Source organism: Triticum dicoccoides, chromosome 2A, assembly GCF_002162155.2.
Source record: "Triticum dicoccoides isolate Atlit2015 ecotype Zavitan chromosome 2A, WEW_v2.0, whole genome shotgun sequence".
Taxonomy (NCBI): domain Eukaryota; kingdom Viridiplantae; phylum Streptophyta; class Magnoliopsida; order Poales; family Poaceae; genus Triticum; species Triticum dicoccoides.
The window spans coordinates 214,605,400-214,677,488 of record NC_041382.1 but is presented as its reverse complement, the minus strand read 5'-3'; the positions used below and the strand labels follow the sequence as shown (position 1 = coordinate 214,677,488).

The window sequence follows — 72,089 nt, the reverse complement described above, 5'->3', positions numbered from 1 at the left end:
CCATGGAGAGTCTTAGGGCAGAACTTGCCCGAGCTAAAGAACAAGCCAGCGAAAGTGATGCGGCCACCAGGAAAGCCCTTGAAGAGCTGAGAGCCGAACAGGCTGCTCATTGCCGAAGCAAGGAAGAGATGGCCGAGATGGCCGAAAAGTTAAAAAGCGCTACAGACCGTTGCAGACTTCTTGAAAAAGAAGACCAGGTGAAACAGACGGACTTAGAGAAGGCCGTTGCCAATGCCAAGGACGCGCGCTCTGCGATGAGAGCTGCGTCAGGCCGAACAGATTGCGGCTGGAAAGCCCTTTATGCTGCGAAGGAAATTTTGTGATCCGAAGTTTGCTCCGTTGGACCGGTTGTGGAGTGTGGAGGATACCTATCTGGACTTGGCAGCGAGTGCTGCTGATGCGACCGAACACTTTCAAGATCAGAAAGATCGCGAAGTGGAAAAGCTTTTCTGGTCGCAGTTTCACAATCCAGAGCGTCCACTGGCAGTGGATGATCGTTTGGCTCAATGGGCCGAACTGAATAGGTTGTCTGGACTCGCCATGAAGTACGTCATGGGTCACCTATGGCCGGGGAGATTAGAGCCGAAGAGTTATTTTAGCTTGGTGCGGCAATTCCTTGACGCGGTGTCGCATATAAATGCAATGAAGAGGTCAGCATGCATAGAGGGCGCTAGGATGGCTCTTGCCCGTGTTAAGACATACTGGGCAGAGATGGAGACCACCGTTGTTGCGTCCCGTGATTCGGACAAAAGCCGAGTACCCTCCGAGCACTATTTTCAGGAAGTTCTTGAAGGCGCTCGTGTAATAGAGACGCAGTGCCCGAAAGATGCTATGTTATGATAGCATATGTAATTATAAAGTAATATTTTGATAAACTGTAGTGGCCTTTTTTATACTTGTGCCTCCAAGTATTGGGAACACCTCCTGTGCGGCCGTTTTAAGATATATATATATATATACAGAATCTGAAAGATGGCAGTCGTTGGCTTCAGCCCCCACGCACATAATGCGGGGGTGCTCGCAGAAGATGCATTTTCACACTTAACCCAACGTCTTGATCCTACAAAGGAGGTGATAGCGCAGCGGGCCAGGCAACCGGACTATAATGCTTTAACACTTTCACTTAGCCATAGGAGTTTGACAGTGAGACTATTTAGGTAGCCCCTTGGTGGCAACTGCGCTCGTCCGAGTTCGGGGCGCGTATGTGCCTGACCGGGAAGCGGCCCTTCGTTAAAGCGGAGGAATCCGATAGATTCTGATAGGTCATCGAGTGGCTGACCAGTCTCACGCTACATCATGACAGTCAGTTTTCGGCTTTCTCTACTGAGGTGCTCGCCCGGCCGAACCGGGGCACAATCGCAGTAGTTCTCCTGGTGCTACCTTAGCCGATAGAGCGGAATGTAAGGTAGCCGAACTCAGGAGCCGGGCAACCCAACATTTGACCAAAGACATGATTCGAAGCTGATGCATATAATGCCAAAACTCGCGACGCCAAACACTCCCTAAGGTGTTCGGTCTTTATGAGTGCGGGCGAAACAACACTCTTTATTAAAAAAGCCCCTAGTGTCCAGGTACGTGCAAAAATTCTGACGTGGCCACATGCCAAGACGCCAGCCTCCTCCTTGGTTATATCAGAAAGAAAAAAAACCAGGGGATGTGTAGCAACAAGAGACAGTAAAAAAGGTTTATGCAGGGTCTTAATCTAAAAAGAATCCTTTAGGACGGGTCCCTACTGCACGTCTGCGCCTGTGTCTCCGTTGTGCCGTATCCTGGACGGGCGCCGCACGACGTTCATCTGTAAAAGAGAGGAACTGAGTTGAAAACGGGTCGTGCTGAAAAAGTTTAAAATAAGCAAAGTATAAAGTAAGATATATAAGATTGAGCTTTATTGTCTCTTATTGTATATGCGTGGAGCCCCTAGTGCGGGGGTATATGGCTTCTAGGCCTGCATCAATGATGATTTTGCACCGAACTCGTCTATCCGCGTTCGTGGTCTTGAATGACCTATTTCGAAGTTTTTTGGCCGGTGAGGCCATTTTGCTGTGGGGCTGTCAAGGCGGCCGCACAGTCCTCCGCTTGGGGAGGCGCACTTTAGTGCTTCCCCTTCAAAGAGATGATGCCTCGTGGACCGGGCATCTTAAGCGTAAGAGATGCATAATGCGGTATTGCGTTAAAGCGAGCGAAAGCTTCGCGTCCTAGTAGTGCTTGATAGCGACTTGAGAACGGAACGATATGGAAGGTCAGCTTTTCATGGCGGAGGTTATCGGCAGAGCCGAATATGACTTCGAGCTGGAGAAAACCCATACAATGGGTGTCCGGACCAGGTATTACCCCTTGAAAGGAGGTTTTGCTGCGGCGGATTCTTGCTGGGTTTATCCCCATGTGTTGGATTGTATCCTGATATATCAGGTTTAGTCCACTGCCGCCGTCCATAAGGACATTTGAAAACTGGAGTCCGCCAATTATTGGATCGAGTATCAAGGCAGTCCAGCCTACATTCTTGATATTCCTAGAATAATCTAGCTGATCGAAGATGATCGGTTTTGACAACCAGTGGCAGGACCCTTTGGGGATGGGCCGTGTGGTGCGTACCTTTACGGGCGCCGCACGTTTTGTTATGTGAAGTGAGTTCACTGTTTTTACTTCTTGTGGGAAGTTCTTTTGTTTCCTGGTGCTCTGCTTTTGGGGTTCGTCCTCGTCTTCGCTTGGTGTGTCGAGCCCCTTGTGTTCGGCATTGAGTCTGCCAGATTGTTTGAAAACCCAACAGTCTCTGTGGGTATGGTTAGCTGGCTTCCCGGGAGTACTGTGTATCTGACATATCCTATCCAGGATTTTATTTAGGTTGGATGGATCGTCCCTGTTATCCCAGGGGGGGCGATTTTTCCTGATTTTGTCGTGAGCCTTTGAATCCGGCATTGACTGTCGTGCTCTTCGGACTTTTGTCCTTAGTCCAACGACGGTCCTTGTTACGTCGCGGTTTTCTGTTTCCATCCCTAGTTTCGGATGTACTTGGGTCGCTGGGGCTGCACCTTGCCAACCAGCTGTCCTCCCCTGCACAAAAGCGGGTCATGAGGTTTGTTAGTGCGGCCATTGTTCTTGGCTTTTCTTGGCCGAGGTGTCTGGTGAGCCATTCGTCTCAGACGTTATGCCTGAAAGCTGCTAAGGCTTCGGCGTCCGGACAATCGACTATCTGATTCTTTTTAGTGAGGAATCTATTCCAGAACTGCCGAGCTGATTCTCCGGGTTGTTGAGTTATGTGACTAAGATCGTCTGCATCCGGAGGGCGGACATAGGTCCCTTGAAAGTTTGCTCGGAAAGCATCCTCGAGCTCTTCCCAGCTTCCAATTGTGTTTTTGGGAAGGCTTTTAAGCCAATGCCGGGCTGGCCCTTTAAGCTTAAGGGGTAGATATTTTATGGCGTGGAGATCATCTCCTCTAGCCATGTGTATGTGGAGGATATAATCCTTGATCCAAACTCCAGGGTCTGTTGTTCCGTCATATGCCTCTATGTTTACGGGTTTGAATCCCTCTGGGAATTCATAGTCCAGGACCTCATCAATGAAACATAGGGGGTGTGCGACGCCCCTGTATTTGGGTGTGTCGAATTCTGATGATGGCTTCATAGTGTTGCTTACGAGAGCTTGCTTTCTTGGCCCATAAATGGACCTGACTGGGCCATGATGCGAATCCTTAAGTGGGTCGCATGCCGATTTAGGTGCGGCGCCGCTTGCCGCTTTATGGGGTCGTCTATCCGACTGTGTGGCTTTTTCTTTTTTTGAATGCGAGGGCTCTAGGGCCTCTTCGTCGAATTCAAGAAGTAGCTTTCTTTTCGGATAGCTTTTAGTGCGGCGACTGTCGTCGTACTTATTTGTGGTATTGATTACTTTGCTCCATCTAATCCGGAGTGCATCTTCCGCTGTTTTTAGCTTCCGCTTCTGCTTTTTTAGGCTGCATGCAGTTGCAACGAGCCTCTCGTGGAGATTCTTCTGCTCCATAGGTTTATTCGGCGTGAGGTCGTCCGGAATGCCGTTTTCACCGAAGGAGGGATGTTCGGTTTCTCTACCCGGGTTGCCCTGTTCGGACGGTTGCTCTAAGCCCTGCTCGTCATCTACCGGCTCGTCCTGCTCTATGGCTAGGTTTTTGTCGAGGCGGGGCTTGGGTCGGCGTTTACGCCGATGCTTTGATTGCTTTTCGGGGGGTCGAGCTGCCGTCCCATCCCCTTTTTCCTCGTTGTCGCTTCCTTTAGGGGTATCCACCATGTACACATCGTGAGATGAGGTGGCTGTCCAATGCCCTATGGGCGTTGGTTCGTCGGTATCTCCTGCATCGTCATCCATGCTGTCGATGTCTCCGGAGTCGAAGTTGAGCACGTCGTTTAAATTGTCGACAGTGGCTACCAAGTGGGTGGTGGGTGGGCTTTGAATTTCTTCATCGTCCGTATCCCATCCTCGCTGACCGTAGTTCGGCCAGGGCTCTCCTGATAAGGAGAGAGACTTGAGAGAGTTCAGGATATCGCCACAAGGCGAGTGCTGAAAGATGTCTGCGGCGGTGAACTCTATTATCGGCGCCCAATCGGATTCGATCGGCAGGGGCGCGGGGGGTTCGGAGTTCGGAAAGGAGTCTGGATCCTCGGAGTCACGGATCATGCAGAGTGCGGGGCTAGCGTTCGGCTCGATCGCCTTTGAGATCGAAGCCCCCGAGGTGACGTCCAACCGCTCATCCTCGATTGGTGCAATAGGCTCCGAGTTAGGGGTCGGAACCGATGCGTGTGCGGCCTCCAGGACACTGTCCGGAGGCAGAGCTAGATCATGCCCCTCGAGATAGTGCGGCGCGCTTGGTCGTGGCTCGAACCCTTCGAAGATCAAGTCTCCGTGGATGTCAGCCGTGTAGTTTAAGCTTCCAAACCTGACTTGATGGCCAGGGGCGTAGCTTTCGATCTGCTCCAGGTGGCCGAGCGAATTGGCCTGCAGAGCGAAGCCGCCGAAGACGAAGATCTGTCCGGGGACACCCTGGACCGTATCGTTGTTGATGATCAAAGGAGCCATTGGGCCTAAAGGCGACGACACAGAGGAACTCTCAATGAAAGCACCAATGTCGGTGTCAAAACCGGCGGATCTCGGGTAGTGGGTCCCGAACTGTGTGTCTAGGCCGGATGGTAACAGGAGGCAGGGAACACGATGTTTTACCTAGGTTCGGGCCCTCTTGATGGAGGTAAAACCCTACGTCCTGCTTGATTAATATTGATGATATGGGTAGTACAAGAGTAGATCTACCACGAGATCAAGGAGGCTAAACCCTAGAAGCTAGCCTATGGTATGATTGTTGTATATGGAGTTGATTGCCTACGGACTACAACCCTCCGGTTTATATAGACACCGGATAGGGTTAGGGTTACATAGAGTCGGTTACAATGGTAGGAGATCTTGAATATCCGCATCGCAAAGCTTGCCTTCCACGCCAAGGAAAGTCCCATCCGGACACGGGACGAAGTCTTCAATCTTGTATCTTCATAGTCCAGGAGTCTGGCTGAAGGTATAGTCCGGCTGCCCGAACACCCCCTAATCCAGGACTCCCTCAATGCCCTTCGGGCTCAAAAACGCCGGCGTAACGTATCAACGCATGATTCAGACATGTCTGGAAAAGCATATCGGCAAAACAGTGGAGGCATACGTAGACGATGTGGTCGTTAAAACCAGACACATCAACTCCTTAATAGACGACTTGAGGCTCACGTTCAACAATCTCCGAACATATGACGTTAAGCTCAATCCGGAAAAATGCATTTTCGGCGTACCCGCCGGAAAGCTCCTGGGCTTCATCGTCTCTAGTAGAGGAATTGAAGCAAATGCGGCTAAAATCCGAGCTCTGTCGCAGTTGGCTATCCCAACTGACCTCAAGCAAATCCAGAAGTTAACTGGATGTGTGGCGGCCTTAAGCCGCTTTATCTCCCGATTAGGAGAAAAGGCACTCCCCCTTTATCGCCTTCTTCGGCGCACCGAACACTTCGAGTGTACGGATGCAGCCACGGCCGGATTGGAAGAAATAAAAGCCATCATGGCCACCAACCCAATCTTGGCCGCGCCAAATGTCGGCGAACCAATGCTGTTATATATAGCGGCAACTCACCAAGTTGTAAGCGCAGTGCTCGTCGTCGAACAAGAGACAGACGGACATAAATTCCCACTTCAAAAGACGGTATATTATGTATCCACTGTCCTCACTCCATGCAAATCACGGTACCCACATTATCAAAAGATAGCATACGCGGTATTCATGGCATCCCGGAAATTACGACACTACTTTCAGGAGTGTTCAATTGTGGTGGCCTCAGAAGTACAACTCAACGACATAATAAACAACCACGATGCCACGGGCCAGATTGCCAAATGGGTTATCAAGCTCCTCCCGTTCGACATGACATATAAACCACGACAAGCCATTAAGTCGCAAGTACTGGCTGATTTCGTCGCCGAGTGGACAGAAACCGAACTCCCTAAAGAGTACGACGCATACTCCAATTGGATCATGCACTTTAACGGCTCTAAAATGCTGGCTGGTCTGGGGGCTGGCGTCGTCCTGACATCCCCCACCGGAGATACAGTCCAATACGTACTCCAAAGACTATACACATACTCCAACAACGCAGCCGAATACGAGGCCCTATTACATGGTCTCCGGATGGCAGTTTCCTCAGGCATTCAACGCCTGGAGGTGCGTGGGGACTCAAACCTCGCAATATCTCAAATAAATGGAGACTTCGATGCCAAGGATCCGAAAATGGTGGCATATCACAACGCCATCCTCAAAATGTCAGCTCGGTTCGAGGGGCTTGAATTCCAGCATGTGGCTCGGGAAAACAATCAGGTGGTGCGTATCAGCGCTAAGCGCGATCCTGTCCCACCTAACATCTTCTTGGAAAGGTTGTTTAAGACACCCGTGGTATGGGAAGGGGACACCGGTAAAAATAGTCCGGACCCGGCCACAACACCAGATACCGAACACTCTAACACAATCGGAGGCTCTGCCATCGAAATAACACCTTCAGCCCATGTGATAATGCCCGTCATCGCCCCGTGGACAACCATTCCTGGCCTACCTAACCAGGCAGGAACTACCCAAGGACCAAAATGAGGCACGCTGCATAGTGCGGCGATCTAAAGCCTACAAGGTCCATGAGGGAGAGCTTTATAAGAAAAGCACTACCGGAGTCCTTCAAAGGTGCATCTCCGAAGAGGAAGGGCGGAAGCTTTTGGCAAAAATCCATGCTGGACTCGGCGGCCACCACGCCGCAGCCCGGGCCCTTGTAAGCAAGGCCTTCCGTACAGGTTTCTATTGGCCGACGGCCCGAGCAGATGCACATGATCTGGTCCAATGTTGTGTCGGTTGCCAGCTTTTTGCAAACCAAACCCATATGCCGCCTACCGCTCTCCAAACAATCCCCATTACTTGGCCCTTTGCGGTCTGGGGGCTTGATATGGTCGGACCCCTCAAAGGGGGAACCCATAAGAAAAAATACTTACTGGTCATGATGGATAAATTCACCAAATGGATAGAAGCCAAACCCGTTAAAACGGCTGAATCCGGACCGGTGATAGACTTCATATCTGGGGTTGTACACCATTATGGCATCCCCCACAACATCATCACTAACAACGGCACGAACTTTACAGCCGACGAGGTAAAACTTTGGTGCAGCAACATGGGCATCAAGCTCGATTATGCTTCTGTCTATCACCCGCAAACTAACGGTCAAGTCGAGCGAGCAAATGGTCTTATCATGAGCGGCATCAAACCCAGATTAGTGTGGTCCTTAAAGGAATCAAACATGCACTGGGTAGAGGAGCTCGACTCCGTACTATGGGGGCTGCGAACCACGCCGAATCGCACTACCGGATACACAACGTTTTTTATGATGTACGGCGCAGAGGCGGTTATGCCTTGCGACATAATTCATGACTCACCTCGAGTGCGCATGTACGAAGAAAAAGAGGCCGAGCTCGATCGGCATGACAGTTTGGACGCCCTGGAGGAGGAGCGCGACGTGGCAAAATCCCATTCCGCATTCTATCAGCAACAGGCTCGAAAGTATCAAAGCAGAGAAGTACGGGCCAAAACCTATAACGTTGGCGAACTAGTTCTATGCCTGCTAGAGAAGAAAACGAACAAGCTCAAGCCCTAATGGGAAGGTCCCTTCATTATTGACCAGGTTCTGACCGGTGGAGCGTACCGTCCGCGGGATGCATCGGACAATCGACTCGAGCCAAACCCATGGAACGCAGCCAGACTCCGAAGATTCTACCCGTAGTGCCGGACTCTATGTTTATCTCCTTACCCCCGTCAATTTTTGCATATCCGTTATCTGTCTTTTCTCTCTTTCTTCTTTTTTATTCTCCTCAAGGCCTTAAAAGGCTAACTTGTGTCTTGACTACACAATCTTGACGCACTAACCGTGCTCATTATACCTGGGGGCTTCTTATACAGAAGCTTAATATAACTATTTTTCTGGGCTTTATGCCCCACACATGTGTTATTCTTCCACATGTACCTTTTTTCGCCATTATATGCATCGATATGACTTAAGTTTTGGCCAAGCTGGGTTGCCTGGCTCTTGTATTTATGCCCTACATTCTCATTAATTCGGCTAGGGCATAAGGGGAGCACCTCTGCGATTGTTACTGCCGGGTCAGCCGGATGTGTACCTCAGACTGGGTGAAGCCGAAAGCTAGCGTTCTTAAGGGAATATTCGGTCGGTGAACAAAAGATGACTTTTATTTATTTTGATACATGCCCCCAGATGTTTATAGCTTGCGTCTCTTTTCGCAGTTCGGACATGCACATTAGGGCATGCGTACCCAGGGAAAGGAACCCTTAATGGAACAATTCTCCCTGGAAGATGTTTCTTACTATCCATGTAATATAACATAGCTAGTTGGGTACTTGTCTGTTCAAGCACTTATGACCCCTATGCCTGGTTTCCACGCATACCACGATTTTTACATAACCGAGCGGGTATTCGGATACACTCCGGACTATCGAGTACAGAGGTCGAAGTGAAAAGGTCCGCCATGACAAATGATTTACAATCCGGCTAGGGACATTATACATGTCACTTGAAGTACACAGTCACTAAGACTGACTAAATTCTTCTTCTATACCATCCAACAGGCTGTCTAGCCTACAATCCTGTTGGGAATACTTTGCGGCTAATTCTACTTGGTCATACACCAAACTGACGGGGATCTCTTTCCCATCAGGCCCCACAGGTCTGACCTCGGCCATGTGGTTTGGGTCAGCTTTGGTATATCGCGTCTTCACCATGGCCCAGGCTTCCCTTGCACCTTGTCAGCAGACTGATATCTTCCATAATCGGAAGCGCTGCTGCGCTCCCTTGAGCTTCTCTATAAGCTCCCCCATGCCTCCTGGCGGGGAGGCAGATGGCCATAAGGCTTGGGCAATACCCTGCATCACCTGCCGAACTTGTTCATGCAGTTGTGAGAGCTCTGGTAGAAGATCACCCGCAGGCCCGGGCATCTCCTCCGCGGGACGACCCGTCAGCATACCTGCAGACATAGCTCTGTTAGCCGGCTTCTTCGCCGAACTCTTTCAAAAGTTCATTCAAGCACTTACTGAAAATGCCGCGTCGAAGCCGCTTATTCTCCTTCACGGAGTCCGCAAGCTGGGCTCAGACATCTTTCAGTTCCACGCCCAGCTAGATATTGGCGTCCTGGAGATTATTTTTCTCCTGCCTGACACGCGTAAGCACGCGCTCGCCAGCATTTAGCTGTCGATTAGCACGTTGCACATTCTCCGGCACAGCCTCCGGATTCACTCCAGAGTCATCTGCAACATCTATTGTTAGATTTGCATGCACGCCGCATACTATCTGGTACCTGTCATTCTTTTGAATGGAAACAAGTGTTACCAGAGGGGGCCTTCTCGGACTCCTTCAACGCGGCAACCGCGGCCCGTAGCTAGGCTTTGCACTCTTCCAGCTCTTGAGACAATTGGGCATTCTTCCCTGTAAGAACATGCACAAATAATGATCCTTAAATTAGTTGTGTCAACTGTTTCAAGTCTCAGGGGCTACTGATATATATATAATCATCAAATTTTCTTACCCATATATCCTTTACATACTGGTCCGTGGCTCTAGCAAGACCGTTTTGAGTAGCACGGATATACGCGTCTCCTGAGTTGAAGGCATCGAACGCCTCTTGGGAGAAACAAGCATCACGGGGTATGGCCCGGCGACGCCTGTGATTCATGGCGCTCTCCACTTCGGAATTTGTAGCGGATAGTCTGTCTGCATCCTCTGTAGGAGGAGCATCCGGCGTTCGCCCCGTGTTAGCTTCCGCCTCTATGTCTGGCCCTGGAGCCCGACTGGTGGAGGCGTGATCGGCAACCCCTCCGGATATAGTCCGGCGAGCGTTTTTCCTACTAGGAAACATGGACGTCATTATATCTTAAGAAAGAAGACAACCACAGAGAGAGGTTCTGTATCATACCTCTGCGCCGATGTCTCAGTCCTGACCGCCTTCCTTTTTGGCCTACCCGGCTTCGGTGCCCCTTGTTGGCAAGTCACTGCGGGTTCGGCATGGCATCCCAAGGGCATTCCCTGTAAAACACCATATGTGTACGGTAGGTGAAGTGCATAAAAGGGGATCCTTCTCGGAAGTTGGGACTCCGGTTTTTCTTACATGCGATGCAGGGAGTAGCCCAGGATAGTCAGCTATGATGGCTACCATGGCATCATCGCAGCTCAATTGATAGAATGTCCTGTCGATCAGCTCCACAAATATGTCTGGATCCTCTTCGAGTCCGGGATCGAGGGCCCGGTCAGGGTCCTCCGGTTGTGGAGGTGGGTTGTTGGCCTCCCTTACAGCTTTTCACAGTTCCTGCCATGAAATAGCAAGGTGAGTATTTATGACGAAGAATGCAGAAAGGTTGGGAGTAAAAAGTGACAACTCACCCAGCTTGGAGGGTTGTACATGGAGAATCCATCACGTGGCTTAATACGAGTGAACTCCTCTTCCTCTCCCTTGAACAACTCAGACATAATTTTTGTTAGAGCAGCAATGGAGTCTGGTCCCTTACCCCCGCAGCGGGTGGCATCATCTTCCCCGTTAAAGCACCACATGGGGTGCCCTCGATATTGAAGTCGCTGCACCCCCCGCATTATACATATTGACATAACCTCGATTATTATCAGTCCTGATTGAGCCAGCACTTTTATCCGGCCCATCAGGTAAAGGACTTCGCCGTTATCTTCCTCCTGAGGGCTCCGTGGGCGCCAGCTTCGGCGTTTCTTCAAAGGGGCATTGTCGAACTCGGGAAGACCCATCCGAATAGGACCTGGAAGGGGGTAGTCCTCCATGTAAAACCACTCTGAAGGCCAGTCTTCGGACGTCTTCTTCGGGATACCGGACAGGTATCCGGTCCCGGCGATGCGCCATATTTTGGCTCCGCCCACTTGATATATTGACCCCTTCTGTGTACGGGGCACAAGGCAGAATAGCCTCTTCCACAGCTCAAAATGAGCTTCGCAACCCAGAAATAGCTCACAAAGGGCAACGTAACCAGCGATGTGTAATATGGAAGCGGGGGTAAAATTATGCAACTAGAGGCCATAAAACTCCAGGAGCCCACGGAGGAACGGATGGATTGGAAATCCAAGTCCCCTTAGTAAATAAGGGACAAGGCATACCCGCTCCCCCTTGGACGGATTGGGGAAGCTCTCCGCTTGCTCCTCGCCATTATAGGTGGCAAGCCCGGCTCGAACGGGGACCATATACGCTGGAGGGAGAACTCCCTGGGTCTGTAACTCTACTAATTGGCTGTGCGGGACGGAACACTTCTCCCAATCACCAGGCTTAGGGCTACGAGAGCGAGAGGAGGAGCTGCGATGGCCGGCCATGTTGGAATGGATTTTTCCGAGCACGCTCCGATGGATACTTGCCGTGGGAGGATGGTGTGGTCTGGATCTAAGAATCCCCGTCTCTTTAATAGACAGCTTATTTACATGGCTAGGGTGGCAAATGTAAAAATGCCCTGGCGCCTCGCATTCGCTCGACACGTGGAAGATAGCCCTTATTGGGCGCGGAAGCCAAGAAGTGCAACATTTATGGGGAGCCGGACACTGCTCAGCAGATATTCAGAATTTGGAGAAGAACCCGCCTTGCAATGCCAAAGACAATCTGCACGCCAGACTTATCGTCATTGAAGCCTGGTTCGGGGGCTATTGAGGGAGTCCTGGATTAGGGGGTCTTCGGACAGCCGGACTATATCCTTTGGCCGGACTATTGGACTATGAAGATACAAGATTGAAGACTTCGTCCCATGTCCGGATGGGACTCTCCTTGGCATGGAAGGCAAGCTTGGCAATACGGATATGTAGATCTCCTCCCTTGTAACCGACTCTGTGTAACCCTAGCCCCCTCCGGTGTCTATATAAACTAGAGGGTTTAGTCCGTAGGACAAGATACAATCATACCATAGCCTAGCTTCTAGGGTTTAGCCTCTACGATCTCGTGGTAGATCAACTCTTGTAATACTCATATCATCAAGATCATCAAGCAGGACGTAGGGTATTACCTCCATCGAGAGGGCCCGAACCTGGGTAAACATCGTGTCCCCCGCCTCCTGTTACCATCCGCCTTAGACGCACAATTCGGGACCCCCTACCCAAGATCCACCGGTTTTGACACCGACAGCTTAGCTTTGGGTTCAATCTTGTGGTGTCCTTTCCCAGTGACAGTAGGGGCAGCAAGGCACGTGTTGTATTGTTGCCATCGAGGATAACAAGATGGATTTTTTTATCATATTGCATGAATTTATCCTTCTACATCATGTCATCTTGCTTAAAGTGTTACTCTGTTCTCTTGAACTTAATACTCTAGATGCATGCTGGATAGCGGTCGATGTGTGGAGTAATAGTAGTAGATGCAGGCAGGAGTCGGTCTACTTGTCTTGGACGTGATGCCTATATACATGATCATACCTAGATATTCTCATAACTATGCTCAATTCGGTCAATTGCTCAATAGTAATTTGTTCACCCTCCGTAAAATACTTATGCTCTTGAGAGAAGACACTAGTGAAACCTATGGCCCCCGGGTCTATCTTCATCATATTAATCTTCCAATACTTAGTTGCTTTCATTGCCTTTTATTTTACTTTGCATCTTTATCATAAAAATACCAAAAAATTTATCTTATCATATCTATCAAATCTCACTCTCGTAAGTGACCGTGTAGGGATTGACAACCCCTTATCGCGTTGGTTGCGAGGATTTATTTGTTTGGTGTAGGTGCGAGGGACTCGCGCATAGCCTCCTACTGGATTGATACCTTGGTTCTCAAAAACTGAGGGAAATACTTACGCTACTTTGCTGCACCATGATACGTCTCCAACGTATCTATATTTTTTAATTGCTCCATGCTATATTATCTACTGTTTTGGACATTATTGGGCTTTATTATCCACTTTTATATTACTTTTGGGACTAACCTATTAACCGGAGGCCCAGCCCAGAATTACTGTTTTTTGCCTGTTTTAGGGTTTCGAAGAAAAGGAATATCAAACGGAGTCCAAATGGAATGAAACCTTTGGGAACGTGATTTTTAGGAAGATTATGATCCGGGAGACTTGGACCCTACGTCAAGAAAAGAAACATGAGGCCACGAGGTAGGGGGGCGCGCCCACCCCCACCAGGTGCGCCCTCCACCCTCGTGGGCCCCCTGTTGCTCCATCGACGTACTCCTTCCTCCTATATATATCCACGTACCCCCAAACAATCAGATACGGAGCCAAAACCCTAATTCTACCACCGTAACTTTCTGTATCCACGACATCCCATCTTGGGGCCTGTTCCAGAGCTCCGCCGGAGGGGGCATCGATCATGGAGGGCTTCTACATCAACACCATAGCCTCTCCGATGAAGTGTGAGTAGTTTACTTCAGACCTACGGGTCCATACTTAGTAGCTAGATGGCTTCTTCTCTCTTTTTGGATCTCAATACAATGTTCTCCCCCTCTCTTGTGGAGAACTATTTGATGTAATCTTCTTTTTGCGGTGTGTTTGTTGACACCGATGAATTGTGGGTTTATGATCAAGTCTATCTATGAATAATATTTGAATCTTCTCTGAATTCTTTTATGCACGATTGGTTATCTTTGCAAGTCTCTTCGAATTATTAGCTTGGTTTGGCCTACTAGATTGATCTTTCTTGCAATGGGAGAAGTGCTTAGCTTTGGGTTCAATCTTGCAGTGTCCTTTCCCGGTGACAGTAAGGGCAGCAAGGCACGTATTGTATTGTTGCCATCGAGGATAACAAGATGGGGTTTTCTTCATATTGCATGAGTCTATCCCTCTACATCATGTCATCTTGCTTAAGGCGTTACTCTGTTTTTAACTTAATACTCTAGATGCATGCTAGATAGCGGTCGATGAGTGGAGTAATAGTAGTAGATGCAGGCAGAGTCGGTCTACTTGTCTCGAACGTGATGCCTATATACATGATCATACCTAGATATTCTCATAACTATGCTCAATTCTGTCAATTGCTCAACAGTAATTTGTTCACCCACCGTAGAATACTTATGCTCTCGAGAGAATCCACTAGTGAAACCTATGGTCCCGGGGTCTATCTTTATCATATTGATCTCCTACTACTTAGTTATTTCCTTTGCTATTTACTTTGCCTTTATTTTACTTTGCATCTTTTATCATAAAAATACCAAAAATATTATCTTATCATATCTATCAGATCTCACTCTCGTAAGTGGCCTTATAGGGATTGACAACCCCTATTTGCGTTGGTTGCGAGGATTTATTTGTTTTGTGCAGGTGCGAGGGACTCGCGCGTAGCCTCCTACTGGATTGATACCTTGGTTCTCAAAAACTGAGGGAAATACTTACGCTACTTTTCTGCATCATCCCTTCCTCTTCGGGGAAAACCAACGCAGTGCTCAAGAGGTAGCAAGAAGGATTTTTGGCGCCATTGCCGGGGAGGTCTACGCAAAAGTCAACATACCAAGTACCCATCACATACCCTTATCTCCCGCATTACATTATTTGCCATTTGCCTCTCATTTTCCTCTCCCCCCACTTCACCCTTGCCGTTTTATTCGCCCTCTCTGTCTCTATCCTCCCTCTCTTTCTCTGTTTGCCTCTTTTTTCCCGCTTGCTTTATTTTTGCTTGTGTGTTAGTTTGCTTGCTTGTCACGATGGCTCAAGATAATACTAAATTGTGTGACTTCACCAATACCAACAACAATGATTTTATTAGCACTCCAATTGCTCCTCTTACCGATGCTGAATCTTGTGAAATTAATACTGCTTTGTTGAATCTTGTCATGAAAGATCCGTTTTCTGGCCTTCCTAGTGAAGATGCCGCTACCCATCTAAATAGCTTCATGATTTGTGTGACATGCAAAATAATAAAGATGTGGATAATGATATTGTTAAATTGAAGCTATTTCCTTTTTCGCTTAGAGATCGTGCTAAAGCTTGGTTTTCGTCTTTGCCTAAAAATAGTATTGATTAATGGAACAAGTGCAAAGATGCTTTTATCTCTAAGTATTTTCCTCCCGCTAAGATCATCTCTCTTAGAAACGATATTATTAATTTTAAGCAACTTGATCATGAACATGTTGCACAAGCTTGGTAGAGAATCAAATTAATGATACGTAATTGCCCTACTCATGGTTTAAATTTGTGGATGATTGTTCAAAAAAATTATGCCAGATTGAATTTTGCTTCTAGAAATCTTTTAGATTCAGCCGCGGGAGGCACTTTTATGGAAATCACTTTAGGAGAATCTACTAAACTTCTAGATCATATTATGGTTAATTATTCTCAATGGCATACTGAAAGATCTACTAATAAAAAGGTGCATGCGATAGAAGAAATTAATGTTTTGAGTGGAAAGATGGATCAACTTATGAAATTATTTGCTAATAAGAGTGTTTCTTCTGATCCTAATGATATGCCCTTGTCTACTTTGATTGATAATAATGAATCTATGGATGTGAATTTTGTTGGTAGGAACAATTTTGGTAACAACGCGTATAGAGGAAATTTCAACCCTAGGCCTTATCCTAGTAATCCCTCTAATAATTATGGTAATTCCTACAAAAATTCTTATGGAAATTATAATAAGATGCCCTCTGATTTTGAATCTAATATTAAAGAATTTATTACTTCGCAAAAGAATTTTAATGCTATGATTGAAGAAAAATTGCTTAAGATTGATGATTTGGCTAGGAACGTTGATAGAATTGCTCCTGATGTTGATTCTTTGAAACATAGATCTATTCCACCTAAGCATGATATAAATGAGTCTCTCAAAGCCATGAGAATTTCCATTGATGAGTGCAAAGAAAGAACCGCTAGGATGCGTGCTAAGAAAGATGCCTTTATAAGAGCGTTTTCTTCTAGTTCCTATGAAAATAAAGATGAAGATCTAAAAGTTATTAATGTGTCCCCTATTAAATCTTTGTTTTGCAATATGAATCTTGATAATTATGGGACTTAATATTATCCACCTTTACCTAGAAGGCATTCCAAGAATTCGGAATTTGTTGATCTTGATGCTAAATTTAATAAAAGTGGGATTGAAGAAATTAAAACCCTAGATATTGCTAAACCCACTATTATGAATTTCAAGGAATTTAACTATGAAAATTGATCTTTTATTGATTGTATTTCCTTGTTGCAATCCGTGCTAAATTCTCTTCATGCTTATAGTTAAAATAAAGCGTTCACTAAACATATCGTTGATGCCTTGATGCAATCTTATGAAGAAAAACTTGAATTGGAAGTTTCTATCCCTAGAAAACTTTATGATGAGTGGGAACCAACTATTAAAATTAAAACTAAATATCATGAATGCTATGCTTTATGTGATTTGGATTCTAGTGTTTCCATGATTCCAAAGACTTTGTATGATTTGTTAGGTTTCCGTGATTTTGATGATTGCTCTCTAAACTTGCACCTTGCGGATTCCACTATTAATAAACCTATGGGAAGAATTAATGATGTTCTTATTGTTGCAAATAGGAATTATGTGCCCATAGATTTTATTGTTCTTGACATAGATTGCAATCCTTCATGTCCTATTATTCTTGGTAGACCTTTCCTTAGAACGATTGGTGCAATTATTGATATGAAGGAAGGAAATATTAGATTCCAATTTCCATTAAGGAAAGACATGGAATGCTTTCCTAGAAAGAAAATTACCTTATGAATCTATTATGAGAGCCACTTATGGATTGCCTACCAAAGATGGCAATACCTAGATCTATTCTTGCTTGTTATGCCTAGCTAGGGGTGTTAAACGATAGCGCTTGTTGGGAGGCAACCCAATTTTATTTCTATTCCTTGCTTTTTGCTCCTGTTTAGTAATAAATAATTTATCTAGCCTCTGTTTCGGTTGTGTTTTTTTGTGTTTAATTAGTGTTTGTTCCAAGTACAACCGTTGGGAAGACTTGGGGAAAGTCTTGTTAAAACTTGCTGTAAAAAACAGAAACTTTAGCGCTCACAAGAACTGCTGTAATTTTTATTTGGAAAGTGATATTTAGCTAATTCTTTTTGAAGATGTTTAATAGATAAATTCCTCACGTCCAGCAATTTATTTTAGAATTTTTGGGGTTCCAGATCTTGCGCTAGCTACAGATTACTACAGACTGTTCTGTTTTTGACAGATTCTGTTTTTCGTGTATTGTTTGCTTATTTTGATGAATCTATGGCTAGTAAAATAGTTTATAAACCATAGAGAAGTTGGAATACAGTAGGTATAACACAAATATAAATAAATAATGAGTTCATTACAGTACCTTGAAGTGGTCTTTTCTTTTCTTTCGCTAACGGAGCTCACGAGATTTTCTACTTTAAGTTTTGTGTTGTGAAGTTTTCAAGTTTTGGGTAAAGATTTGATGGATTATGGAACAAGGGGTGGCAAGAGCCTAAGCTTGGGGATTCCCATGGAACCCTCAAGATAATCTAAGGACACCTAAAAGCCAAAGCTCGGGGCATCCCCTCTTTCGTCTACTTCTATCGGTAACTTTACTTGGAGCTATATTTTTATTCGCCACATGATATGTGTTTTGCTTGGAGCGTCTTGTATTATTTGAGTCTTTGCTTGTTAGTTTGCCACAATCATCCTTGATGTACACACCTTTTGAGAGAGCCATACATTATTTAAAATTTGTTAGAATACTCTATGTGCTTCACTCAGATTATTTTGAGAGTCTTAATAGCATGGTAATTTGCTTAAAATCCTAATATGCTAGGTATTCAAGAATAAAAAATTCTCTTATGAGTGTGTTGAATACTATGATAAGTTTGATACTTGATAATTGTTTTGAGATATGAAGATGGTGATATGAAAGTCATTCTAGTTGAGTAGTTGTGAATTTGAGAAATACTTGTGTTGAGCTTGTGATTCCCGTAGCATGCACGTATGGTGAACCGTTATGTGATGAAGTCGGAGCATGATTTATTTTTTGATTGCCTTCCTTATGAGTGGCGGTCGGGGACGAGCGATGGTCTTTTCCTACCAATCTATCCCCCTAGGAGCATGCTCATAATACTTTGCTTTGACAACTTGTAGATTTTTGCAATAAGTATATGAGTTCTTTATGACTAATGTTGAGTCCATGGATTATACGCACTCTCACCCTTCCACCTTTTCTAGCCTCTCTAATACCGCACACCTTTCGCCGGTATCATACACCCACCATATACCTTCCTCAAAATAGCCACCGTACCTACCTATTATGGCATTTCCATAGCCATTCTGAGATATATTGCCATGAAACATTCCACCATTCCGTTTATTATGAAACACTCCATCATTGTCATATTGCTTAGCATGATCATGTAGTTGACATCGTATTTGTGGCAAAGCCACCATTCATAATTCTTTCATACGTGTAACTCTTGATTCATTGCATATCCCGGTACACCGCCGGAGGCATTCATATAGAGTCATATTTTGTTCTAAGTATCAAGTTGTAATTGTTGAGTTGTAAGAAAAATAAACGTGTGATGATCATCATTATTAGAGCATTGTCCCAGTGAGGAAAGGATGATGGAGACTATGATTCCCCCACAAGTCGGGATGAGACTCCGGACGAAAAATAAAAAAAAAGAGAAAAAAGAGGCCATAAAAAGAAAGAGAAAAGGCCCAAATAAAAAAAAGAAAAAATGAGAGAAAAAGAGAGAAGGGACAATGTTACTATCCTTTTACCACACTTGTGCTTCAAAGTAGCACCATGATCTTCATAGTAGAGAGTCTCTCATGTTATCACTTTCATATACTAGTGGGAATCTTTCATTATAGAACTTGGCTTGTATATTCCAATGATGGGCTTCCTCAAATTTCCCTAGGTCTTCATGAGCAAGCAAGTTGGATGCACACCCACTTAGTTTCTTTTTGAGCTTTCATATACTTATAGCTCTAGTGCATCCGTTGCATGGCAATCCCTACTCACTCACATTGATATCTATTGATGGGCATCCCCATAGCCCGTTGATACGCCTAGTTGATGTGAGACTATCTTCTCCCTTTTTGTCTTCTCCACGACCACCAGTCTATTCCACCTATAGTGCTATATCCATGGCTCACGCTCATGTATTGCGTGAAGATTGAAAAAGTTTCGAGAATGTCAAAAGTATGAAACAATTGCTTGGCTTGTCATCGGGGTTGTGCATGATTTAAATATTTTGTGTGATGAAGATAGAGCATAGCCAGACTATATAATTTTGTAGGGATAACTTTCTTTAGCCATGTTATTTTGAGAAGACATAATTGCTTTGTTAGTATGCTTGAAGTATTATTATTTTTATTTCAATATGAACTTTTCTCTTGAATCTTTCGGATCTGAATATTCATACCACAATTAAGAATAATTTCATTAAAATTATGCCAAGTAGCACTCCGCATCAAAAATTCTGTTTTTACCATTTACCTACTCGAGGACGAGCAAGAATTAAGCTTGGGGATGCTTGATACGTCTCCAACGTATCTATAATTTTTGATTGCTCCATGCTATATTATCTACTGCTTTGGACATTATTGGGTTTTGTTATCCACTTTTATATATTATTTTTGGGACTAACCTATTAACCGGAGGCCCAGCCCAGAATTGTTGTTTTTGCCTGTTTTAGCGTTTCGAAGAAAAGGAATATCAAACGGAGTCCAAACGGAATGAAACCTTCGGGAACGTGATTTTTAGGAAGATTATGATCCAGGAGACTTGGACCATACGTCAATAAAGAAACAAGAGGCCACGAGGTAGGGGGGCGCGCCCACCCCCACCAGGCGCGCCCTCCACCCTCGTGGGCCCCCTGTTGCTCCACCGATGTACTCCTTCCTCCTATATATATATATACATATATATATATATCCACGTACCCCCAAACGATCATATACGGAGTCAAAACCCTAATTCCACCGCCGTAACTTTTTGTATCCACGAGATCCCATCTTGGGGCCTGTTCCGGAGCTCCGCTGGAGGGGGCATCGATCACGGAGGGCTTCTACATCAACACCATAGCCTCTCCGATGAAGTGTGAGTAGTTTACTTCAGACCTACGGGTACATAGTTAGTAGCTAGATGGCTTCTTCTCTCTTTTTGGATATCAATACAATGTTCTCCCCCTCTCTTGTGGAGAACTATTCGATGTAATCTTCTTTTTGCGGTGTGTTTGTTGACATCGATGAATTGTGGGTTTATGATCAAGTCTATCTATGAATAATATTTGAATCTTATCTGAATTCTTTTATGTATGATTGGTTATCTTTGCAAGTATCTTTGAATTATCAGTTTGGTTTGGCCTACTAGATTGATCTTTTTTGCAATGGGAGAAGTGCTTAGCTTTGGGTTCAATCTTGCGGTGTCCTTTCCCGGTGACAGTAAGGGCAGCAAGGCATGTATTGTATTGTTGCCATCGAGGATAACAAGATGGGGTTTTCTTCATATTGCATGAGTCTATCCCTCTACATCATGTCATCTTGCTTAAGGCGTTACTCTGTTTTTAACTTAATACTCTAGATGCATGCTGGATAGCGGTCGATGAGTGGAGTAATAGTAGTAGATGCAGGCAGGAGTCGGTCTACTTGTCTTGGACGTGATGCCTATATACATGATCATACCTAGATATTCTCATAACTATGCTCAATTCTGTCAATTGCTCAACAGTAATTTGTTCACCCACCGTAGAATACTTATGCTCTCGAGAGAAGCCACTAGTGAAAACTATGGCCCCCGGGTCTATCTTTATCATATTGATCTCCTACTACTTAGTTATTTCCTTTGCTATACTTTGCCTTTATTTTACTTTGCATCTTTTATCATAAAAATACCAAAAGTATTATCTTACCATATCTATCATATCTCACTCTCGTAAGTGGCCTTATAGGGATTAACAACCCCTATTTGCGTTGGTTGCGAGGATTTATTTGTTTTGTGCAGGTGCGAGGGACTCACGCGTAGCCTCCTACTGGATTGATACCTTGGTTCTCAAAAACTGAGGCAAATACTTACGCTACTTTGCTACATCATCCCTTCCTCTTCGGGGAAAACAAACGCAGTGCTCAATAGGTAGCACACCACCCTTTCCTCTTCAAGGGAAAACCAACGCAAGTTCTCAAGAGGTAGCAGTCTACCAAGAATAATTGGACAAGACGGATTGCAATCAATATCAAGAACAATAAAATCTATGGGCACATAATTCCTATTTGCAAGAATAGGAACATCATTAATCCTTCCAATAGGCTTTTTAATAGTGGAATCCGCCAGGTGCAAATTCAAGGAACATTCTTCAAGATTAGTAAGACCAAGCACATCACATAAAGATTTCAGAATTGTAGAAACACTAGCACCCAAGTCAAACAAAGCAAAACACTCATAATTTTTAATCTTGACTTTGATAGTAGGTTCCCATTCATCATGCAATTTTCTAGGATTTGAAACTTCTAATTCCTATTTTTCTTCAAGAGCTTTCATCATAGCATCAACAATATGTTTAGTAAAAGCTTTATTTTGTTCATAAGCATGGGATGAATTTATCATGAGTTGGAACAAGGAAATACAATCAATCAAAGAGCAACTATCATAATTAAAGTCTTTGTAATCCAAAATAGTGGGTGCATCACTAGCTAAAGTTTTGACCTCTCCAAACCCACTTTCATCAATTTTCTCAACAAGATTTTCACCCTTCGAAATATTGGGACGCCTTATACCTAAACTTGATTCTTCTTCAGTCCCTTTTTCATCATTCTTAACACTACTAAACAAGGAATCAATAGAATAAACACGAATCATTTTAAGATCTTCAGCACTTTTGCAAGAATAATCACTAGAAAAAGCTTTTTCTAAAAATTCTCTTTTAGCTCTAAGCATAGCAGTTCTTTTCTTACTTTCATCCATAGAAATATAAAGAGCTTTAATTGATTCATCTACTTTAGGAACAAAAAATTTCATCTTGAGATTTTCCACATCATGAGCAATTCTATCAACACTTCTAGACAAACCATCAATCTTATTCAACTTTTCTTCTATGGAAGTGTTGAAAGCTTTTTGAGTATTGATGAATTCTTTAATATTATTCTCAAGATCAGAGGTGTTCCTATTATTATTATAAGATTGATTTCCACAGGAATTACCATAATTGTAGAGGAATTACTAGGAAAAGGCCTAGGATTAAAATTACCTCTATAAGCATTGTTGTTGAAATTATCGCGAGAAATAAAATTCTCATCAATAGCATCACTATTTTTCTCAATCAAAGTAGACAAAGGCATATCATTAAGATCAACAGGAGCACTTCTACTAGCAACCAATTTCACACGAGCATCAACTTTATCACTCAAAGAAGAAATTTCTTCAACAAAATTAACTTTTTTCCTAGTAGGAGCTCTTTCTGTATGCCATTGTGAATAATTTGCCATAATATTATCAAGCAATTTGGTGGCTTCACCCAAAGTAATTACCGTAAAAGTACCACCCGCGATGGAATCTAAAAGATTACGAGAAACAAAATTCAATCTCGTATAAAAAATTTGTATGATCATCCAAAGATTTAACCCATGAGTTGGGCAATTCCTTAGCATCATTTTCATCCTTTCCCAAGATTGCGCAACATGCTCATGTTCATTTTGCTTGAAATTCATGATCTGGGTTCTAAGGGAAATAATTTTTGCGGGAGGAAAATACTTAGTGATAAAAGCATCATTGCACTTATTCCAAGAATCAATATTATTACGAGGCAAAGAAGAGAACAAATTTTTTGCAGAATCACGCAAAGAGAACAGAAATGATTACATCTTGTCCACATCTTTTTTCTTTTGCATATCGCATAATTCCATGAAGGTATTAAGATGGGATGTGGCATCCTCATTAGGAGTATTGGAAAATTGGTCTTTCGTAACAAGATTCAGCAAAGCAGTATTAATATCACAAGTCTCCGCACTAGTGGCGGGAGGAGCAAGCGGAGTGCCAACAAAATCATTGTTGTTGGTATTTGAGAAATAACATAACTTGGTATTCTCTTGAGTCATGATAACCACACAACAAGATTGCACTCAAAAATAGATCCGGCAAGAAAACAACAAGTGGAAAAAGAGAAGCGAGTAAAACGACAAATTTTTGTGAAGTGGGGGAGAGGAAAACAAGAGCCAAATGGCAAATAATGTAAATTGCGAGGATATGAGATGATTAGGAACCTGGTTAGGATGAAGATCCTCCCTAGCAACGGTGCCAGAAATTCTCCTTGATGACAGCTGGAACTACGTCGGTATTTCCCCAGAGAGGGAGGGATGATGCAGCACAACGGCGGTAGGTATTTCCCTCGGTTATGAAACCAAGGTTATCGAACCAGTAGGAGAACCAAGCAACACAATGTAAACAACCCCTGCACAGAAATAACAACACCTCGCAACCCGACGTGTTAAAGGTGTTGTCAATCCCTTTCGGGTAACGGCGCCAGAAATTGGTGCGTGACGGTAAAAAGGTTGTAATAGATTGGATAAATAGATCACAAATACAATAAAGTGCAGCAAAGTATTTTTGTATTTTTGGTTTAATAGATTTGAAAATAAAAGCAAGGAAAAAGTAGATCGTAATGTCAAATATATGAGAAATAAGACCCGGGGGCCGTATGTTTCACTAGTGGTTTCTCTCGAGAAAATAGCAAACGGTGGGTAAACAAATTACTGTTGAATAATTGATAGAACTTCAAATAATTATGAAAATATCCACGCAATAATCATTACATAGGCATCACATCCAAGATTAGTAGACCGGCTCCTGCTTGCATCTACTACTATTACTCCACACATAGACCGCTATCCAGCATGCATCTAGTGTATTAAGTTCATGGGAAAACGAAGTAATGCAATAAGAATGATGACATGATGTAGACGAGATCCGTTTATCTATATGGAGGTAGATATAGATCTCATCTTTTTATCCTTACTGGCAATGGTACATACGTGTCGGTTCCCTTTCTGTCACTGGGATCAAGCACCGTAATATTGAACCCACTACCAGGCTCCTCTTCCCATTGCAAGATAAATAGATCGAGTTGGCTAGACGAAACCCAAATATCAGAGAAGAAATACAAGGCTATAAGAAATCATGCATAAAAGAGATCAAAGAAACTCAAATACTTTCATGGATATAAAAACATAGATCTGATCATAAACTCGAAGTTCATCGATCCCAACAAACACACCGCAAAAGAGTTACATCATATGGATCTCCAAGAGACCATTGTATTGAGGATCAAGAGAGAGAGATGAAGCCATCTAGCTACTAACTACGGACCCGAAGGTCTACAAATAACTACTCACACATCATCGGAGAGGCACCAATGGAAGTGGTGGACCCCTCCGTGATGGTGTTTGATTGGATCTGGTGAGTCTGGACTGTGCGGCGGCTGGATGAATATTTCATCGACTCCCCTAGGGTTCTGGGATTTTGGGGGTATTTACAGAGCAAAGAAGCGGTCCAGGGGGCACCTGAGATGGGCACAACCCACCGGGGCACGCCAAGGCCTCCTGGTGCGCCCTGGTGGGTTGTGCCCCCCTCGGGGCACCCCCTGGGTGCAACCAGGGCCCATCTGCTTCCTTTTGGCCCATAAAAAATCATCATAAAGTTTCGTGCCATTTGGACTCCATTTGATATTGATTTCCTGCGATGTAGAAAACATGGGAAAAACAGGAACTGGCACTGGGCACTATGTCAATAGGTTAGTACCAAAAAATGATATAAGATGATTATAAAACATCCAAGATTGATAATAAAATAGCATGGAACAATCAAAAATTATAGATACGTTGGAGATGTATCAGTCTTCCAGCAGCTTCTCCCTCTCGGCCCAGTCCGAGCGCTCAGTCTCGAACTCGGCCTTGAGGAGCGCCTCGTCGTCCTTCAGCCGCTGGGCCTCGGCCTTGTGCTTCTCCGCCTGGTCCGCCAGCTCCTTCGCCAGGCGGTTGCATTCCTTGGCGGCCTCGCTGCGCTCCTGCTCCTTGGTGCAGAGCTCAGTCTCGATCTCGGCCACGCGCGTCTGCAGCCGAACAACAGCCTTTGCCAGAACAAAAAAAAGCGTCAAGCATCGATACAAAAACATGAAGTCTCCAGAAGATCCGGCCCGACTGCTCAACAGTCGGCCCGAATCTCGGGGGCTACACCCAGCAGGTGCGCTTGTGCGCCCTCACTGAAAAACAAAGTTCATACAGCGACTCTGGTTCAGGTCGGCAGTCGGCTTGGCCAGCGCCTGGTTCTGGGAGTTCTAGGCGGCCGCGCGCAGGTTGTGGTAATCTTGCAGTAGAAGGCACTTCAGCACTCGGAAGCTTACCTTGAACTTCTGACCTGCCTGCTTAGTAGCCGGCCCGGAACTCGGGGGCTACACCCAATGGGTGCGGGGATGCGCCCCCACGGAAGATTACAGGAATCAAAAACAATATTACAAGAAACATACCCGGACGGCTGTCTGCATCGCCAGCAACTCCTCCCATGACTTCAAGAGGGTTGCGCCGTGGGCGTTGACCGGTCTAAGACGCCCATCACCGCCACATTAAGGATGGCCGGGCCGGCTCCTAACGTCCAGTCAGGCGGAGCGGCGCTGGTCGCTTCGGTGTCAAGCGCCGACGAGCTCGTCGCCCCGCCTCCATCGGCCTTGGCGTTGAGACCGCCCTTGATGGGTGCTGGCATGCGGGAATGCGAGTCGTTGCAATCCAGCCCACCACCAGCTCGCCGCCAGACGGCGGCACCACCGGCACTTCGGGCCGGCTGCCCAGCTCGCCAGCAGTCGGCGCGCGCGGAGGCACTTCCATCTCCGGGATGACGGAGTCGGCCCATCCCCTCTCCGGGGCCGTCTGGTCGGCTCCGGCCCCTCCAGTCGGCACTTGGCCCTCCACCACCGGCAGCTCTGTGTGCTGTGGGCCGGTGGCCTCCAGAGCCCTGTTGCGGGACGCCTCTTCCTCCCGCGCCTTGGCCGCCGCGTCCGCCTGCTCCTTGGTCGCCACGTCGACATGTGCCTTGGCCACCGCGTTGGCCTTCGCCCACACTGCGCCGGCCGCTTCCACTTGTGCTCGGGCAGTGACATCCCGCTCCTGCTGCGCCTCCAGCGCATTCCTCTCCGTTGCCCCTCGAAGGGCGGCAGCCGGATCCATGCGGTGGGTGTTTTCGGGGCCGTCTGCCGCCCCAATCACCGAGGTGGACGAGGCCCGCGACAAGGAAAGCGGAGCCCTGCACAACACGACAAGAAAAAGCTAAAAAGAGTTGCAAGACAGAAATTTGCAAGAAGATATAAACACGAGACAAAAAATGATCAAGGCAAGAGCACCAAGACACTTACGCGGACACCATCAGGCGCAGCTTCGGGCCTTTCCAGATGGCAGCGCCTTGGCGGCCTATTGCTGCTTGGGCGCGACGACCATGGCCCTGGCCTTCTTAGATGGCCGGCTGCCATACCTGGCGTCGGCACGATGCTTTGACGCGCCGGGTGCTCTAGCCGGCGCAGTCGAGGAGCCGACGCCTGTCCTGTCGATGTCTGGCCCACGGCGCTGCTCTTCATTCTCCTCATCGTCGTCTGGCCACTCCCCTGTGCCGCCTCCTACATTCCCGCCTACCACATCACCGCCTCCAGCGGCGTCGTCCTCCTCCATCGCGGCTGCCCCCAGCTCGGGATCGTCCACGTCACTCTTCACGCGGTCCTCCAGGTACTGATGGCCTGAACCCGGTGCGTCGACTGCCATCTGGCTTGGGAAGCGCTGCATCATGGCCAGGTGGTCAGGCGGCACGAAGAGCTTGGTGGAAGCAAAGAAAGAAAATCAGAAACTTACCAAAGGGGCGGGTTGGCACGGCTATATGGCTCCTTGCCGAACCGCTAGCTCTCCTGTTGAGCTTGAACTCGGAGAAATAGTTGACGGACCGAACCACCTCCTCGGTCGGCAGCGCCTTGGTGAACATCTGGAACGGATCCCGGTGGCTGCTCATGTAGCCGATTAGATGAGGTCGGGCCTGGAGAGGCAGCACCCGGTGTTCGACGAAGGTGGCTAACAGGTCTGATGCCATGAGGCCCTCTGACTCTGTCATTTCTTGGAGTCAGGTGAGGGCGATGGTGATGGCGGCCGACGGCGTCTCGGCTGGAAGTTCCAGTTGCTCCGGGGCTCGGCCGGTGGGCCGGCTGCGTAAGCCGGCAAGTTGACGTAGTCCCGCATCCCGTGGATGTTCCGAACGTAGAAGTACGACTTCTGCCAGAGTTTGGCTGACTCTAGCAAAGCAAGGGCCGGGAAGCAGATCCCGGAGCCGGTGCGCCACACTGCCATGCAGGCCCCGCACTGGGCCGCCTCGCCCTTGACGGCGGTGCCGAGCTTGAGGTAGAAGAGCTCCCCCACAGCTCGATCATGGGCAAGACGCCGAGGTACCCCTCGCAAAGGGCGACGAAGGCGGAGAGCAACACCACTGTGTTCGGCGTGAGGTGGTGGGGTTGGAGATGGTAGAAGTCGAGGAAGGAACGGAGGAAACCTCTAACAGGCAGGCCGAAGCCACAGAGGAAGTGAGTCCTGAAGTCGACGCGCGCGCCGTCCTCCAGCGCCGGCGAGATCTCCCTCTTATGGGGAACCCGCACCTCCACATGTGCCGCTCGGGGAAGCCGCCTCGTCTAGCGAAGAAACTCGAGATGGTCGTCGTGGATGTTCGACCCGTCCCAGTCGCCGCGAGCCATTGCTTGTGGTTTCTTGGTGGCGGCGCGGCGAAGTCAAGCGGCGGCGAGCTACGGCAGCGCTTCGACGGCAGGCAGCAAGACGGTGCAGCGTAGCGGCGAGAAGGAGAAAGAAGATGGAGGATGAGGAGGGCGCGCGTGCATTCTGCCGCACCCTCCTCCCCCTACTTATAGGCCCGCAGCGGCGGAGCCAAAGAGGCAAGTCATGGGAGGCGTGGGATTAACTGCACCCACGCCCCACACGACCCCGTGTATTTCACGCCTTAACGGTGCTTGATTAATGTGCCCAAGAAGAGCAACCACCCGCCTAGGCCACAGCGGATCCACGTGCGCGTCGAGGCCCTGTAGTGGCGAGGCCCGATCTGCAGCGATGACCCGTCGCGTTCGTGGGCTGGCAGGCCGGCCTGTCCTACTAGCGACGTGTGGCAAGCGAGCAACGGGCGGCAGGCCTACAACCCGGATGACGCACCACCCGGAGTCCACCACGACGATTCGAATTCACCAGGTGGCCGGTCTATCTTTGGCCGGCTCCTAATAGGCGGCATCACCGAGAGCCGGATGAAGCAAGAATACAAGATCACTCAGAGTAGGAAGCTGTTGGGGCTCCTCGATTCGAGCCACGGTGCCCCACCGGCTTCGGGGACTACTGTCGGAGGGATTGACCATGGGTAGCTTCATCAGCACCCCCATAGCATTTCAACACATCGGGGCTAGAAAAGCCCCTCTCACCTTCTGGACGGACGACCGACTCCTTGGGACGGCTGGTCCAGGAGGCCCGCTGCCAGAAGACGGAGCGCCCTCAGAAGGCGGCCCCAAGGAGCCGGCATCTAGCAGGCGGCCCTGTGTCCCCTCAAAGTTTGCACCCATTTACTATGACCGGACGGGGCGTGGCTACATGACCGTCTGCCACCCCCAAATCCCGGAGGAGCATCACCATAGTGCGGGCGTACCAAGAGGACACCCCTCGACCAGCGTGACACTATAGCCACGAGACTTGTGACGTGGCCTACGTCAACTAGGGCCATGTTCCCACGACGAATGGTTGGTATGGCGGGCCCTAACTGTCTGCGAGCAACTAGAAGACGACACATCCCAAGCAGTCGGCCTTGAGGGCGGGCCGGCCTCTAGCAGGCAGTCCTCCCTCCCCTCAGAGTCTACGCGCCATTAATATGATAAGATGGAGAATGGCTACAGTAAGCGCCTGCCAGGCAGCAGGACTGTAGCCATGCGTCCCCTGATGAGGCCTTCATCACCAAGGGCAAGGCTACAATAAAAGGTGGTCGGCATGGCCCGCAGGCGGCGGGCCCTACCTGTCGGTCAAGTGCACGGCAACTGGCGGGTCCCACCTAGCGGCGGGCCCTAGCAGCCGGTGGAGAAGCCGGCATACAGAGGCACTGACATTCGGGTCCTACACCCGGACATATTACCATTGTACCCCTGGGGGGTAGGCCTATATAAATCCCCCAGGTTCACCCATGCAAAGGATTTAGAACCCTAGCCAACATACACACACATAGCTAGAGAGGTAGAAGAGCTAGTTGTGCCCTTCTTCCTCCACTAGCCGAACAGCTCATGGAGCAACCTTGTAGCCACCTATTGACAATAGTCATCATGTGGAGACCCCGCAGAGTAGGACTAGGGGTGTTATCTCCATAGAGAGCCCCGAACCTGGGTAAGACTCGTTGGTGCTCGAGATCTCGCTCACTCCCGCTTCCAGGGCCCGGTGACGTGCTACTGTCCCCACCCATGATGAGCCACCCCCTGGCATATGTCGCTACATATCCCCGACAAGTAATGGTAATTAGCACAAGACATGAATTTGGTCCCAAAGTGATAAATATCCAAGAGGGATATAATAAAAACTTTCATGAAGATCATTGGATATTATAAACTTGATTACTTGCAATAGTTTTACGATATGGAGATAGTGATATGTGAGTCATGTTGGTGAGTGCTACCTCTTGAGCTTGCGTTGGTTCTTCACTTGAAGAGGAAAGGGTGATGCAGCAAACTAGTGTAAGTATTTCCCTCAGTTTTGAGAACCAAGGTATCAATCCAATAGGAGACAACGCGACAAGCCACCGAATACATGCACAAACAAACACCAACTTGCAACCAACGCGACAAAGGGGTTGTCAATCCCTTCATGGTTATTCGCAAAGTGAGATCTGATAGACATGGATAAACGTTAAAGTAATATTTTTGGTATTTTTGGTTTATGGAACAGAAAGTAAAAGACTGCAAAGTAGGGAACAACGACAGAAATTGGCAAGTTGATGGGAAGCTAATATTTTGTAAAATAGACTCGAGGGCCATAGGTTTCACTAGAGGCTTCTCTCAAGAAAGGAATTATTACGGTGGGTGACCAAATTACTGCCGAGCAAGTGATAGAAAAGCACAAAGTTATGACGATATCTAAGGCAATGGTCATGAATATAGGCATCACGCCCATGTCAAGTAGACCGAAATAATTCTGCATGTACAACTATTACTCCACACATCGACCGCTATCCAACATGCATCTAGAGTATTAAGTTCATAGAGAACGGAGTAACGCCTTAAGCAAGATGACATGATGCAGAGGAATTAATTCAAGCAATATGGTGAAAACCCCATCTTTTTATCCTCGATGGCAATAATACAATACATGTTGGTTCCCCTTCTGTCACTAGGATCGAGCACTGCAAGATTGAACCCAAAGTTAAGCACTTCTCCCATTGCAAGAAAAACCAATCTAGTTGGCCAAACCAAATCAATAGTTCGAAGAGACTTGCAAAGATATCAAATCATGCATATAATAATTCAGAGAAGATTCAAATAATATTCATAGATAAGCTGATCATAAATCCACAATTCATTGGATCTCGGCAAACACACCGCAAAAGAGTTTTACATCGAATAGATCTCCAAGAACATCGAGGAGAACTTTGTATTGAGAATCAAAGAGAGAGAGAAGAAGCCATCTACCTACTAGCTATGGACCCATAGGTCGGAAGTAAACTACTCACGCTTCATTAGAGAGGCAATGGTGTTGATGTAGAAGCCCTCCATGATCGAGTCCCTCTCCGGCAGGATGCCGGTAAAGGCCCCAAGATGGGATCTCACAGGTACAGAAGGTTGCGGTGGTGGAAAAGTGGTTTCCTGGCTCCCCTAGATGTTTTGGGGGGTATAAGAGTATATATAGGAGGAAGATCTAGGTCAGGAGGTCTACGAGGGGCCCACAAGGTTGGGGGCGCGCCCTACCCCCGTGGGCGTGCCCTACACCCTTGTGGCCGCCTCATGGCTCTTCTGACTTGCACTCCAAGTCCCCTGGGTGTCTTCCGGTCCAAGAAAAACCATCACAAAAGTTTTATTCCGTTTGGACTCCGTTTGGTATTCCTTTTCTGCGGAACTCTAAAACAAGGAAAAACAGAAACGAGCATTGGGCTCTAGGTTAATAGGGCAGTCCGAAAATCATATAAAATAACATATTAATGCATATAAAACATCCAAAACGGATAATATAATAGCATGGAACAATCAAAAATTATAGATACGTTGGTGATGTATCAAGCATTCCCAAGATTAATTCCTACTCGTCCTTGAGTAGGTGAATGATAAAAAACAATTTTTTTGATGTGGAATGCTACCTAACATATTATCCATGTAATGCTCTTTATTGTGGCATGAATGTTCAGATCCGTAAGATTCAAAACAAAAGTTTAATATTGACATAAAAACAATAACACTTCAAGCATACTAACAAAATAATTATGTCTTCTCAAAATAACATGGCCAAAGAAAGCTTAACCCTACAAAATCATATAGTCTAGGTATGCTCCATCTTCATCACACAAAATATTTAAATCATGCACAACCCCGATGACAAGCCAAGCAATTGTTTCATATTTTTGACGTTCTCAAACTTTTTCAACTTTCATGCAATACATGAGCATGAGCCATGGATATAGCACTATAGGTGGAAGGGATGGTGGTTGTGGAGAAGACAAAAAGGAGATACTCTCACATCAACTAGGCGTATCAACGAGCTATGGAGATGCCCATTAATAGATATCAATGTGAGTGAGTAGGGATTGCCATGCAATGGGTGCACTAGAGCTATAAGTTTATAGATGCTCAAAAAGAAAACTAAGTGGGTGTGCATCCAACTTGCTTGCTCATGAAGACCTAGGGCAATTTGAGGAAGCCCATCATTGGAATACACAAGCCAAGTTCTATAATGAAAATTCCCACTAGTATATGAAAGTGATATCATAGGAGACTCTTTATCTTGAAGATCATAGTGCTACTTTGAATGAAGCACAAGTGTGGAAAAAAGGATAGTAACATTGTCCCTTCTCTCGTTTCTCTCATTTTTTTATTTGGGCCTTCTCTCATTTTTTTGGCCTCTTTTTCTCGTCCGGAGTCTCATCCTGACTTGTGGGGGAATCATAGTCTCCATCATCATTTCCTCACTTGGGACAATGCTCTAATAATGAAGATCATCACACTTTTATTTACTTATAATTCAAATATTACAACTCGATACTTAGAACAAAATATGACTCTATATGAATGCCTCTGGCTGTACATGTGCAATGAATCAAGAGTGACATGTATAAAAATGATGAACGGTGGGTTTGCCACAAATACGATGTCAACTACATGATCATGCAAAGCAATATGACAATGATGATGTGTGTCATAATAAACGGAACAGTGGAAAGTTGCATGGCAATATATCTCGGAATGGCTATGGAAATGCCATAATAGGTAGGTATGGTGGCTATTTTGAGGAAGGATATATGGTGGGTTTATGGTACCAGCGAAATGTGCGCGGTACTAGAGAGGCTAGCAATGGTAGAAAGGTGAGAGTGCGTATAATCAATGGACCCAACATTAGTCATAAAGAACTCACATACTTATTGCAAAAATCTATTAGTCATCGAAACAATGTACTACACGCATGCTCCTAGGGGGATAGACTGGTAGGAAAAGACCATGGGTCGTCCCTGACCGCCACTCATAAGGAAGACAATCAATAAATAAATCATGCTCCGACTTCATCACATAATGGTTCACCATACGTGCATGATACGGGACTCACAAACCTCAACACAAGTATTTCTCAAATTCACAACTACTTACTAGCATGACTCTAATATCACCATCTTCATATCTCAAAACAATCATAAGGAATCAAACTTCTCATAGTATTCAATGCACTTTATATGAATTTTTTTATTATATCCCTCTTGGATGCCTATCATATTAGGACTAATTTTATAACCAAAGCAAATTACCATGCTATTCTAAAGACTCTCAAAATAATATAAGTGAAGTATGAGAGTTCATCAATTTCTATAAAATAAAACCACCGTCGTGCTCTAAAAAGATATAAGTGAAGCACTAGAGCAAAATTGCCTAGCTCAAAAGATATAAGTGAAGCACATAGAGTATTCTAATAAATCACGATTCATGCATGTCTATCCAAAAGGTGTGTATAGCAAGGATCGTTGTGGCAAACTAAAAATCAAATACTCAAATCATACAAGACTCTCCAAGTGAAACACATATCATGTGGTGAATAAAAATATAGCCTCAAGTAAAGTTATCGATAGACGAAGACGAAAGAGGGGATGCCTTCCCGGGGCATCCCCAAGCTTAGGCTTTTTGACATCCTTGAATATTACCTTGGGGTGCCTTGGGCATCCCCAAGCTTAGGATCTTTCCACTCCTTATTCCATAGTCCATCAAATCCTTACCCGAAACTTGAAAACTTCACAACACAAAACTCCAACAAAAAATCTCGTAAGCTCCGTTAGTATAAGAAAATAAATCACCACTTTTGGTACTGTTGTGAACTCATTATTTATTTATATTAGTGTAATATCTACTGTATTCCAACTTTTCCATGGTTCATACTGTAACGCCCACGATGCGGCTATATCTCCGACGTGTCGAGGCACGACTTGGAGGCATAACCGCATGGTGGTTTTGTCGCAAGAGGGGTAAACTTCACACAATCCCATGTACTGAATAAGAAAGGGATAAAGAGTTGGCTTACAATCGCCACTTCACACAATACATAAATAATTCATACATCATCCAAATACACTCAAAGACCAGCTATGGTCAAAGCCAAAAGAAAAGGAAGATAAACCCCAAATGCTAGATCCCCGATCGTCCCAACTAGGCTCCACTACTAATTAACAGGAAACGAAACATAATAATGACCAAAGGTCCTCGTCGAACTCCCACTTGAGTTTGGTAGCATCACCTGCACTGGTATCATCGGCACCTGCAACTGTTTTGGAACTATCCGTGAGTCATGAGGACTCAGCAATCTCAAAACCCGCGAGATCAAGACTATTTAAGCTTATGGTTAGGATGGGGTAATGAGGTGGAGTTGCGGCAAGCACTAAGAAAAAATATGATGGCTAACATATGCAAATAAGAGTAAGATGAGAAGCTACGCAACGGTCATGAAGCTAGAAGTGATCAAGAAGTGATCCTGAAACTACTTACGTTCATGCATAACCCCAAACCGTGTTCACTTCCCGGACTCCACCGAAAAGAGACCATCATGGCTACACACGCGGTTGATGCATTTTAATTAAGTCAAGTGTCAAGTTCTCTACAACTGGACATTAACAAATTCCCATCTGCCACATAACCGCGGGCACGGCTTTCAAAAGTTTATACCCTGCAGGGGTGTCCCAACTTAGCCCATCACAAGCTCTCATGATCAACGAAGGATATTCCTTCTCCCGGAAAGACCCGATCAGTTTTGGAATCCCGGTTACAAGACATTTCGACAATGGTAAAACAAGACCAGCAAGACCACTCGACTGTGCCAACAAATCCCGATAGGAGCTGCACATATCTCGTTCTCAGGGCACACCGGATGAGACAAGCTACGAGTAAAACCAGCCCTCGAGTTTCCCCGAGGTAGCCCCGTAGGCAGGTCGGTTCGGACCAACACTTAGAGAAGCACTGGCCCGGGGGATTAAAATAAAGATGACCCTCGGGTTAATTACTCCCAAGGAAAAGGTTATAGGTTGTTAGGCAAATGTAAAACCAAGGTTGGGCCTTGCTGGAGGAGTTTTATTCAAAGCAAACTATCAAGGGGGTCCCATAACCCCAACCGCATAAGGAACACAAAATCAAGCAACAATATGATGGAAACTAAGGCGGCAAGAGTGGAAAAAAACACCAGGGATAAGGCCGAGCCTTCCACCCTTTACCAAGTATATAGATGCATTAATTAAATAAGAGATATTGTGATATCCCAAAATCATCATGTTCCAACATGGAGCAATCTTCAACTTCCCCTGCAACTAACAACGCTATAAGAGGGGCTGAGCAAAAGCGGTAACGTAGCCAAACAATGGTTTGCTAGGAAGGTGGGCTAGAGGCTTGACATGGCAATATGGGAGGCATGATAAACAAGTGGTAGGTAGCGCGACATAGCGATCGAGCGAACAACTAGCAAGCAAAGATAGAAGTGATATCGAGGGTAATGGTCATCTTGCCTGAGATCCCGCAAGGAAGAAGAACGAGTCCATGAAGTAGACAATCCAACGTAGTTGGACGGATCCTCACAAACGCAATGTAACCAAAACTATCAAGAAGAAGCACAATCGGAAAGAAGCAAACAACATGGTAAACACACAACACATAAACATGGCATGATGCACAATCAAGTATGATGCATGTCTGGTTTAAAGATTCATGGCACTGTAAAGTGCAACAAACAATTCTACAAGTTAAGTGGAGCTCAATATGCAACGAGTTGCATATTGACGAAACACCACATCTGATTATATAGTTCACGCCCGTTTCGGTACTCAACAATATTAAATGTTGGTTAACATGGCAAGAGGTGAGGCATATGTAAACTAACTATTTAGGCAAGTTTAAATGAGGCCGGAAATAACAAATAACAATTCTGGAAAATCCACATATGCATATTATGAATTGGGTACTGCTCTGCCCTAACCCATGTTTTAGAGTTGTTAAACATGCAAAGTAATGCCACCAAGTCAAACTATGCATTTTTCTACCCCATTTACATATATAATTTATTTAAAATGGAGCTACTTTTATTTAGTTATGAAATAATTCAATTTAGCATGGCATTATGCAAAATAAACACAAACAGCATTTTAAACATTGTTAACATGGTTGAAAGTTGCATATTATGAGAGTACATGAAAAACTAAGCATTTTACATCATTTTATTGAGAGTTCCACCGTCACCCCCCACCACAATTGATGTCATGGATCAGCAGGGGGCTGAGCTGGGGTCCAGCCAAGGACGTGCCAATACTGCAAAGCCGTATCCGAGATCTCTTTGAGATAGATTTCAGTCTGGCTATGGTAGTGCAAGTTATGCTAGTTCGTCAAGTCCAGCCTTGCAAACACCGGCCCCTTCGCATGTGGGAATTCAACCCGGAAGGACCACGAGCTATTCAACATTTCCTCGGCATGACGCACGAAGAGATGTACAAATTGTTCTTCGGACCACAAATAATGTGTCCGGACATCACTGAGGATGCAGGTCTGAGCTGCAATCGCCCGGATACCCAAGTAAGTAGCCCCGCATCCGAGCACACTGTCCGTTTATTTATAGCAACGTTGCCCTAAAAAAGCCGCTCTTTGTCTAGGATTGGATAGCGAAGGCAAAGTTGATCAGGTGTCCGGCCCCCCTCCCTGAGACCTCACCAAATCCCGTGCTAACCAGGATGCTGGAGATCACGCCTTATCAAGCGCCCTCAGGAGAGGATAAAGGGGGGAACAAGGAGGCTAGCACCTCCGCGAAGGAGGTTAGCCGGGGAGGAGGAACTGAAACTTCCTCTCCCCAGAGAAGGAAGAGAACCGCCTCTGAGACCCGGAGACAATGGTCTCCAAATGGGGGAAGAAATCTCCGCCGGAGGGTCCTGCCCTGGGGGATACCCTGGCCGCGCTATGCCCTCAAGGGGACCAGCCCTCCACCGAGCTGTAAGTAAAAGGGTACTTAATAATGAAAATATCTCACTTTACTTCTGAGGAAAATAATCGAAGCATTTATCTTGCAGTTTGGATCTTATCCCTTCTCGGCAGAGATCGTCTTCAGGGGATCTTCTTCCAGAGATGATGGAGAGCGAAACGCCACCCCCTGCCACACCTCCTCACGAGGCGGGCGACCCCGAGGTGTCGTTGCGGAGGGTTTCTCCTGATCCGGCAAGGCCAGAAGGTAATCCTATGGCCACCCTAAGTCCTCAGTATCCGGCTCTCGAAGAGAGTGATCAAAAGAGTCCGACACTGTCTGGTGTGCGGTCGGACGTACTGAGGGATCTGCTGGAGCAAGCGACTATCTTAGAAGAGCACCGCACGTTGATGGGTATGGTGATTGAAAGGATTTCGTTCGCCGAAAGCGGGTTGCATGAAGCTTTTATGAGTCTACTGACGGGTTTTGAGGTACATGAAATGATGTACATTGTTGACAGTACCGCACATTTTTAGATGTGCCCTATGTAGATAGTAACACCTGAGACTGGTTGTCGTCGAAAACGGCGGAAAATAGAGAATCATAGTCCCAGGTAATAACCAGACCGCCTTTGTGTTCAGGTGGTTGAAGCTTCAGTGGCTAGCCGGACTAATGGGTTTGCCGAACTAAGGCGGCAACTGGATGCGGCAGATGCCTACATCGTGCTTGTTAACAAGCGGCTTGACGAGGCATAGGGTAGGTGATTTTTCTGGTGATTGTCACATAATAAGAGCAGCATGATGCCAGTATCTTAATATGTTGTGACTGCAGATGGAGCTGCCACCATGGAGACCCTTCGGGCGGAGCTTGCCCGAGCCAAGGAGCAAGCAAGGAGTAGCAATGCGACCGCTTTAAAGGCGGCCAAAGAGTTAAGGGCCAAACAGGCCGCGCATTGTGAGAGCAAAGAAAAAATAGCCAAGATGGATGTAGAGTTAAAAGATGCTGCTGACCGTTGCCAGCTTCTTGAAGAAGAAAATCGGGCGAAGGCGACGGACCTGGAAAAGGCCCGGGTGGCTGCCAAGGAAGCCCGCTCCAAAATTAGAGCGACGAAGGAGGAGCTGCGTCAAGCTGCGGATATTGTATCTGGGAAGCCCTTCTTGTTGCGGACTAAGTTCGGAGATCCAAAATATGCTCCTCTGGACCGGCTATGGAGTTCTGCGGACGAGTACATGGATTTGGCTGCAAGTGCTACTGATGCGGCCGAGTACTTCAAGGATCAGAAAGGTCCTGAAGTGGAGAAGCTGTTCTGGTCACAGTTTCATGCTCCAGTCCGTCCGCTGTTGCTGAATGAGCGATTGACCGGTTGGGCCGAGCTCCATAGATTATCCGGACTTGCCATGAGGTCCGTTGTGGATCATCTGTGGCCAGGAGGGCCAAGGCCGAGTAGGTACTTTAGCTTAGTGCAACAATTCCTTGGTGCTGTGCCACGCATCGATGCTGTAAAGAGGTCGGCGTGCATAGAAGGCTCGCGGATGGCCCTTGCCCGTGTCAAATCATACTGGGCGGAGATGGATGCCACCACTGTTGCGGCACAAGGCTCGGCCATAGGCCGAGTGGCTGCCGAGCACCACTTTGAAGAAGTTCTTGAAGGCGCTCGTTCGATAGAGGCTCAGTGCTCGAAGAATATTATGTTTAAGTGACATGTATTCCCATTGTAAAAACAATGTTTTGTTGAGTTTATCAAGGATGTATTTATACTTTTGCCCGAAAGTACTATGATGCCTCCTGTGCGGCCGTTTATGTATATATGTATATAACCTGAAAGATGGCAGTCGTCGGCTTCAGCCCCCATGCATATAATGCGGGGGTGCTCGCAGAAGACGCATGTTCACACTTGATCCAACGTCTTGGTCCATTAAGGAGGTGATAGCGTAGCGAACTAGGCAATCGGACTGTAATGCTTTAACACTTTCACTTAGCCAGAGGAGTTTGACAGTGGGGCTACTATATAGCCCCTGGTGGCTCCGCGCTCATCCGAATTCGGGGCGCGTATATGCCTGGCAGGGAAACGGCCCTTCGTTAAGGCGGAGGAATCACGAAGATTCCGCTAGGTCATCGAGTGGTTGACCAGTCTCAAGCTATATCATGACAGTCAGTTTTCGGCTTTCTCTACTAAGGTGCTCGTCCGGATGAACCAGGGCACAATCGCAGTAGTTCTCCTGGTGCCGCCTTAGCCGATAGAGCGGAACGTAAGGCAGCAAAACACAGGAGCCGGGCAAACCCAACATTTAACCAAAGACATGATTCGGAGCTGATGCATATAAGGCCAAACTCGCGACGCCGAACACTCCCTAAGGTATTCGGTCTTTATGATGTAAACCGGGCTTAAACAGTGCCCTTTGTAATAAGCCCCTGGTGTCCAAGCACGTGCAATATCCTGACGTGGCCACATGCCAATATGTCAGCATCCTTCTCAATTGTACTGAGAATCCGGGGGATGTGTATCAACAAGAGACAGTAAAAAAGGTTTACGCAGGGTCTTAATCTAAAAAGAATCCTTTGAACGGGTCCCTGCTGCACATCTGCGCCTGTGTCTCCGTTGTGCCGTATCCTGGACGGGTGTAGCACGATGGTCATCTGTAAAAGAGAGGAACTTAGTTGAAAAGTTGTTGTGCAAAAAGGTAGGTTATACTAAATAAACCATGTACAGTTCAAGATGAGTAAAGTTGAGCCTAATTGTCACTTGTTTACACGCGTTGAGCCCCTTGTATTGTTATAGGGTATAGCCATCAAACCTGTATCAATTATATATAACTGCACCGGACTCGTCTAACAGTGTCTGTGGTCTTAACGACCTGTCAAATGCTCTAGTTGGTGAGGCCGTCTAGTGTGCGGCTGCCAAGGCGGCTGCACGGTCTTCCGCGCGCAAGGAGCGCTCAATATTTTCATTTACTATAATGATGCCACGTGGACCGGGCATCTTATGAGAGAAGCGTAATGCGGTATTGCATTAAAGCGAGCGAAAGCTTCGTGTCCGAGTAGTGCTTGATAGACACTTTGGAACGGAGCGATGTGGAAGGTTAAATTTTCGCTGCGGAAGTTATCGGGAAAGCCGAATATAACCTCTAGTAGTAGGGAGCCCGTGCAATGGGCTTCTGGGCCTGGCGTTACTCCTTTAAAGTTAGTATTGCTATGGCTAATTTTTGTTGGGTCTATCCCCATTTTGCAGACTATGTCCTGATATATCAGGTTTAAACTACTGTCGTCGTCCATCAGGACTCGTGTGAAGTGGTATCCGTCAATTATCGGGTCTAACACCAAGGCAGTCCATCCTGCATGCCGGATACTTGTCGAGTAATCCCGATGGTCAAAGGTGATCGGTTGGGACGACCAGTGATAGAACTCCGCGGTGATAGGCCCTGGGGCATGTGTCTCTAGGAGTGCCGCTTTGTTTCTCCCCTTTGTCACGTGTAACACGTTTACTGTTTTGACTTTTGGGGGGAATATCTTCTGTTCCACAGTGCTTTGCTTGCGAGGCTCGTCCTCGTCTTCGATTGGTGTATCCTGCCCCTTGTGTCCGGCGTTGAGCTTGTTGGACTGTTTGAAGACCCAACATTCTCTATGGGTATGATTTGCAGGTTTATCGGGGGTGCTATGGATCTGACATATTTTATCCAGAGTCTTGTTTAGGCTGGACAGTTCGTCTCTGTTGCCTTTGGAGGGCAGCTTTTGCTGACCTGGCCGAGAGCTTCTGAATCCGGCATTTACCGCCGTGCTCTTCGGGATGTCTTCTTTATTCCGGCGCTTGTTTTTGCTACGTTGTGGCTTCCTGCTTCCGTCCCTGACTTCGGATGTACTTGGGTCGCTGGTGCTACATCGGGCCAACCAGCTGTCCTTGCCCGCGCAAAAGCGGGTCATGAGGCTTGCTAATGCTGCCACTGTTCTCGACTTTTCTTGACCAAGGTGTCTGGCAAGCCATTTGTCTCGAACGCTGTGCTTGAAAGCTGCTAAGGCTTCGGTGTCTGGACAGTCGACTATTTGGTTCTTTTTAGTGAGAAACCTATTCCAAAGCATTCGGGCTAACTCTCCGGGTTGTTGAGTTATATGACTTAAATCGTCTGCATCCGGTGGTCGGACATAGGTCCCTTGAAAATTTGCCCGAAAAGCGTCTTCGAGCTCTTCCCAGCTTCCAATGGAGTTTTCGGGGAGGCTTTTAAGCCAGTGCTGAGCTGGCCCTTTGAGCTTGAGGGGTAAGTACTTGATGGTGTAGAGATCATCTCCTCGAGCCATGTGGATATGGAGGATGTAGTCCTCAATCCGGACCCTAGGGTCTGTCGTTCCGTCATATGCCTCTATGTTTACGGGTTTGAATCCCTCTGGAAATTCATGGTCCAACACCTCATCGGTGAAACATAGGGGGTGTGCGGCACCTCTGTATTTGGGTGTACCGTGGTGTTCGGATGTTTGTTGTGTTGCATTGCGTGCTGGAGCGCGCTTGCTTGGCCTGTAGATGGATCTGGTTGTGTTGTCCTTTTGATGAGAGCCCTCACGTGGATCGCGTACTGGCTTGTGTGCGGCGTCGTTTGCCGCTCTATGTTGGCCATGAGGTCGTCTATCCGACCGGATGGCTGTTTTGTTTTTTGATTGCGGGGGATCTAAGGCCTCCTCATCGAATTCAGGTAGTAGCTTTCGCTTCGGGTAGCTCTTTGTGTGGCGATTACCATCGTATTTTGCTGCGGTGTTGAGTACTTCACTCCATCTAATTCTGAGTGTGTCTTGTGCAGCCCTGAGCATTTGCTTCTACTTTTTCAGACTCCTCGCAGTGGCAACAAGCCTTTGATGTTTATTCTGTTGCTCCAGGTGCCTGTCCAGTGTGATGTCGTCCGGACTGTTATCTTCAACGGAGTCGGGTTGTTCGGTTTGATTCTCTGTGTTGCCGTGGTCGGACGATGGTTCAATGCCGTGTTTGTCGTCCGCTGGCTCACCCTACTCTATCGCTGGGTCTATATGATCGTTGTTTCTGCCGAGGCGGGATATGGAGCGGCGCTTACGCTGCCGCTTTGACTGCTTCTCGAGGGAACAACCCTTCGCTGCGTCCTTCCGTTCCTCGTCATCGTTTTCTTTGGGTGTGTCCACCATGTATACATCATATGATGAAGTGGGCGTCCAGTGCCCTGTGGGCAGTGGTTCCTGTTCGTCTCCTGCCTCGTCGTCCATACCGTCGATGTCTTCGGAGTCGAAGTCGAGCATGTCGGTCAAATTGTCGACAGTGGCTACTAAGTGGGTGGTGGGTGGGCGGCGAATTTCTTCGTCATCCGCATCCCAATCCTGCCGGACATAGTTCGGCCAGGACTCTCCTGACAGGGAGAGATACCTTAATGAGTTCAGGATGTCGCCGAAGGGCGAGTGCTGAAAGACATCTGCGGAGGTGAACTCCATGATCGGCGCCCAGTCGGATTCGATAGGCACGGGCGCAGGCGGTTCGGAGTCCGTGGCCGGGGAAGAATCCGGCAGTTTGGCGTCACGGCTCTCGTGAAGGGTAAGGTCGATACTCGGTTTGATCGCCGATGAGAATGCGGCCTCCGTGGCGGGGTCTATCCACCCGTCCCTGGAGGGCGCAATTGGCTCCGAATTGAGGGTCGGAGCGATCGCCGGTGCGATCTCCCGAACACTATCCAATGGTAGAGCTAAATCATGCTCATCGTGACCGTGCGACGCACTCGGCAAGGGCTCGAATCCGTCAAAGATCAAGTCTTTGTGGACGTCGGCTGTGTAGTTCAAGTTTCCAAATCTGACCTGATGGCCAGGGGGGTAGCTCTTGATCTGCTCCAGATGGCCAAGCGAGTTGGCCCGCAGTGCGAAGCCGCCGAATACAAAGATCCGTCCGGGGAGAAAAGTCTCACCTTGGACTGCATCGCTATCGATGATTGAAGGAGCCATCAAGCCTAACGATGACGACACAGAGGAACTCTCAATGAAAGCACCAATGTCGGTGTCAAAACCGGCAGATCTCGGGTAGGGGGTCCCGAACTGTGCGTCTAGGCGGATGGTAATAGGAGGCAGGGGACACGATGTTTACCCAGGTTCGGGCCCTCTTGATGGAGGTAAAACCCTACGTCCTGCTTGATTGTTCTTGATAATATGAGTAGTACAAGAGTTGATCTACCACGAGATCAGAGAGGCTAAACCCTAGAAGCTAGCCTATGGTGTGATTGTTTGTTGTCCTACGGACTAAAACCCTCCGGTTTATATAGACATCGGAGGGGGCTAGGATTACAGAGAGTCGGTTACAAGGAATGAGATCTACATATCCGTATTGCCAAGCTTTCCTTCCACGCCAAGGAGAGTCCCATCCAGACACGGGACGAAGTCTTCAATCTTGTATCTTCATAGTCCAACAGTCCGGCCAAAGGATATAATCTGGATGTCCGGATACCCCCTAATCCAAGACTCCCTCAGTATCCATAACAGATGTGAGATTGTTAATTAATGGTTTAACTTAAGGTGGCAACTTAAATACACATCTGGGTGGATTGAGGCACCTGGGGTATCCAGTGATTGCCTGTATTTTTTTGGAAATCCCGGGGTACCGTGTGATTTTCCTATGGACCGCCACCCAGGCTCAAAGGGATCATGAGATTTTTCATACTAGAAACTTCCGTGTGCAGCCACATGCCATTATGGGCTCTGGCATAGTTGATTAAGTAGTGTGAACTCTTACAGTGGTAGACTAGAAGATGTAGGGGATGTAGGTGGTACTGTCTACCCATCGTAAGGTGCTAACGCTTCTGAAAGACTGTGTCTCGGTCATCCGTTTCTCAAACACCATGTAGTGCGAGAAATCCAACGGAGGAGATCGAGTCTTGTGGGGAAAAGTGCACAAACCTCTGCAGAGTGTACAAACTAATCTTGATTAGCCGTGTCCCTGGTTATGGACATCTTGAGTATCTGGTTCTTGGATTATCATGTTGATCTCATCACTCTAAATTAATTTTGTTGGGTTATTAATGACCTTTTTAATTGGGATTGAGATGGGGTTTACCATTCTCAAAGTTTTCAACCAACTTTGTAGTTAAATAAAATATATTCCTTTGCAGTAGGGAAAAATTGGCTTTTCGCAAAAACCTATTAACCATACAGCCTCCACCATCCATATATGCATGTAGTGATAGCATTATTCTGTTCATTACTCTCTTGTGTTACATTGCCGGCATATTCCATGTGCTGACCCGTTTTCGAGCTGCAATGTATCATGTTGCAGACTTTTCAGATGACGAGTAAGGAGCCTTAGGTCGTGGTCTTTCACTCAGTGATGCCGTTGGAGTTGATGGACTCACTTTATCTTCCAAGCCTTCCGTTGTTATCATATTAGATGGCCTTAAGCCATATTTATTGTAATAAGTTCTCTTTTGAGACATTCGATGTAATAAGTGTGTGATTGCTACTCTGTTATAAATCCTCAGGTACTGTGTGTGTCAGCATTACCGATCTAGGGATGACACTGATGCACAGAGACTCGGCCGTTTGAGGTCTGGTCGCTACACAAGAGATCTTTAACCATAGCAATTTTAGGTTCAACTTTAATTTGCTCAGGGGGTTTATGTGTCTTAATATTACTTTTGTTGACCACAGTTGAAGCTTTAGCATGATTCTTTATTCTAATAGGGAAAGGTGGTTTCTCAACATAAGCAGTAGGAACAATAGGATCATTATAAGTGAAAGTCTTTTCTTCAACTTTAATAGGTGCAACTACTTTTGCTTCAATGGGAGGATTATATTTAAACCACTTCTCCTTAGGGAGATCAACATGTGTAGCAAAGGATTCACAGAAAGAAGCTACTATCTCAGAGTCAAGTCCATATTTATTGCTAAATTTACGGAAAACATCGGTATCCATAAAAGATTTAAGACCAATCAAACTTAGGTGTTATACCTGACTCTTTACCTCCGTCAAGATACCAATCTTCAGAGTTGTGTTTAATTCTCTCCAATAAATTCCATTTGTATTCAATAGTCTTCATCATAAAGGAACCAGTGCAAGAAGTATCGAGCATGGAGCGATTGTTGTCAGAAAGCCGAGCATAAAAATTTTGAATAATCATTTCTCTTGAGAGGTCATGATTGGGGCATGAATATAACATTGACTTAAGCCTCCCCCAAGTTTGAGCGATACTTTCTCCTTCATGAGGCCAAAAATTATATATATAATTACGATCACGATGAACAAGATGCATAGGATAAAACTTCTGATGGAATTCCAATTTCAACCGTTTGTAGTCCCATGATCCCATATCATCACATAGCCTATACCATGTCAATGCATCTCCCTTCAAAGATAAAGGGAAGACCTTCTTCTTGATAACATCATCGGGCATACCTGCAAGCTTAAATAATCCACAAACTTCATCCACATAGATTAAGTGTAAGTCGGGATGCAATGTTCCATCTCCTGCAAAAGGATTAGCTAGCAGTTTCTCTATCATACCCGAAGGAATTTCGAAGTAAACATTTTCATTTTCAATAGGTTTAGTAGGTTGAGGAGTAACTAATTGTGGTTCCGGACGAGGTGAAGATACCCCAAACAAACCCCTCAAAGGATTACTTTCCATAGTAACAAGTGATAGTAAATTTCAGCACACTATATAAATTTTTCCTCACCAAATTCCACCTACCAAAGGCGCTTCACTCCTCGGCAACGGTGCCAGAAAAGAGTCTTGATGACCCACAAGTGTAGGGGATCTATCGTGGCCTTTTCGATAAGTAAGAGTGTCGAACCCAATGAGGAGGAGAAGGAAATGATAAGCGGTTTTCAGCAAGGTATTCTTTGTGAGCACTGAAATTATCGGTAACAGATAGTTTTGTGATAAGGTAATTTGTAACGAGTAGCAAGTAATAAAAGTAAATAAGGTGTAGCAAGATGGCCCAATCCTTTTTGTAGCAAAGGACAAGTCTGGACAAACTTTTATATGAAGGAAAGCGCTCCCGAGGACACATGGGAATTATCATCAAGCTAGTTTTCATCACGTTCATATGATTCGCATTCGGTACTTTGATAATTTGATATGTGGGTGGACCGGTGCTTGGGTGCTGCCCTTACTTGGACAAGCATCCCACTTATGATTAACCCCTATTGCAAGCATCCGCAACTACAACAGAAGTATTAAGGTAAACCTAACCATAACATGAAATATATGGATCCAAATCAGCCCCTTACGAAGCAACGCATAAACTAGGGTTTAAGCTTCTATCACTCTAGCAACCCATCATCTACTTATTACTTCCCAATGCCTCCCTCTAGGCCCAAATAATGGTGAAGTGTCATGTAGTCGACGTTCACATGACACCACTAGAGGGATGACAACATACATCTCATCAAAATATCGAACGAATACCAAATTCACATGACTACTAATATCAAGACTTCTCTCATGTCCTCAGGAACAAACATAACTACTCACAAAGCATATTCATGTTCATAATCAGAGGGATATTAATATGCATAATGGATCTAAACATATGATCTTCCACCAAGTAAACCAACTAGCATCAACTACAAGGAGTAATCAACACTACTAGCAACCCACAGGTACCAATCTGAGGTTTGGATACAAAGATTGGATACAAGAGATGAACTAGGGTTTGAGAGGAGATGGTGCTGGTGAAGATGTTGATGGAGATTGACCCCCTCCTGATGAGAGGATTGTTGGTGATGACGATGGTGATGATTTCCCCCTCCCGGAGGGAAGTTTCCTCAGCAGAACAGCTCCGCTGGAGCCCTAGATTGGTTCCGCTTCCGCCTCGTGACGGCGGAGTCTCGTCCCGAAAGCTTGCTTATGATTTTTTTCCTCGACGAAAGACTCCATATAGCAGAAGATGGCATTGGAGGGCCACTAGGGGGCCCACAAGGCAGGGGGCGCGCCCAGGGGGTAGGGCGCGCCCCCACCCTCGTGGCCAGGGTGTGGCCCCCCTCTAGAACTTCTTGTGCTCAGTATTTTTTATATATACTGGAAATAGCTTCCGTGAAGTTTCAGGACTTTTGGAGCTGTGCAGAATAGGTCTCTAATATTTGCTCCTTTTCCAGCCCAGAATCTCAGCTGCCGGCATTCTCCCTCTTCATGTAAACCTTGTAAAATAAGAGAGAATAGGCATAAGTATTGTGACATAATGTGTAATAACAGCCTATAATGTAGTAAATATCGATATAAAAGCATGATGCAAAATGGACGTATCAGCCTGGATGCAGAAACTCGACAAAGCTCATGTTGTGTACATGGCCAAGGAGGCGTACACGAGCTACGACATGTACAGGCGGATCGTTGACATAAGGAAGTGCCTCCTTCCTCAAAACGTCCAGGGATCCAGCCAGAAGCAAAGCAATGGCAAGCGTCGTCGCAACAATAAGTAGATGATTAGATGCTTGTTTCTCCTAATTTAGTATGCATGTAATTGCTTACTTTGGTGTGTGGAAATGTTATGTGTGTAGTAACTTGTGTAATTGTATGCTTAATTTAGTTTTGCAATGTTGTCTTTTTAAGTATATATGTTGATGTTCTGTAGACAGAGCAAATCACATCGCACATGGACTAAACAATGAAACCTGTCGGTGATAATTTCATCAATCACTAACAATTGTATACCAGCAATCATTTGCTCACAGCACACACGGCTTGTTAACAAGAATCGTCTATGTTGTGATCGGTCTTCCCACACGTTTTCGATTATAGACATGTTTGTCGCGTATCACACACATCTTATTAAGTTGAATCGTTTCTGTTCTCTTGGCTCAATGCAAACAGTTCATCCGAGTGAATTGTATGTCGTATATCGCACACACCTTCATCTGGCTGCCCATTTCTGTTGTTCTGCCTCGTCACAAACAGTTTATCTGAGTAAATTGTATGTCGTATATCACACACGCCTTCATCTAGATGCTCGTTTCTTTTGTTCTGCCTCATCGCAAACAGTTCATTGAACTGAACCGTATGCCCCGCATCGCACACGCAACTAAAATATGAACCGTGTTTGATGTATCCGCCATCGCAAATGTTTTGCATTTTTTACAGTTATTTTACATCACCGTTTGCCATAATGCATCGCACACAATTTCGTCAAAGGGTCTCTGATCATAGTGTCACGTTAGCAGTATCCTGCAGTAGTGTTGATACCTAAAGATCCTAACGTGGTGGGGGTGGGAGCGTATAGGCCAATCAACTTAGTGCATACCTTTCCAAGGCTTGTCTCTAAACTACCATTAGTTAGGCTTAGGCCTCGGGTGGTGATTTGTTAGTGCAAACTCATCAAATTTTATTAAGGGGTGAAATCTTCATGAGAAATTCACTCTAGTTTGGCAATTTTCACAAGATTCATCAAAGGAAAAGCTAAACATGTGCTTCTCAAACTAGAAATCTCTCGTGCATTTGAATTCCTTTCTTTGTTTTCCTCTTTGAGGTTCTCCAGGAAAAATGTTTCTCTGGAAGATTGGGTGAAGTGGATTGCAATTTTGTCTCCTTGGCAAGCACTCTGAGTGGTTGCAGTGGCATTGGGGGAAACAATGTCGTGCAAGTCACTATATTTAGGCAGGGTGATCACATCTCACCACACATCTTTGCCATTGCGATGCATGCATTGATCTCGCTCATGCAAGTTTATATATCTATGCCAACGAGATTATCTTGTTCATCAGGCCATCTCGAATTGACCATGACTTTGCAAGAAAGGTGATGAATATCCTCTGAATGGCCTTTGGTCTGCTGATCAATTATGTAAAATCCTTGGTTATTCTGATCTGCGTAGAAGACTGAGGCAGAGAGTTAGTGGTTGCTACTCTACCGTGTATATTGACTAGTTTTTTCCTATAAATATCTTGTTTTGTAACTTTCTATGGGATGTCTGCCAAGTCTAAATTGCAGCCCGCCTTTGATAAAATTGTGAAACTTTTTCCATCATGGCAAAAAGGATGATCTAACTTGGAGGGCATTTGGCCCTACTTAACATTGTGATCTATGCTAAACCCACACACCATATGTTAGTTGTCAAGATGGTTGCTGAATCATGTGATCGATCAGAGGAAATCAGGGATTCAAGTGTCTGATTGCTTGGCATAATGGCATGTCCAATGCGGGCGCTTAGGATGGGCGCTAGGATTAGTTTCCCTACCAATTACCAGTTAATCGGTTGAATCCTGGTGTTGCGCGCGGCGTCGATGCAAGGTGTTGTGTTGAGCGCTTGCTCCTTTTTCTGCCTGCTGGAAGCGCTCAGTTGTTTAATTTCCTCAACAGAATAAGCGTCCGCCATTGCATGCGAGGGCGCTTAGGTGCCTTTTCTATTTTACTATCTTTAATTTTTTTTGCTGGTAAGCGCCTGTATAAGCGGCTAGCATTGTAGATGTCCTAATGTGTTGTTGGGAAACATAGTAGAAAACAAAAAAAAATCCGCGCCTACAAACACCCAAGATTAATATGAAGATGCATAACGGGTTAAGATCACGATCATTACCGTCACCGAGTTGAAGAGGAAGATGAACATATCGGTGTAGATCGTACATCCCGCGAACTGTCCACGAATAGTCCCTCGAACCGAAGACCGAAAGCATGGCCCCTCTACTTGGTTGCAAGCATGCCAGCATTTGCGTCGTTGCGGCGCTTGCGGGGCGGGTCACTGCCGCGGCCGCCGAGCCCCCCTCTCGCCTCAGGTGACTAATCTCGCTAGAAAATGACACCAGAAGTCGCTCGATTTGTCGCCAAAGTGCAAGCAACACGATGAAGGTTAATGGAGGAAAGAGGGGTGGGAAGCCGAAATCGTCCCAGAGCCGGCATATATACCGGAATCGCGGACGGTTTACGAGCCTCCCGTAAAGATTTTACAGGTCGGCCATTTTTACCGAACCTAGTCGGGTCGGATGTTTTGACGTCTTGTAAAACCGTTAGAAAATGCGACCCAACAAGGTTATACAGGATGTGTTACGGAAGGAAGTACATAGCAAAATGACGAGATGCCTACGGCGACTTCGTAAATTACAAGATGATATGCCGGCTCAGTCTTTCGGAGGCGCTCATAGGGGTAGGGTGTGCGTGTATGCATTCATAGAAATGAGTGTATACACGTGTATATGAGCGTTTATGTCTATACTGATGTTAAAAAAACGAAAGGAAGAACGCGGTCGAAGAAAAGGGGCATGTGTACACAATTAAACCACCGGGGGACAGATAGGAAAATGGTATCGACTTAGTTTTGCCTCCTCACTGTTTTTTTTTTTTTTTTTAGGGGTGGAAGTCACCGATCGCCACTTCGTCAGTGACATGAATCTTCCGAAGTAAACCACCCACGTTCCCCCCTCGTCCCAACCGACACGCACACGATGTCCTCGCCCCAGGCAGAGACCTCGCCGCCGTCCACCGCGTCCTGCGCAACGCCTCGGCCGCTGGCAACCTCGCCATCCCTGAGGCCCGCACTCCTCCGCGCGGCGCGCAGCGGCGACGAGCGGCGGCTCGTGAAGGAGCTCCTCGCGGACCGGTCCGCGCCCGACCTCGAGACCGCTACCACCGCAGGAGGCAACACGCTCCTGCACGTGGCCGCTTCCGGCGGGCACGCGGCACTCGCGGCGCTCCTCCTCCGCCGCGCCCCTGGCCTCCTCGCCGCGCGCAACGCCGCTCTGGACACGCCGCTCCACTTAGCCGCTCGCGCCGGGGCCCACAAGGTCGCCGCCCTCCTCATCGCTTCCTCCCCCTCTGCCCCGTCCTTGCGTGCCCTCACCCGCGCCACTAACAAGCGCGGCGAGACGGCGCTTCACGACGCGGTGCGGGGCGGGCACGAGGCCGCGGCGCGTGCGCTGGCCGCCGCGGACCCGGGGCTCGCGGGGCTGTGCGGTGGCGCGGGGGAGACGCCGATTTACATGGCGACGGCCGCAGGATCACTTGGGATGGTGCGCGTTCTTATCAAGTCGTATAAGAACGCCGACGCCGACGAAGATGAGGTGCCAACATTGTGTTCGTGCACGGGCCCGGGAAGGCGCACGGCGCTCCACGCCGCTGTCCTCACGAGTAACGGTGAGTGCCTGACGAGACATCGCCTTGTGTATTTTGTTGGTTATTATATTGCCTTATTGGCAACTCTGCAAGATGTGTGCCTGAAGTATTTTCTTCACCTGTAATTGACTGAAAATAATCTTTAGTTGGACTATAGCTCAGTTGAGATTAGAAATTACTTCTAAATCAAGCGGTAGGGTACTCTTTCTTGGTTTCTCTTTAATATAACAATTTGCTTTCAGGTGATTCTGTTTTGAATTTTAGCGTAAGCTAGGTTCTGCTCTGTTTGATTCTGCTTTAAATTTCAGTAGAAAAAAGAAGTTATAGGCTAGGTTCACGCTTGCACTCAACTAAATTCGAACAGTACCAACTAGCAATGTTGGGTTCGGGGTATCTGGTTCGCATGGCGCAAGCTGTAAGGGTAACATGATTGATTTGGGCTAGTGGGGTATGTGTTGGTAGGCACTTTACTGTTTGTGGCGCTATATGATCTGACTGTAATGATTCCTTCTTTTTTCTTTATTTTTGAGATGGAGACACTCTGGTGACTCTGGCACGCACTAGAGTTTGGGATAGTACTACTGAAATGGGTAGTGCGGCTCATGAGACCAAAAAATTAAATAGTATGTAAAAAGAACCTATATTCCGATTGAAAAGGATATCTAAGTATGGAATGATGGAAATGTATACCAGTATGTGTAAATATAATGGGAATTTTCTTGAAGAAATGTAATTATGGGATCTGCGTGGGTTAAGAACAAGATAGATAGGATCAAAGGATAGGATGGGGTTTTCCCTTTCAGGATCAGGATCAGAAGATAGAGCGGAACTTGGCGGAGAACTTTACAAAACATGTAGTTGTTTGGACTTAATCATTATAGATAAAAGCTTCCGTATTTAAGTCTACTGAAAATTTGATAACTTGTAAACTGCAATTGAAATCAAAAGTTCAGTCTAATATTCGTATTCGCTGTGACTTCTGAACGATTTTCATATTTCATCTACATTTGAGTATGCGAAATAGCCTGCTACCCCTAGGGACAGCCACCCCCTCTAATTTCATTGTGCGAACACTTAATTTAGGTGTATAGTAAGTGTAGTGTTAATCAATCTTAATAGTTGTATGGTAACTATACAGTTTTCCTGCCAAAAATAGAGTTGATAAATCTTCTTGGTTGTATATCCATAGGTAAGATACCAATACCATGGGCTGTTTTTTTATTAAGTTTGTAGTAGAAGATAGGACATACTCCCTCCGTCCGGAAATACTTGTCCTGGAAATGGATACATATGAATGTATCTAGAACTAAAATACATCTAGATACATCCATTCCTCGGACAAGTATTTCCGGACGGAGGGAGTACATGTAAGCGTACGTAGTCAAGATACCATGTGTATTATTTACCTCAGAACTCTGTTCATTTTTGTAATTGACATCATAAAGTGATTTTTGAATTTTGAAAGTTCGTCATTGTTCCTGATTGGTTCTTGAGTGACATATTTGATCAGTTACTTACTTTTGCTTTGTTTGCATCTTTGCTACTTTACAGAACAATCAATACATTTACACATTGTTTGGTTCACGTTGAATATCCTGTGAATATGTATAGAATGAGAATTTTTTTTTCTTCAAAAGACAACAAGGGTTATATTAATTCCAGCACTAATTTATTGTTAGATTAAAAAAACTATTTTATTGTTTATTCTAAATAGTACTCCCTCCGGTCCTTTTTACTCTGCACATTGGATTTGCCGAAAGTCAAACTTTGCTAAGTTTGACCAAATTTATATTAGAAATTATTAGCATCTATAATATCTAATAAATATAATATAAAAATATATTCCAAGATGAATCTAATGATATTGGTGTTGTTATGTGAATGTCTGTAATTTTTTTATATAAACTTGGTCAAAGTTGGATGAGATTGGAAGGGGAGCCTTGGCGCAGTGGTAAAGCTGCTGCCTTGTGACCATGAGGTCACGGGTTCAAGTCCTGGAAACAGCCTCTTACAGAAATGTAGGGAAAGGCTGCGTACTATAGACCCAAAGTGGTCGGACCCTTCCCCAGACCCTGCGCAAGCGGGAGCTACATGCACCGGGCTGCCCAAAGTTGGATGAGATTGACTTCGGACAAACCTAATATGCAGAGTAAAAAGGACCGGAGGGAGTATCTTCCTAGAATGTTAAATTGGATTTTGTGTAGTTGACATGGTTACTAAGTTTTTAGTAACAGAAATGACACAGGAACTGTTGCAGTGGAATCCGGCACTTGTGAAAGAAGTTGATGATTCAGGAAGCACTCCTCTTCATTATGTTGCATCTGCTGGAAACATTTCTGCATTGAAGCTGTTACTGAGATATGATACTTCTCCAGCATATGTCCCAGATTCAAATGGATTGTTTCCTGTACATGTTGCTGCTAAAATGGGGTATGGTCAACTAATCTATGAACTCTGCAAACACTGCCCAGATTCTGATGAGAAGCTTGATGGTAAAGGAAGGAATTTTTTACATATTGCTGTTGAGTATAAGAAATGGAAAGTTGTTTGGCATTTCTGTGGTACCCCAGAGCTCGAAAGAATGATGAATGTCATGGATTATGAAGGGAATACAGCTCTGCATCTTGCAGTCAAGAATGCAGACCAGATGATAGTAAGCCTTCTGATGGCAAATAAAAGTGTACTGCCAAATATAGTGAACAACAAGGGCCTCACTGCCTTAGATCTTGCGGTACTGGCAACTGACAAAGGGATGAGTTATACACTGGTAATCTTCTTGAGCCTACTAATCTATTCTTCTTGGCACAGTTTAATGTGTATTCTTGTTTGGCTGTAGAACATTTCCAGTTCAGCTGCTTTGTTTTTCTGAAATGTTGATTTGTTCTGATAGAATCCACAGGTCATTATACTTCGCTGCTTAGCATGGACAGGAGCTGTCCTTACTCCACGTCGCCTGGATCATTTCATAGATGAGTTCCACATTGGGAAAGCCTCTGGGAACGAGCTAAAGAAATTCAGCAACATTGCGCAGAATTTAGTAGTTGGCTCCGTCCTTGTCTCAACAGTCACGTTTGCAGCAGTATTCACCCTACCCGGTGGCACCATATCTGACGGTCATCCGCATGCTGGTGCACCAATTTTGTCACATAGATACACCTTCAAGGCATTTGTGATGGCAAACACACTTGCATTTGTGGGCTCCACGTTGTCCACCATCTGGCTCACCTATGCTGGTTCGGATCATGTTCATCCACTGCTTCGTGCACTCTACATGTTCTTCTCTGTAGTTTGCATGGAGCAGGCGACAAGAGGCATGGTTGCAGCATTTGCACTAGGAGCTTATGTTGTCTTGAGCCCAGTTAGTGAGCGGATCGCCATTGTGGTATGCATGTCTACCATCGCTACTCTCTTGCTCCGCAACCCATCTAATTGGCAGCTAGGCTTCCTGTTTATGCCGATCAAAAGGCGATTGGGGTGGAGAGGAGCTTTTAAGGCTCATTTGCCTCAACAAACAAGGAGTCGTCTTACAGTAGGTATTGGCTCCAATTTTGCGTGTTTAATCCTGCGGAGGATGCTTGGTATGCTATTTACATACAGCTTCATCTTTCTATTAGCATTGCTATGACGTGCAATGGGTGTGCCTTGGTGTAACAACTATCGTTCGTATGTATATATAGAAGTATTCGATGTTGTTTGTAATGTCATCCGTGCTTGTATTTTTTTTTATGCCTCGCAGTGACATAGTTCGAACTTTATTCAAGGGTTTCCAATGGTGTGAGGAAAGCAATTCTACCGTGCACAGTGCACGGGACATCAAATGCGTGGTTCAAACCATCCATTTGCTTCGCTTTCAGATCTGTATGTTTGCAGTCTTGTGTATCTAATTGTTTAGGGCCTGTTCGGCAGCTTCCCAACTCCTGAAATTCCTGAAATCCAGCTTCCCGTTTCGTATGCCAGCTTCCGAAATGAAAGCTAGCGATCAGAAAACCGTTCGGTGTACCAGCTCCAGTTTTCTCTCGCAACGTATGGGCTGGCAGCCTTTTTCAGTTGATTCTGGCCTATTGGGAGTTGAGGACAGGCCAAACTTGGCCCAAGTTGGAGCTGGCTGGCCCATTAATCTCGTTTCTGGCCTGGTAGGGAGGGAAGGGAGTCGCTCCGGTCTTTTCTTCTGACGAAACGTTTTCTTTCACTTCGCGGTGGCAGCTCGCCATAAATAGCTGGAACTCCAACTCTTGCGATTTTTGAGATCGACGAAACACAAGCTCCCAGTTTTTGTACGTGGATGCTGGTTCGATCCGGGAAGCCAGCTTTCTGGCGCCGGGCCGTTCGGGCCAGCTCCGCTCGCGGATACGCGGAAGCTGGGAGCTGGCGAGCTACCGAACAGGCCCTTATTAGACAATTGCTCGTGCGTTGCAACGGGGGCATACATATCTTAGTGATTTAACTTTAATCGCGCTAAACTTATACCTTTAGGAACATGTGCATTGCTACAACTCACAAATCAATATAATATGACTGTATTTCCACTCTTCTCTCTTAGGCTGGTCATAGTGAGGAGTAACTTATACTAGTGTCATGCATATGACACTAGTCTAAGTTAGTACTTTCATAGTGCAAAGTAACATAGTAGTAGTGTCATATGTAGCTTCATTTAATGACTTGTAGACTCATCTTGTCTTGGAAAGCGCTATGTTACAGTAACATATTATGTTACCACTTCTCATTAACTACATGCCACATAAGCAAAAATTTCTCAAGTATGCTATGTTACTACCTAAGTTACTCCCACTATGACTAGCCTTATTCCCTCTCCTCCCACCCGACTAATAAGTTTTTTTAATTATCTGTTGTCAATTTTCTTACCAAGATTCTGAATAAAGGAATTTGAAAATGCTCACATCAAAGATAAATCTGGAGAAAGCCGATTATTTTAGACTGGCGAAGCAAATTAAAAGATGACATAATACCTTGATAAAAATATTTGCAGATCCACTACCGTGACTATTTGGATAATTGTTCAGAGTACACTACCCCTATGGGGCTTGTTGCTCAGTGGAGCACAATTCAACACTTGTATTGCACTTGAAGCTGACAAATGGATTTTTCATAAAGCATGCACAAGTAGCCAAAGGTGATGATAAATGAAATGAAGAATAACATAGAACAGTTATGATGCCGTGAGTACAACTTCCAAACGATCCTCAAAATTTGAAGTCTGAAATCATGAACTAAAGCCATGGAAAAATATGTAAACTGCACAAAGTAGACAAATTTGTTGGTTTTGGTCTGACGACTTAAACAGGCCAGTTAGATCTATTAGTCTAACAGAAAAAAAGGGATAACGATAAGTGAAGGGGTCCACGTACCAACGTATGTGAGCCTCGATCAGAACTAACGCGCCCTGATCGGGGGCGCCCAAAAACCAACTCAGGTTTTGGGTCCCCTGTCGCCAGCGCCATATTAAAAGGATACGGGAGAGAGCTGGCCACCTGCGAGAAAACAATTCACGTAAGGTTTACTCTCCTCCCGATATTCTCTCACCCCATCCGATCAGGGGGAGTGCTGCAGCGACGGAAAGACCTAAGCCAGCCGTCGCCGCTGTTCCTGGGCAGTGTCGGTGGCGTCCTGAAGGAATCAGGACGTCGAGGAGAACCTCTACCTCGACTACATCACCCCTGCATCAAGCCTGCACCAAGCAGGCGATCATGTCCACTGCCGTGACATGTAACGATCCCCTAAACCCTTCTCTGTTCATGCTTTTAGGTGATCTATATGCAATCAGTTCCTGCTAATGGTATCCTAGAGATGCATAATTATTCCAATAATGGTATCATTCGCCAAGTTTGATTGCAATAGGTCCTTATCGATCTGTAGATCAACATCAAGTTTAGATCAAGTCAGGTTTAGGGTTTTATGATCAAGATTAAAAGTTGTAGCCCCATGCTCATGCTATTGTTTGATGTTCATGCCAATTGCCGTCTGCAAATCATTATGTGATACCCTAATTTTGCTTCGGATCATTACTGTTAATGTTAGTTCTTTTTTAGTTAACCCATGTTAAAGATTAAAGCTCATGGTTCTGTCACGGTTGATAAGAATCAATCATGTTTAAGTACTGATCCCCTTTTTTCTTTTGATAAGCAAATTAGAAGGCAGAGGTCTAAACAGTATACAAACAGTAGAATCCCCACATCAAGAACCCTAGAAAAAATCCCCAATTTCGTAAGAACCCTAATTCAGCAATTAGGACTGTTTTCCCCCCAAATCAAGCACTGATGTATATGAATTGGAGAAGAAATGAGGAGAATCCTCACCTAATGCGCCGTGTAGCCGCCTCTTCCCTTCGGGGCCCGCACCGCGTCCATCGCAGTGCGAGGGCGGAGACGCCGTGACGCCGCCGTCCTCAGGACGACGCGCGGGAAGAACTTGAGCCGCCGCCGCCCTAATGGACGTGCCCCCTGTGTGGCCGACGCCGCACAGGTCGACGTCGCCCTTCATGCCGCGGTGGCCAGCGCCCATCCTCCCTCCTTGATGCGCCATGTATGAGGACGCTAGCAGCCACGCTCGACGAAGGAGCACGCCGGACGTCGTCCACGACATGCTGCTCCGGCGAGCGCAGCCGCCGCGCCGCCATGGCCGGCGTGCCTTTCGGGCCGCCGTCGAACGCCGCTGCGAGAGAATGAGAATCGGGGAGGAGGAGGGGAAATGGTCTAGGGTTTTGACCCAGCCGGCTGTTTTGCTTGTTTGCGGGGCGATCCGAGCCGTCGGCTCGATCCGACGACTGAGAGCATCGCGCGGCTCCCTGCTGGGCCGGCGGGCGCTAATGGGCCCTTTTTCGACCGTGGGCTGTGGCCCATGTTGTGACAGTTCAGCGTTTTTAATGAGTTTTTGCTGCCGGGCTGGGCTCTTTTACGTGCAGCCGTGGGAATTTTGGGCCAAAATCACTGTCGCGATTTTCTGTTTTTTTCCTGTGCGTTTAAGTTAATAGTTATTATGTTTTTGCACCGTTTAAAACAGAAAATGCCTAAAAATATAATGAACACATTATTATTCTAGGTAAAATTGAACCAACGACATATTTTATTCAGGATTTATTTTGTGTTTTGCATGATGAACTTATTTAAGCATCAAATAATGATATTGTTTTTTTATGTTGATGCTTAAATTAAGAATGAAATGACTCCAATTTTAATTCGGCCGACGTTGTTTTATTATTATGAGTCATCACTTATGATATTTTAATTTCATGTTTTTTCTGCCCAACGGTGTTTTGACATGGAGTTGAAATTAAAATTATTGGCATGTTTGTTCATTTACCAACGTAAATTTATAATCATGCAAGTTTACTTATGAATTTTTTATGATAATTTCAGCTTCCGCTCCATTCCGGTCCGATACGATCGAACCACTTACGGGGAGTAACTTCCCTCGTTGGAAGTCCCAAGTCGAATTATGTTTAGGTTGTAATGAGTTTGACTATGCCTTGAGGGAAGAAAAACCTGTGGCACCTGTGGCAGGTGTTACAGGGTATGCAGAACTAAAGAAAGACTATGATGTTAAGATGGAAAAGTGGAACAAGTCCAACCATATTGCCCTTCTCATCATGAAAGCGACAATATCGCCGGACATTTCTGAAGCACTCCCTAAGAAAGACACTGCTAAATAATTTCTCACTGAAATGGAGGAGCAATTTAAAGGCTCCGACAAAGTGTATGCTCATGAGCTTTTTGCTAAGCTTCTTCAGAAATACACTATTGATGGAAACGTTAGGTAACACATATTGAGGGTGGTAAATGCTTACACCAAACTTAAGGCTTTGGAGTGTTCTTTAAGTGAAGCCCTTCTTGTCATAATTATTCTTGAGTCTCTTCCAGAAGAGTTTGAACAATTTAAGGTCAACTATAACTCTCTAAAGGAAAAATGGCAACTCTCTGAGATGACTGCAAGGATCATCCAGGAGGAAGAGAGGATCATGAGGCAGAAGAAAGACCATGTTTTTCATGTTGGCTCTAACAAGAGAAAGCATGACGGGCAAGGTTTTCCCAAGCCTCAGAAAAAGCAAGTCAAGAAAGAAGGCACTAAGCCATTCAACCCTAAGGCATTCAAGGGTAAAGAAGCCGGCAGTTCTTCTTCTGCTCCTAGCAGCTCCACTGCTGGAGAAAATGCTTGTAACTTCTGCAAAGAGGAGGGACACTATCAAAGGGACTGCCCAGGCTTTCTAAAATGGATGAACAAAAGAGGTATTGATGAAATTACTTTTGTAGATGAATCTCTTTATGTCGATTTTTCTATGAAGTCATGGTGGATTGATTCAGGGGCAACCACTCACGTTGCTAACTCTATGCAGGGATTCGATACGATCCAAACTATAAGAGGAGGAACAAGAAAGCTTAAGGTTGCGAACGGAGTTGAGGCCGATGTTGAAGCTGTGGGATCTCTCACATTGGAGCTACACACTGGCCACACTCTTAGATTGAATAATGTTATTTATGTGCCTACCTTAAGTAGGAATTTTATTTCAGTTTCTCATTTAGATGATGATATGTATGAGTGCCATTTTGGTAAGAAACAATTTGCTTTGATCAAATGTAATAAGAATGTAGGCATCGATGTTAGATGAGGCCAACTATACATGTTATCTCTTAATAATGATTCGGTTATGCATGTGAGTGATGAAATTAATGTTGATAAGAAATGGAAAAGAGTTAGTAATTCTTCGAAATTGTGGCATTATCGTTTGGGCCACATTTCGAGGGGGAGAATGGAACGCTTAGTTAAAATGAAATACTCCTCCCATTAGACTTCTCAGATGCAGACAAATGTGTCGACTGCACTAAAGGAAAATTCGCAAAAACAATTAAGAAAGGAGCAGTAAGAGCTACAGGGGTTTTAGAATTAATTCACACCGACATATGTGGACCCCTTAATGTTAAGTCTGTAGATGGTTTTGATTCATTCATTACATTCACAGACGACTTTTCCCGCTATGGATATATTTATCCCATACGTGACCGATCGGAAACTTTGGAGAAATTCAAAGTCTATAAAGCGGAGGTTGAAAATCAACTGAACGCAAAAATCAAAGTTGTACGGTCTGATCACGGGGGAGAGTATTATGGTAGGCATGCTCCTTATGGGCAGATTCCTGGACCTTTTGCCAAGTTCTTATCTGAAAATGGAATCATTGCTCAATACTCAATGCCTGGTGAACCCCAACAAAATGGTGTGGCCGAGCGTCGCAAGCGCACCCTTATGGATACGGTGTGAAGCATGCTTAGTCACTTGAGTTTACCGGTAAGCCTTTGGATAGAGGCATTAAAGACAACTGCACACATACTAAATCTTGCTCCAACTAAGTCAGCACCGAACACACCTTACGAGATGTGGGCGGGAAAGAAACCGAGCTTGAATTACTTACGGGTGTGGGGTTGCCTGCTGAAGCTAAAGTTTTCAATCCACAACTTAAGAAATTGGATCCAAAAACAGTTAGTTGTTTTTTCGTTGGATACCCTCATAGGGGAAAGGGATATCATTTTTATTGTCCAAGTCACACCACCAAATTTGTGGAGACTAGACAAGCAGTATTTTTTGAGGATAATGAGGTCATAAATTTAAGGGAGGTCGATCTTGAGGAGAAGCGGGTTTGTGTGGCATGCTCCTTATGGGCAGATTCCTGGACCTTTTGCCAAGTTCTTATCTGAAAATGGAATCATTGCTCAATACTCAATGCCTGGTGAGCCACAACAAAATGGTGTGGCCGAGCGTCGCAACCGCACCCTTATGGATATGGTGCGAAGCATGCTTAGTCACTCGAGTTTACCAGTAAGCCTTTGAATAGAGGCATTAAAGACAGTTGCACACATACTAAATCTTGCTCCAACTAAGACAGCACCGAACACACCTTACGAGATGTGGGCGGGAAAGAAACCGAGCTTTGAATTACTTACGGGTGTGGGGTTGCCCTGCTGAAGCTAAAGTTTTCAATCCACAACTTAAGAAATTGGATCCAAAAGCAGTTAGTTGTTTTTTCGTTGGATACCCTCATAGGGGAAGGGGATATCGTTTTTATTGTCCAAGTCACACCACCAAATTTGTGGAGACTAGACAAGCGGTATTTTTTGAGGATAATGAGGCCACAAATTTAAGGGAGATCGATCTTGAGGAGAAGCGGGTTTGTGTGCCATCCCCGACTATCCAAGAGATTGTTTTTCCAATACGAAGAAATGTGACATCTGATGATCCTGAATCTCACGGTTCAGTCTCTCAGTCGAATAGTGATCCAGAAACTAATAATGAGAATCCAAACACAAATGAGGATCTCCAAGAAAATAATGAAAATGACGATGTTCCACCACCACCTCTGCCCATGGGTAGACCATGGCGTGAGAGGAAGAAAGCCATATCAGATGATTATATCACTTTTCTAATGGAGTACATGAATGATATGGGAAAGGTGGAGGATCCAACCTCCTATAAGGAAGCCATTAAAAGCGAAAATTTGTCCAAATGGTTGGTTGCCATGGAAGACGAGTTGAAATCTATGGGCTCAAACGACGTATGGGACTTAGTAGAAGTTCCCGATGGAGCTAAGAAAGTAGGCTGCAGGTGGGTCTACAAAACCAAGTATGATTCCAAAGGGAATGTTGAACGGTTCAAGGCAAGGCTAGTGGCAAAAGGGTATACACAGAGAGAAGGCATCGATTATAAGCAAACCTTCTCTCCTGTGTCAACCAAGGATTCTTTCAGAATCATAATGGCATTAGCAGCTCATTCCGACCTAGAACTACACCAAATGGATGTTAAAACGACATTTCTAAATGGTGTCTTAAAAAAACGTTTACATGGCTCAGCCAGAAGGCTTTGTTGTGGAAGGGAAGGAACATTTAGCATGTCATCTAAAGAAATCAATTTATGGCTTGAAGCAAGCTTCAAGAGAGTGGTACCTCAAGTTTGATAAAATTATCAAAACTTTTGGTTTCACCGAAAATGTTGTGGACAACTGCATATACGTTAAGTTTAAAGGCAGTAGGTTCACATTTTTAGTCCTGTACGTTGATGACATATTGTTGGCATGTAGCGATAAGGATACGCTGCATGAGACCAAGAATTTTCTGTCATCCAGTTTTGATATGAAAGATCTTGGTGAAGCCTCGTATGTCCTCGGCATCGAGATTCATCGAGATAGGTCCAGAGAAACGTTAGAACTATCTCAAAAAGCATACTTTGAGAGAGTACTGAAAAAAATTCAATATGCATAAGTGCTCACCCTCACCTGCTCCTATAGTTAAGGGCGATAAGTTTGAGACATTTTAATGTCCGAGGAACCAATATGAAACTGATCAGATGAAGTCGGTTCCTTATGCTTCAGCTGTCGGAAGCATCATGTATGCTCAAGTGTGTACACGCCCAGATTTATGTTTTGTAACCGGGATGCTTGGCAGATACCAATCAAATCCAGGACCGGGCCACTAGAAGGCCGCAAAAAAAGTCTTGCGTTATATGCAAGGAACTAAGGATTTCATGCTTACATATAAAAGAACTGATAACCTAGAAATTGTTGGTTATTCATACTCTGATTTTGCCGGGTGTGTGGATAGTAAGAGATCCACGTCAAGTTATATATTCACACTCGCGGGAGGAGCTATATCGTGGAAAAGCTCCAAACAAACATTAACTGCTGGATCTACGATGCAAGCAGAATTTGTAGCATGTTATGAGGCCACCGGGCAGGCTGTATGGCTAAAGAAATTTATTCCCGGACTTAAAGTGGTTGACAGCATATCTAAACCAATTTTATTGTACTGCGATAATGAACCAATAGTTTTCTATACGAGTAACAACAGGTCAAGTAATGCTGCCAGACACATTGATATACAGTATCGTGTTGTGAAAGATAGAATCCAATATCAAACAGTTGATGTTAAACACATAAGAATGAAGCATATGCTTGCGGATCCGCTAACAAAAGGCTTACCACCCAGTATTTTTCGTGAGCATGTTGCCGACATGGGACTACTGGAAGCCTTATGATTCTGGAATAAGAGGACCATTAAAATAAACCACTCCCCAATTAGCAAAATGTTTTCCATTTCGAAATAGGCGGGTGTGCTATAAGTGTTGAGGTTCTATAGCGTTTCAAGCTGTAGTAACACCTCACTTTGGTACATCATTCCTATGTAGAATGGGCGAATGAAGTTAAGCCTAACGATCAAGGGGGGGGGAATGTTGGTTTTGCTCTGACGGCTTAAACAGGCCAGTTAGATCTATTAGTATAACAGAAAAAAAAGAAGGGATAACGATAAGTGAAGGGGTCCACGTACCAATGTACGTGAGCCTCGATCAGAACTAACGCGCCCTGATCGGGGGTGCCCAAAAACCAACTCAGGTTTTGGGTCCCCTGTCGCCAGTGCCATATTAAAAGGATACGGGAGAGAGCTGGCCACCTGCGAGAAAACAATTCACGTAAGGTTTACTCTCCTCCCGATATTCTCTCACCCCATCCGATCAGGGGGAGTGCTGCAGCGACGGGAAGACCTAAGCCAGCCGCCGCCGCTGTTCCTGGGCAGTGTCGGTGGCGTCCTGAAGGAATCATGACGTCGAGGAGAACCTCTACCTCAACTACATCACCCCTGCATCAAGCCTGCACCAAGCAGGCAATCATGTCCACTGCCGTGACATGTAATGATCCCCTAAAGCCTTCTCTGTTCATGCTTTTAGGTGATCTAGATGCAATCAGTTTCTGCTAATGGTATCCTAGAGATGCATAATTATTCCAACAATGGTATCAGTCGTCAAGTTTGATTGCAATAGGTCCCTATATTATTGATCTGTAGATCAACATCAAGTTTAGATCAAGTCAGGTTTAGGGTTTTATGATCAAGATTAAAAGTTGTAGCCCCATGCTCATGCTATTGTTTGATGTTCATGCCAATTGTGGTCTGCAAATCATTATGTGATACCCTAATTTTGCTTCGGATCATTACTGTTAATATTAGTTCTTTTTTAATTAACCCATGTTAAAGATTAAAGCTCATGGTTCTGTCACGGTTAATAAGAATCAATCATGTTTAAGTATTGATCTCTTTTTTTTCTTTTGATAAGCAAATTAGAAGGTAGAGGCCTAAACAGTATACAAACAGTAGAATCCCCACATCAAGAACCCTAGAAAAAATCCCCAATTTCGTAAGAACCCTAATTCAGCAATTAGGACTGTTTCCCCCCAAATCAAGCACTGATGTACATGAATTGGAGAAGAAATGAGGAGAATCCTCACCTAATGCGCCGCGTAGCCGCCTCTTCCCTTCAGGGCCCGCACCGCGTCCACCGCGGTGTGAGGGCGGAGACGTCGTGACGCCGCCGTCCTCAGGACGACGCGCGGGAAGAACTTGAGCCACCGCCGCCGCCCTAATGGACGTGCCCCCTGTGTGGCCGACGCCGCACAGGTCAACGTCGCCCTTCATGCCGCGGTGGCCAGCGCCCATCCTCCCTCCTTGATGCGCCATGTATGCGGACGCTAGCAGCCATGCTCGACGAAGGAGCACGCCGGACGTCGTCGACGACATGCTGCTCCGGCGAGCGCAGCCGCCGCGCTGCCATGGCTGGCGTGCCTTTTGGGCCGCCGTCGAACGCCGCTGCGAGAGAATGAGAATCGGGGAGGAGGAGGGGAAATGGTCTAGGGTTTTGACCCAGCCGGCTGTTTTGCTCGTTTGCAGGGCGATCCGATCCGTCGGCTCGATCCGACGACTAAAAGCATCGCGCGGCTCTCTGCTGGACCGGTGGGCGCTAATGGGCCCTTTTTCGACCGTGAGCCCTTCTATGTTCATGCTTTTAGGTGATCTAGATGCAATCAGTTTCTGCTAATGGTATCCTAGAGATGCATAATTATTTCAACAAAATTATCATCGGACTGGTTATGCATGCACGCGATGCAGGATTGTGCAGATATCGAAGCTTGTATTGTAGCTTCCTCTTTCAGCAGCAACTATTCCTCACCGACACCAGTGTCGTCGCTCTATGGCTACGGTGGACGGAGGTTCCAACCAATACGCTGTTCACCTGCGGCTTCTTGAATAACCAATGCATTCCTTCAATATTTTCCTCACCACACCACCGCCTCCACACCAATTTAATATCAGTAGTAAATGCGCTAATATTTAGGTAATATATTAATTGCATGCAGATATTTGGTATGCTATTATTTATATGTTAATTCTGTGATCAGTGCAAAATTTGGTATGATATTAGTTGCATGTTAAACACGTTTTACGCTCGCCATTGGAGCAGTCTAGATCGTTGGATTGACGTAATTCAATGGACGAGATGAGTTGGATCTGCCCTTTGAATCTTTTTATATTGGTGTAGATATAGATATAGATAACTCTCTGTTCCAAAATATAGCGCGTCCTCGGTTTCCATGCTTCAACTTTGACCATAAATTTAACCAACAAGACCGACTGTGGTGGGAGCAAAAATTATATAATTGAAAACTTCTTTTGAATACGAATTCACTGGTATAATTTTTGCTCCCACCGCAGTTGATCTCGTTGGTTAAATTTATGGTCAAAGTTGAAGCGCGAAAACCGAGAACGCGCTATATTTTGGAACAGAGGGTTATGGTATTAAATTTTGAATCTACTTTAGCTTTCGCAAGTTCAATTTATGATGCATTTGCAACCCTATGTTCCTTGCAATTAGGACTTTGAAACAATATCACTTTTGAATATATTTTGATGAGTTTAAAATTCAAGTTCCAAAACATGATGAAACTGTATGAAACATAGTGATGATATGTTGCCGAACATGGTGAACCACAATGAAACAATATGATTATTTTTGTGGACATAATAAAACTTAATATTATGAATTTATAATAAACATTCGTGCTTATCAAGTTTTACTAGGTTTTCTCGTTTTTGTTCCATGTTTCATTGATGTTATTTCAAAGCCCTTGTTACATTGAACGCAAATGTGCAAACGGATCATAAATCCGACTTTATGTTCAATACATATTGATTCTTTGAGATCCCGGTGGGGGTTAGGAAGAGATTAGACTTTTATCGATCCCGGTTTTTTTGGCAAAACGATGAGTTGAACGTAAGTATAGGCTTGCCAAATGGGACATCATCTGTAGGCCCAAGGACCAAGGCGGTCTAGGCATTGAAAATCTAGAGATCAAGAATAGATGTCTCCTTAGCAAGTGGCTTTTTAAACTTTCATCCGAGACAGAGGCTACTTGGGCACAAATTCTGCGTAATAAGTATCTTCAGTCAAAAACTTTAGCTCAGGTGACGGTGCGCCCAACTGATTCACCGTTTTGGAAAGGGTTGATGAGAGTCAAGCCCCTCTTCTTTTACAGGACAAAAATCTTAGTTGGTGATGGAGCTACTACGAGGTTCTGGGAGGATACGTGGCTAGGAGAAACACCTCTGGCACGTCAATATCCCACACTGTATAACATTGTTCAACGTCGAGAAGTATACGTTGCAAATGTCTTACAGTCAACGCCTCTCAATATTAGCTTCCGGAGGACACTAGTGGGTGAACGATGGGAGGCATGGCTTCATCTTGTACGACGGCTGATGGATGTCCAACTGTCTCAGGATCCAGATAGGTTGTTTTGGAAATTGACAAAGGACGGTAGGTTCTCGGTTAAATCCATGTATCTGGATGTCATTAATACTAGTGTCATTCCTTGCTCCAGACATGTCTGGAAAGTTAAGGTACCTTTGCGAATTAAAGTGTTTATGTGGTTTGTGCATAAAAAAGTAATTTTGACAAAGGATAATCTGGCAAAACGCAATTGGGTGGGTTCTGCTAGATGTAGTTTCTGCGATTGTAATGAAACTATCAGGCACCTCTTTCTGGATTGTCCACTGGCTAAGCTTCTTTGGCGTTCGATTCATATTGCCTTCAATATTATTCCACCTACTTCTATCAATATGTTGTTTGGAACATGGCTTGATGGGGTAGACTTGGTTTTAGCAAGACTCATTCGTGTTGGCGCGTGTGCCTTGTTATGGGCAGTATGGAACTGCAGAAATGATTTGGTTTTTAACAGAGCAACGAACTTTCATTTTTTGCAGGTTATCTTCAGGGCCACAGCGTTGATCCGTATGTGGTCGCTACTCACTCCGATGGAGGACAGGGGGCATTTGGCTACTGCGTCTACCCGATGGGAGATGGTAGCTCGGGTTATTTTCAACCGGTTTGGATGGCGGTCATGTAATAGGATAGGCATGTAGTGCTCCTATTTTTTGCCAGCCGGTTGTGGCTTTATGTTTACGCTCGTCTGAGCGGCTTGTCGTATTTTTTACTTTAAACCTGCTGAAGACTTTGTGACACTCTCTATTTTAATATTATGAGCTGTATGCATCTTATTGATGCAGAGGCTGGGGTTGCACCCCTTTTCAAAAAAAAAAACATATTGATCCTTTTAACTTCTCAAGAAAAATTGAATTTGTGTCTAAACAGTTAACTGGGCTAATTAACAAGTATGGCACGAAGGTTTTGTCTTTGCATTACATGGCATCGGTTTATGCTCGAAGGATCAAGGGTAACTAACAAGTGCAAAGATCGTCATTCAGAAAATGATACGAACATAGAAGCAAGGACAAACGTGGCACCAGTTTATGCACAAAGGTCAAGGGTAACTATAACGCCTGTCGCTCAATCCGAGCTCGCTGGTGGGTTTCCACCACTGGTGGAGTGCGTGCGCGAGCGTCGCCGACGGCAGGAGGTGCGGCCGCTCCTTCTCCTTGCCAACCGCAGAGAAGAGCATGTCACGGCACGACAGGCGTTACGCGAGAGTGTAACATACCAGTCAATCATCATTACGCGAGAGTGGCCGGCGCGGCGGCGCCCACTGTGGACATGATGTGCGTCGGCCCGGAGACATCGAAGCGATCGGCGACGTCGCCGTTTGGAGGCAGTCCAGACTCCGGATTTGTTGGGAACTACGGATCAAGCCGCCTGTGTTTAGACCGATATGTCTTTTCAATGTAAGCTTTAAAATATTTGTGCCAACCCACTATTCAACTGTGCAACCCACTGTGGATATATCGGTCCAGACCATTCGGCTATGCAACCCACTCAAACTGCTTTTATACCAGGACAACAAAACTTAGAAGGAATGGTAATCCTACATGAAATATTACACAAAATCCATTCGAAGAAACTAGATGGGATTGTCTTCAAAGTGGATTTTGAAAAGACGTATGATAAGGTCAAATGGCCCTTACTATAGCAATCCTTACGTATGAAGGGGTACAACGAAGTCTCGAGATCTCAGGTTGATTCATTCATACAGAAAGGCGGCGTCGGGATAAAAGTCAATGATGACACTGGTCATTATTTCCAGACACGTAAGGAGCTACGTCAAGGAGACTACATGTCTCATGTGCTGTTTAACATTGTAGCGGATATGTTGGCAGTACTTATTAGTCGGGCTAAAGAGAGTGGTCAAGTAGAAGGCCTCGTTCCCCATCTTGTAGAGGGGGGCGTCTCCGTCCTACAATACGCAGATAATACTATTGTTTTCATGGAACATGATCTTACAAAAGTTAGAAATATGAAGCTTATTTTATGCCTTTTTTGAGCAACTGTCTGCGCTCAAAATCAACTTCAATAAAACCAAATTGTTCTGCTTTGGGAGAGCTAAAGAAGAACAAGACAATTACAGAAACATGTTCGGTTGTGAAATGGAATCCTTACCTTTTAGTTATGTAGGGATCCCAATTCATCATAGACGGTTAATGAACAAAGAATGGAAATGTATATAAGATAGCTTTGAAAAAAGATTAAGCAGCTGGAGGGGCAAGCTAATGTCTTACGAAGGGCGGCTGGTGTTGATTAACTCGCTTTTGACGAGTTTGCCGATGTTCCTCTTATCTTTCTTTGAAGTACCGGTAGGTGTACGAAAAAAAATAGACTTTTACAGATCAAAGTGATGAGGCCAAGAAGAAATATAGACTGGCTAGATGGGATATCATGTGTAGACCAAAAGACCAGGGTGGGTTAGGGATCAAGAATTTAGAGGTAAAGAATAGATATTTGCTTAGCAAATGGCTATACAGACTATCTACTGAGACCGAAGACATGGGGTACAAATCTTGCGGAATAAATACCTACATATTAAGACTTTGGCTCAGGTGAATGCAAGGCCAACAGACTCACCCTTTTGGAAAGGGTTAATGAAGACAAAAGTATCTTTCTTTCAGCGGGTGAAGTTCCTAATTAGTACTGGTACCACTATTAAATTCTGGGAGGATACATGGCTAGGGAAGACCCCTTTGGCTTTACAATACCGTTCCCTATATAATATTGTGCAACATAGGGAGGATTATGTTATCACAGTATTAAACTCAGTGCCACTTAACATCTAATTTCGAAAATCTCTTATAGGGGAACGTTGGAATGCTTGGTTATACCTGGTCCATAGGTTGATGGATGTTCAATTTACAGACCAGGCGGATAAAATTAGTTGGAAGTTAACCATGAATGGATCATTCTCTGTGAAATCCATGTATTTGGACTTAATTGATTCCGGGACATTGTCAAGGTCTTTACACATATGGAAGATTAAAGTTCCACTCCGCATCAAGATCTTTATGTGGTTCGTCCATAAAGAAGTCATCTTGACCAAAGATAATCTGCTGAAAAGAAATTGGGTTGGTAACCCTAGGTGATGTTTTTGCGATCGAAACGAAACAATTAAACATCTCTTTCTCGAGTGTCCACTTGCAAAATTGTTACGGCGACCCAGTCATATAGCTTTTAACATGCATCCTCCAATGAGTATAAACACGTTATTTGAGACGTGGTTTAATGGAGTAGACATACACACAACTAAACATATTCGAATAGGGATGATATGTTTTTTTATGGAAAAGAATTCACTAACTTTTTGCAGGTTATCTACTGAGCTACAGCCTGGATCCGTATGTGGTCGTTACTCACTCATGCGGACTACAGAGAGCTTATGGTTATTGGATGCAACCGCTAGGAGACGGTAGCACGGGCTATCTTCAGCCGATTTGGATGGCGAGCTAATAATAGGCTAGGTGTGTAGGCATCGTAGCCTATTCTTTATCGCCGGATGTGGCGCTTTACATATTTATTTTCTTTTTTTTGCTTGGATTTTGAGCCTACATGATTATTAAGACTTTGATACGTTTTCTAATAATATGGCTGTATGCATTGATTGATGCAGAGGTCGGAGGTAATCCTCCTTTTCAAAAGAAAAGCCGCCAACTTGTACTAATGATTCTTTCTGCAAGTTGCAACTTGCGATTGTTTCAAAAAAAACACTGTTGTTTTTCTATAGATAAGTCCACTGCTGTTGGCTAGATGTGCTCTTAAGTCGTGACCTAGTCAAATGCCGAATTTGGTTGACGCTTATCACCTTGGGCTGTTCGGAACCACCACTTACATTGATGGTGGCACCAATATTTAGTGTTTTTCTTTATTTTCCTTCTTTCGAGGATGCACATATACTAGTGTAATGATTGTCTTTTGTCTTGTCTTGTACTAAGTCACATCATACAATTGTCAGCACCAGTAATATGTTTACCTTGCGGCAACTGTAAACTGTAGTATACCTGTATTCTGCAGTTGCAGATACATAGTCCCCTATGTTCGTAAGCAAGTAGATATTCTCCCAATTAACCATGTGGTGTTTCTGGCGCCCATTGGTCGCTTGCCAGATGAATCGTGATACATCATTGTGAAAGGAGCTATGCATCCTTCTTTGCATATAATATATAATCGCATCACATACATGAAGAGACTAGAGAGACAAGAGTATATAATCATGGGTTTACTCTTTTTGGAGATGAATCTTCCGTGCCACAGCTTCGACTTTAATGCAACACCCTTCATAAGTGGGTCAATGTCCCGGATTTGGATCGACGTCCCCAAGTATATGATGGGGAAGGAGGACAACCTACAATTAAGGTTGTCCACAATCCAATGTTGATCCACAGACGAAAACCCCATGATCACAACTTGAGTCTTATCAAAGTTCATTTTAAGGCCCGACATGGCTGCAAAGAGGACGAGAAGGAACTTAAGATCGATGATATCCAGATCTAACCCCTTCATCATGATCATCGTATCATCCACATACTGGAGGTGAGTCACACCTCCTACATGGATAATACGACCAACCACACCTTAGATGTGGCCGGCCATCCTACGTTTATCCAGGATGGCTACCAAAGCGTCAACCACAAGTTAAAGAGGAGGAGGGAAAATATGATGCTCCTGCCTCACCCTGCTTGAAGACCTAAAATAGGGGCATACCTCCCCATTAACATTGATGGAGATGCTACCACTTATCACCATCTGCATGATCCATCAACACCAAGGATCATCGAACCCCCTCCGCTCAAGAACTTTACGGAGAAAGGACTAGTCTGAGCGATCATAGGCCTTTTGGCAATCCATCTTAAGGAACACACCTTTATGGCGCTGAACCTTAACCCTCTGAATAGTTTCATGAAGTGCCAATATCCCATCATGAATAAGACGCCCATAAGAAAGGTGAACTAGTAAGGTTAAGCGGTATTCAAAAATAAAATTAAAAACAAACTAAAATTGAAAAGGAAACATGAAAAAAATATTATACAAAATTTGACACAAAAATGGCTCACGACATGTGTGCTACTGAGAGCTCATGTGTGATGCACTCCGCGTCTAGATTTCAACAATTCACAAAAGGGCACTTGACGCCTATGGTATTTGGTTTTTTCGGTTTTATTAGTTTACATAGGGTTATTTGGTTTTCCAAAAACAAGAAATTATTATTTTACAAAGGGAAGACTATTTTGAAAAATAGAGAACACTTTTTGGAAAAAGCGAACATTTTTAAAACTTTTGTGAATTCTT

General features: G+C 45.3%; 1 protein-coding gene across 2 annotated transcripts; it reads left to right on the top strand.

Annotated features, from left to right (window-relative positions):
* Positions 1-50,368: 50,368 nt before the first annotated feature.
* Positions 50,369-54,961, top strand: LOC119354284 (protein ACCELERATED CELL DEATH 6-like). Of its 2 annotated transcripts, none has more exons than XM_037621002.1 (3): positions 50,369-51,227; positions 53,441-53,973; positions 54,106-54,961. In XM_037621002.1, the coding sequence occupies exons 1-3, from the start codon at positions 50,540-50,542 to the stop codon at positions 54,829-54,831; spliced, it is 1,947 nt and encodes a 648-aa protein (XP_037476899.1). In that variant the 5' UTR covers positions 50,369-50,539; the 3' UTR covers positions 54,832-54,961. The 2 variants fall into 2 exon arrangements, with proteins under 2 accessions (XP_037476899.1, XP_037476898.1); XM_037621001.1 differs by having other exon boundaries at positions 50,372-51,227; positions 54,097-54,961.
* Positions 54,962-72,089: the final 17,128 nt, after the last annotated feature.

Bases quoted from the DNA above. Each gene is read 5' to 3' on its own strand.
- LOC119354284 (XM_037621001.1), top strand. From the start codon at position 50,540: ATGTCCTCGCCCCAGGCAGAGACCTCGCCGCCGTCCACCGCGTCCTGC. The intron at 51,228-53,440 runs GTGAGTGCCTGA...TTTTAGTAACAG, and splicing joins CGCTGTCCTCACGAGTAACG to AAATGACACAGGAACTGTTG. The intron at 53,974-54,096 runs GTAATCTTCTTG...TTGTTCTGATAG, and splicing joins AAGGGATGAGTTATACACTG to AATCCACAGGTCATTATACT.